We start from the raw sequence: 72,089 nt of genomic DNA, 5'->3' as shown, positions 1-72,089 counted from the left end.
CTGTTGTCCAATGCATTAACAATCAGGCAGCACGCTGCAAATGGATCTTGAGATTGTTGAAGAAAGTTGTGCTGCTTTGCATGAGACTGAATGTACAGTTCAGGGCGAAACATGTGCCGGGAGTACTGAATCATGCAGCTGATGCACTCTCTCGTTCACATATGCAGGCGTTCAGGGGTTATCTACCTACAGCGGACCTAGTGGCGGCACCATTCCCCGAAGCGCTTTGGCTAATCGGTGCCCCGGATTACAAGACCTCGTGGCAGCAAGCCTAGCCCCCAGGACAAGGAAAGCATACGAAGGAACGTTTCGTTCCTACTGCGCATTTTTGGGTCTGACAGGGAGTCAGAACTGGGGTCAGGAGGAGTCCTTCCTGGGGTTCTTGGTAGCTCTACACCGAGAAGGCCGATCAGCGGCAACTGCCAGTAGGCACAGGGCGGCTATTTCATTTATGGCGCAGGTGCATGGCATTAAAGACCCAACAAGTTCATTTTTGGCGAGAAAAGCCCTTCGTGGCCGGCAACGCCTTGAGGGTCGCAAGCAGGATGGGAGGCGCCCGATTGGCTTAGAAAGGTTGTCCCTACTTATGGCGAAACTAGTCGAGACATGCTCCTCCCAATTCGAGGTGGTTTTGTTCCAGGCAGGTTTCGCATTAGCGTTCCATGGGGCGATGCGGGTGAGCGAACTAGTCGCTAGGAATAAAAAAGACGTTGAGGGAGGCCTGTGCAGGAATCACGTCCTAATTAGGGGTGATTCGATGGTAGTGACGATAGCCAGGTCCAAGACCGACCAGGGGGCTACGGGAAACAGTGTTATTGTGCAGCGCATGCGAGGGTCCCCCACGTGCCCAATACTGTGTATAGAGGAATACTTGGCACTGAGGGCTGCTACGTGGGGGGGAAGTTTACTGAGGCACAGGGATGGCACCCCACTGACGAGGTTTCAGTTTCAGAGGGTGCTAGCGCTGACAATCGCTGCCGCAGGCATGGACCCGAGCGATTTCGGGACCCACTCCTTTAGGATAGGGGCAGCTACTGAGGCTACAGCCAGGGGTCAGAGTGCGGATGAAGTAAAGCAGTTGGGACGATGGTCCTCGAATTGCTTCAAAAGGTATGTGCGATTGCACTTGTTGTAAGTCAATTGACAGGCACTCATGCTTCTTGTCTTTTGTTTGAATTACAGTTTCGTGAGCATGTCATGCGGGGCGGAATTTGCAGTCGACCCAGTACCAGGAGACCAGCGGTCATGGATCACCGTCTGAGGAGAGAGTGGTGTGGGTCATGGGCCACTCATACGTGAGGTGGGCCGGTGACGTATTCAAAGCAGGTGACGCGACTCGCGCAGCTGGGGAATACGGGTACAGAGTGGCCTTCCACGGAAGGGGCGGGCTCTGTATCGACCAATTCCAATCTTTTGTTGAGGGTCTCTTAGGGCGGCAGAGGTCACCGCCATCTGTAGTCATAGTACACCTGGGGGGCAATGACTTGGTGACTCTGGGTAGACGAGTATTGTTCAAGCAAGTTTTTGTCTGCCGTTAGCTGGTTGGCAAAAAGAATCCCGGGGTGCACGATTGCCTGGTCCCACATGATTCCCAGGAAAGTATGGCGGGGGGGCCTTTCGGTGTCAGCACTGAACCATTCGGTGAAGAAGGTTAACAATAAAATTGGTAGATTGTTTCGCTCTGCACAGTTGCATAGTATACCTCATGGGTGTATTCGAGGTGATCACATGTATCTAAATGATGGGGTTCACCTGGCCCGGGAGGGGAATGTTTTACTCATAGGAGACTTCATAGCATGGCTAAGGGGTTTGAGGAAGCATGACCTTTAGGAGGAGTCTGGGGGGGGCCGGATAGCCGGTCAACTATCCGGCCTGTGGCGGTAAGGTCATGATTGGTGAGCAGTAATTTCAAGGTCCCTAGAGTGGGGCACCACCCAATATGGATGGGAGCACCCGGGGGGAGGCGGCCATTGGCCCCTCCCACTGGGAGGCGGAACTCACTAAGGATGGGTCGCCTGAGGGGAGACGGCCACAGGCCCCTTCTAGGGGAGGAGGCGGCTATATGCCCCTCCTACGAATTTCCCTGGGCCCGGATATCCGCGACGGCGGATAGAGAGTGTGGGGATGGGGGGGGAGTCCATGCTGTCCTTCCTACAGATACCACCAAAGGTGAGGCTAAACAGCCAGTATTGGTAGGATGAGACTCTGATTGGGAAGAAGAAGTCCTTCTTTGTTTTTAAGGAACCCCTCACTCACCGACCTGGTCGGTGACATGCTTCATCATCGGGGCCACCTTGACAGCCGAGTGCCGCCAAGGTGTGCTGCGACACCTGAAATACAGTGGAGCGGGTATGTGAGTGATGAATGTGAAAAAAAGGTCAGTGGGTTAAAAATTGTCCTGGTATGACTTAATATTATTTATTCTAAGGATACTGGACAATATTAAAATAGTGTGTGTAGATACAATGAAGGCTTTAGTAGGACCTAGTGTATCTGAAGTATGTGATAGGTCTACATGTTTCAAACCATAGGTGGGAGTTACCGGTTTTTCTTCAGGACCATAAAAAATGAAAGGAGTTGGGTGGTCAGGGTACACTAACGCCCTGCCATACCTGCAACCCTCTCAAGAACCTAGATAGCAAGTTTGCTAAATGGTTAAAATAGTTTGCAACCGAGTATGGTTACAAAAAATGACAAAAATCTGTGAAAAAAGATAAAGGGTTATAAGTCACAAAGGATAGTTTACATGCCTGTAACGTAGTGAAGTGACGTAGTCCGTTCTATCTTTGAGTCATTCCACAACCAGTATCAGCGAATTGTGCAGCGTGCAGTGTGCCCAATTAATTTGTAGGAACACATAGTTACCTTAAGAAGCACACCTATCAATGTTGGTGTGATTGTGTACATATAATTCTATGTTTAAACCAGTCATACACAGGCTACATAGTGCGTGCCTAACTCATGACTGATTTTTAATTAGTGTCAGGAAATTGCCGACGTGGTAATATGCCAACTTGATCCAAAGTAACAATACACACAAGACAAAACAACACACAACACATATATTTGTCAGAAATTAAATAATGCTCACTTCTCAGTGGAGAAATCATTGCTGCACGGGGATTGAAGGGAGGCAGCAAAAAGCTCAAAAACGTATTCTGTGGAGTCAAGGGGAATGGGGGTAGAGATAGTATCAGAATACCGACTGTTCTTATATCTCCTTAGCGGAAGTAGTCCAAAAAAGGATGCGTTTCGTTAGCGCAGTATCTACTTACAGTTTTCCAGCATTACGAGTGCATTCTCACCTAGACCGCCCTTCCGCGTCCCGTGTTTTTGCAGAGAGACAGCGCCAAAGTTAAAGGCGGCTGCCATTACGGGCACGGAGGGCGTGGCTGGGCGGCGCAGCGCGATGACGTCACGCGGTCACGTGGGCGTCGCGCGTGCGTCGGGTTGCCATGCCACCTAGGGTAAACAAATGTCTCCGTGTAACGGAGTTGGCCGCTTATGTGAACGGGGTGACTTTTGCATGGATGATCTTACAATGAAACTTGTAAGTTAAAAACAGGCGCACATTAGAGGGAAAAGCAGCACATTAAAGGGAAAAAAACGTGCAATTATTGTGCACCGATCAAAGGGGATGCTTACTAATACCTATTTGGCAATCAGTGCTAATACAAGAAAAAAAGGGGGGGTATATCACTGTAACAAGTCTCTACATTTGGGTAGATGTTCCTTATGGGATTGGAAGGGAAAATTTGCCAAAAAAAGAATGGTAGGTTTTCTCATTTCTGCGGATTGGTCATCGATGTGCCTGTATCAAATGACTGCATTCTACAGAATTAGTTTCTATGACAAATCAGTTTCCTAAGAAAGGACCGAGGCCCAGGGGATATTGTCATTAAGACCATGTTTGTTGGTGGATAGTCTGTACACCCATCTTTGTTCTTTTTCAAACAGGCGTTTCTGGATGTTCGGTCCAGCGGTGACTTGCTCAATCACTGTCCAAAACATATCATTTGGTGTGTGGCCTTTATCCAGGAAGTGGTCTGTTAGGCGGGTAGCATTTTTCTTGCAGCGAATTGTGCTGCGATGCTCACAGATCCTTTGTTTTACTTTCCTGGTGGTCATTCCCACGTACCGTTTTTTGCAAGTGCACTCAATCAAGTATACCACATTTTCGCTATTGCAGTTCGTGTGCGCAATTTGTTTCCAAGTTCTTCCAACCTCTAGATCTAGAGTCTTTGTATTTTTGGTTAAATGGCACACACTGCAGTCGCCACAGCGGAAGTGTCCAGTCACATCAGGTAGGCCCCAAGTCCTGGTGATGGAGGCTGTCGGTGGGTTCTTTTTCAACTTTGGTCTGGTGTTGACAAGAGTGTCTTTTAAGCTATGAGATTTTTTGAAGGAAAAGAGTGGTTTTTCCCAATGTAGATTTCCAGTGTTCAATATATTCCAATGCTTGTTAATGCTCTTAGTTACTTGATTCGATATTGAGTTGAAAGTAGTGACACAGGTCAATGGTATTTCTGCATCATTCCTGGTTTTCTCTTCAAGAAGTGCCTCTCTGGGTTGGTTCCTGGCCCACTTTTGACATTTGTTTACTATTTTCTTAGGGTATCCACGGTTGTCTAATTTTTTTGAGAGTTCTTCTGCTTGTGTTCTATAATCAGACAGTTTACTGCAATTTCTACGCAGTCTTAGAAATTGTCCGTAGGGTAAGTTCTCCCTAAGGGGTCGAGGGTGGAAACTTTCAAACCTCAAGAGGTTGTTCTTTGAGGTCGGTTTGTAGTGGGTTTTTGTCTCAAGACGATTGCCCTCTTTCGTTATTACTACATCAAGAAAGATAATCTCTTTTTTGTCATGGCAACTTGTGAATTTGAGATTCATATCGCAGGTGTTGATTTAACCAAAAATACAAAGACTCTAGATCTAGAGGTTGGAAGAACTTGGAAACAAATTGCGCACACGAACTGCAATAGCGAAAATGTGGTATACTTGATTGAGTGCACTTGCAAAAAACGGTACGTGGGAATGACCACCAGGAAGGTAAAACAAAGGATCTGTGAGCATCGCAGCACAATTCGCTGCAAGAAAAATGCTACCCGCCTAACAGACCACTTCCTGGAAAAAGGCCACACACCAAATGATATGTTTTGGACAGTGATTGAGCAAGTCACCGCTGGACCGAACATCCAGAAACGCCTGTTTGAAAAAGAACAAAGATGGGTGTACAGACTATCCACCAACAAACATGGTCTTAATGACAATATCCCCTGGGCCTCGGTCCTTTCTTAGGAAACTGATTTGTCATAGAAACTAATTCTGTAGAATGCAGTCATTTGATACAGGCACATCGATGACCAATCCGCAGAAATGAGAAAACCTACCATTCTTTTTTTGGCAAATTTTCCCTTCCAATCCCATAAGGAACATCTACCCAAATGTAGAGACTTGTTACAGTGATATACCCCCCCTTTTTTTCTTGTATTAGCACTGATTGCCAAATAGGTATTAGTAAGCATCCTCTTTGATCGGTGCACAATAATTGCACGTTTTTTCCCTTTAATGTGCCTCTTTTCCCTCTAATGTGCGCCTGTTTTTAACTTACAAGTTTCATTGTAAGATCATCCATGCAAAAGTCACCCCGTTCACATAAGCGGCCAACTCCGTTACACGGAGACATTTGTTTACCCTAGGTGGCATGGCAACCCGACGCACGCGTGACGCCCACGTGACCGCGTGACGTCATCGCGCTGCGCCGCCCAGCCACGCCCTCCGCGCCCGTAATGGCAGCCGCCTTTAACTTCGGCGCTGTCTCTCTGCAAAAACACGGGACGCGGAAGGGCGGTCTAGGTGAGAATGCACTCGTAATGCTGGAAAACTGTAAGTAGATACTGCGCTAACGAAACGCATCCTTTTTTGGACTACTTCCGCTAAGGAGATATAAGAACAGTCGGTATTCTGATACTATCTCTACCCCCATTCCCCTTGACTCCACAGAATACGTTTTTGAGCTTTTTGCTGCCTCCCTTCAATCCCCGTGCAGCAATGATTTCTCCACTGAGAAGTGAGCATTATTTAATTTCTGACAAATATATGTGTTGTGTGTTGTTTTGTCTTGTGTGTATTGTTACTTTGGATCAAGTTGGCATATTACCACGTCGGCAATTTCCTGACACTAATTAAAAATCAGTCATGAGTTAGGCACGCACTATGTAGCCTGTGTATGACTGGTTTAAACATAGAATTATATGTACACAATCACACCAACATTGATAGGTGTGCTTCTTAAGGTAACTATGTGTTCCTACAAATTAATTGGGCACACCGCACGCTGCACAATTCGCTGATACTGGTTGTGGAATGACTCAAAGATAGAACGGACTACGTTACTTCACTACGTTACAGGCATGTAAACTATCCTTTGTGACTTATAACCCTTTATCTTTTTTCACAGATTTTTGTCATTTTTTGTAACCATACTCGGTTGCAAACTATTTTAACCATTTAGCAAACTTGCTATCTAGGTTCTTGAGAGGGTTGCAGGTATGGCAGGGCGTTAGTGTACCCTGACCACCCAACTCCTTTCATTTTTTATGGTCCTGAAGAAAAACCGGTAACTCCCACCTATGGTTTGAAACATGTAGACCTATCACATACTTCAGATACACTAGGTCCTACTAAAGCCTTCATTGTATCTACACACACTATTTTAATATTGTCCAGTAGCCTTAGAATAAATAATATTAAGTCATACCAGGACAATTTTTAACCCACTGACCTTTTTTTCACATTCATCACTCACATACCCGCTCCACTGTATTTCAGGTGTCGCAGCACACCTTGGCGGCACTCGGCTGTCAAGGTGGCCCCGATGATGAAGCATGTCACCGACCAGGTCGGTGAGTGAGGGGTTCCTTAAAAACAAAGAAGGACTTCTTCTTCCCAATCAGAGTCTCATCCCACCAATACTGGCTGTTTAGCCTCACCTTTGGTGGTACTCCTTATACTTGTTATATAACTATTGAACCTGGGGACCGGGAGTACCCTTCCGTCTGCTCAAGTGGATAAAATCACTTTACTCTCTATCTTTTGTTATACATACTTCCTACAGATACCTCACACGGGAGCTCGGACGACCTTTAGGATGGCGCCGAGCGGAAAGGGGGGCCCCCAACAAGACAAGGGAAATTACAGTTGGCAATGAGGGTACAGTCCTCTGCGCATGCGCCATTCACACCGTGAGGGCGACAGTTTTGGTAGTAGGGATCTGACACCGGTTAGGACCTTGCCGTTGGCCCTTAATGCTAGGATGTACAATTTTAATTTAGAATGTATGCATTTGCAGGATGTTAGACTCGGCTAGGAAACCTTTGTATTAGAGATTTGTTAAGGTTAGCCAAAGAACATGTCTTCATCGAAATGTAATAAATGTAAAATTGTACATGATTATGAAACTTTTTATTTAATGTTTTAATTTTGTTACATATTTTAATAAATACGGCCGGGAGGGTGACTCCCTCCCGCCTTCCAAAAGTTCAGAACTGCGTCCGACTTCCCATCCTTGGGGATTGTGATGGGAGGGGGTGACGGGCATCCCGGCCATATGGAAAGGGGCGACCACTCGTTCCCCTCGAACGTGAACATATTGTTGGGTGCCCCGATCCTCCCGGGAAACCATTTTGGGCGGGGGGCTGGTATGCCCGAAGCGGCGTAGCTGGGGCGCGCCTTTTCCCGCCCAAGAGGGGTTGTCCTAGACACCTACACCGATGACCACGCCCAGTAGGCGTACCGGAGGAGGGTACACGCCCTCCCGCAGAAGAATAAATAGAGCGGTAATCCAAAGAAGTGTCCTCTTGTTCCTGTGCTCTGAAGGCTGCACCCACTCGTTGCTCGTGAGCCCTCGACGGAACAAGCAGCAATTTTGACCCACCCACCAGCCCCTTATGGCAATGTTTGTTTTGTAATAAAGATTTGCTGAGTTAACCCCCTTTTTTCCTTTGTAGAAAAGTAAAGGAATGTTTTAGTTGAGGATATGACTTCTGTCTGTAGGATACTGTTTTTTCTTTTAGGAGTAAACAGTCTTGATACAATTTAGTATGCGGAATGTCTTCCTTCCTTAGTAGGTAAACAACTGACGTATTTATTTTTTGGTCGGGCGGTAAGGTCATGATCGGTGAGCAGTAATTTTAAGGTCCCTAGAGTGGGGCCCCACCCAATATAGATGGGAGCGCCAGGGGGGAGGTGGCCATTGGCCCCTCCCACTGGGAGGCGGAACCCACTAAGGATGGGTCTCCTAAGGGAAGACGGCCATAGGCCCCTTCCAGGGGAGGAGGCGGCTATATGCCCCTCCTACGAATTTCTCGGGGCCCGGATATCCGCGACGGCCGATAGAGAGTGTGGGGATGGGGGGAGTCCACGCTGTCCTTCCTACAGATACCTCACACGGGAGCTCGGACGACCTTTAAGATGGCGTCGAGCGGAAAGGGGGGCCCCCAACAAGACAAGGGAAATTACAGTTGGCAATGAGGGTACAGTCCTCTGCGCATGCGCCATTCACACCGTGAGGGCGACAGTTTTGGTAGTAGGGATCTGACACCGGTTAAGACCTTGCCGTTGGCCCTTAATGCTAGGATGTACAATTTTAATTTAGAATGTATGCATTTGCAGGATGTTAGACTCGGCTAGGAAACCTTTGTATTAGAGATTTGTTAAGGTTAGCCAAAGAACATGTCTTCATCGAAATGTTATAAATGTAAAATTGTACATGATTATGAAACTTTTTATTTAATGTATTCATTTTGTTTCATATTTTAATAAATACGTCCGGGAGGGTGACTCCCTCCCGCCTTCCAAAAGTTCAGAACTGCGTCTGACTTCCCATCCTTGGGGATTGTGTTGGGAGGGGGTGACGGGCATCCCGGCCATATGCCCTTGCGGCAAATTATACATTGGGAAAACCGAACGCAAAATCAAGACACGTTTAAACGAACATAAATACAACATTCGTTTAAAGCATGAGAAATCTAGCATAGCTATGCACTTTTTGGAAGCTCGCCATACCATCGCTCAACTTCAATACATCGTCCTGGAAATCATTACTAAAACAGAAGGAATAGACAACCACAAACTCCTTCTAAAAAGAGAACTCGAATGGATATATCGTTTACAGACTCTGAAACCTAACGGTCTCAATGATCGAATTGAATACAGTTGTTACTTGTAATTATTCTCCTTGATTATACTGTAATTTCTTGTAAATATCTGATATGCGCAAACACTTTACATTGCTCTTTACTTCTGTTTACCCTTTACTCCAGTTTATGCTTTGTTCTAATTACTTTCCCTCTAACAACCCCACTCCAAGATGGCCCTTGTTCCTTTATTCTTGAGTCCTTTTTTAATTTTTCCCTCTCCACCCTGTTGGCTTTAGTCCTATTTTTATGTCATCATTTTAGCATATAACCAACCCTCCCTACCTCTCACCTCACACTTGCCGACAGCACCTCTTTGCTGAGCACTTTGATTATCCTTGGAAGTAGCACGCTGCTACGTTCGCACATGAAGTAAGTTAATATACCTCCCGAGCCACTCTTGTGTTTTATCCCTCCTTTTATTTTTTCTTCTTTACCCTCACACTATATTACTTTAAGCCAGCCTCACCTTTAACGGTTGATGTGCTGCGTTGAACCCACCCCCGCTCACCTATTTGAATTTTTCACCCCCTTATTGATCGGCACTTTAACTAGTAATTTTTTCACCTTTTTCATTCACCCCGTTCTGATACTCTACTTGTCTTCCTTTCTGCTCTCCGTGACCAAGGGCTTTCCAGCCCGAAATGCATAGGAGGAGTTCGCATTTATTGTATTTCTAAGGAATTTCCTCATGTTGGATTGATATGCTGTTAATACCGATGAAAAGATCAACAAAAACTTTGAATTACTAATAAACATTTGAGTTACAAACTCTATACAACTATCTTTGGAGTCATTTACGACCACCCTTGGAGTGCCTCATCTGGGGATGTAGCAGCACCTTCGTGCCTACACTACTTCACTTTATACAACTAGTGTTTTTGATGGAAACACTTCCCACGAGTGCACCCAGAACTTTAACAACCTCATTGGAACTTTATTTTCACTCAATAGCTGTGCACCTCCCACCTTAGTTTCTAGTCATTTTTCAAATCCGCCAACGGATGGTTGCACGCTCAACACCATGCAATTCGAAGAAATCACCAAAAGTACAGAAGCCAGAGCACATACCTTAGCCTACAATGAAGATGAATGCCAACGAATCTATTCGCTGATCGAGGAAGACATCAGCTCCACTAATACATCACGTAATAAAGAGCAATGTATAAAACAGTTACTTTATCTATCAAAACGTCACATCAACCACAAGCTCCACGCGAGCACACTACTTAAATACCACCGAGCGCTCAGAATCCCTCGCGGATTGCGGATAGCCTTGAAACCCTCCCTCTGTAAGAACTCCAAATCATTCAGGGAAAAATGGAACGGGATCCTTAACAAATGCAGCTTGGACCTTATTTTGTTAATTGTGGAAGAATTGGCCGGCATACTTAAAGAACTCGAAAATGAAATTAAAGAAATTGACAGAGAACTGAAAAACTTGCTGACTCCCGAGGAACTCACCAATACCTTAGAGGACTTGAAAAACACCCTTGACAAACACACTTGATTACAAGATACATGAAGTTTATTCCTGGGCTGATGTCTACGCCCAGCGACGTCGTAATAAACCTCCCACTACACAAACTGATACTTCATCATCAGACAACGACGCTACATACCGCCCACCACGCAAAACTCCTACCTCGGTACCCACAGTCAGCGATAATCAAGCCAGTACCTTTGCAACCGCACATGATCAATCATCTGCGGTTCCTCTTTTAGAACCAGGCCAAGAAACCACAGAAGACCCCGGCGGAGCCAGAACAAAAGAAAAAGAAGTAAGTGCTCCAACCACACGGAGCACAGTTACAAAGAAGGATCAAAAACTCAAAAAGAACGTCTTGTGATCAATATTTCTGACACTATCATCCCTCCTCATCAAATGGACCTACTTGAGAAAGGCACATCATTTATTCCCACCGCGAAAACCAACCTACTGGAACTCGAAGTGAGCACCTTCAAGTTCACCAGAAAACTTAAACTACGACACTATTTTTAAAACGTCTTACCGCCGTCTACCAAAACCAAAGACGATGAACTCAGAGGCCTAAGACCAAACATCACGTACCAAGCTCCTTGCAGTCATAAGTGCATCAACTTATTTGAAAACTTAGTTCGTAATGACTTATCTAGAATCAATTTCAAAACAAAACCTAAACATCAGAATCTCACCACCAAAGATCGTGACACTCTCAAAGCCTTGGCAAACAACCCTGCGATTAAATGCGTCAAAGCGGACAAGGGCGGGGCTCTTGTCATCATCAACTCCACCATGTATACCCAACGGCTTCTTGAACACATTCAGGATACGACAATCTACATGCCACTTGCCAATAACCCCACCAGGGAATTTCAAAACACCTTACTTCATATTGTGAATACAGCACATCAAGCTGGCATTATCGAAGACCGCACCAAGAATTTCTTGATTCAAGAACACCCAAGAAGTCCTACTATACATATGAGTCCTAAAATACACAAAAACCTCAATAATCCACCCTTCAGACCCATTGTTTCCACCAAAGGATCCATACACGAACCCACCGGCAAATTCATTGAAAAATATCTTCAACCACTTGTCACCCAATCAAACAGTTACATCAAAGACACTACAGACTTTTTACTCAAATTGTCTCAAATCAGCATCAACGCCAATGACTCACTCATATTGTGTACTGCCGACGTCAGCTCCCTCTATACTTCGATACCCCACCAAGGAGGCATTGAAGCAATCGAGCAAGCCCTTCTCAATAGCAACATTGATGCCAGGATGCAATCTTTCCTTATGGAGCTAATGGTATATACCTTATACCATAGTTACTTCCAACAAGATCACCAATGGTACCTTCAGCTGTCTGGAATGGCTATGGGAAACTGCGCTGCTCCCACGTATGCTAATATCTACATGGAACATTTTGAAAATCTCCACATATACCAAAACCCCACTTTTCATGACAAAATAAAAATGTGCGTTCGATACATAGATGACCTGTTTCTAATTTGGACTGATACCAGCGAGTCTCTCAACCAAGCCCTCATTGAACTCAATACCAAGGACGAAAGAATCAATCTTACCTGGCAAACAAGCAACACAGAAATCACATTCTTGGACGTAAACATCAAAATCACCCAAAATGGACTAACCACTGACCTACACAGAAAGAGTACGGACAGAAACAATACCTTACACTATACCAGTTTCCACCAAGGTTCACTTAAAAAACACCTGCCTTTTTCCCAAATGCTACGCGTTAAGCGTATTGTATCAGACGAACACATGTTGAACACTCGGATTCAAGAAATGCATAACCGCTTTTTGAACAGGGGTTATCCAGAACTCATTCTCAAGGAGGCCCAAACTCGTGTATCAAAAATCACTCGACAAGAAAGCCTTTCTAAAACTTCCAAAACAAACCAACAACGCATCGTTTTAGTCTCAAAATTCTCATCCACCAGCACCACCTTCAAGAAAATCGTTCTAAAACACTGGCCAATTCTACAAATGGAACCCGATTTCGGGTACATTTTCAAGAATCCTCCATTATTCGCCTACACCAGAAGCAGGAATATAAAAGAAATTCTCTCCAAACTCACCACGACATCCAAACAACACAAAGGAACGCAGCCTTGTTTAAATTGTAATCATTGCAATTCTGTCATCAAGGGCAATACAATCCGACACCCCATGAGAGGCCATGCAATTAAGCTTCAAGTTGATGCCACATGTGATTCTACTAATCTGATCTATGCTCTCAAATGCCCGTGCGGCAAATTATACATTGGGAAAACCGAACGCAAAATCAAGACACGTTTAAACGAACATAAATCCAACATTCGTTTAAAGCATGAGAAATCTAGCATAGCCATGCACTTTTTGGAAGCTCGCCATACCATCGCTCAACTTCAATACATCGTCCTGGAAATCATTACCAAAACAGAAGGAATAGACAACCACAAACTTCTTCTAAAAAGAGAACTCGAATGGATATATCGTTTACAGACTCTGAAACCTAACGGTCTCAATGATCGAATTGAATACAGTTGTTACTTGTAATTATTCTCCTTGATTATACTGTAATTTCTTGTAAATATCTGATATGCGCAAACACTTTACATTGCTCTTTACTTCTGTTTACCCTTTACTCCAGTTTATGCTTTGTTCTAATTACTTTCCCTCTAACAACCCCACTCCAAGATGACCCTTGTTCCTTTATTCTTGAGTCCTTTTTTTAATTTTTCCCTCTCCACCCTGTTGGCTTTAGTCCTATTTTTATGTCATCATTTTAGCATATAACCAACCCTCCCTACCTCTCACCTCACACTTGCCGACAGCACCTCTTTGCTGAGCACTTTAATTATCCTTGGAAGTAGCACGCCGCTACGTTCGCACATGAAGTAAGTTAATATACCTCCCGAGCCACTCTTGTGTTTTATCCCTCCTTTTATTTTTTCTTCTTTACCCTCACACTATATTGCTTTAAGCCAGCCTCACCTTTAACGGTTAATGTGCTGCGTTGAATCCACCCCCGCTCACCTATTTGAATTTTTCACCCCCTTATTGATCAGCACTTTAACTAGTAGTTTTTTCACCTTTTTCATTCACCCCGTTCTGACACTCTACTTGTCTTCCTTTCAGCTCTCTGTGACCAAGGGCTTTCCAGCCCGAAATGCATAGGAGGAGTTCGCATTTATTGTATTTCTAAGGAATTTCCTCATGTTGGATTGATATGCTGTTAATACCGATGAAAAGATCAACAAAAACTTTGAATTACTAATAAACATTTGAGTTACAAACTCTATACAACTATCTTTGGAGTCATTTACGACCACCCTTGGAGTGCCTCATCTGGGGATGTAGCAGCACCTTCGTGCCTACAAACATTCACCCCAGTACAGAGATCTGGGCCTAAATCCATTGTTTGTTTTGCACTCCACACCACCCCTGTTCAGACATGGCCATATGCAAATCAGCCTTGACCCTGTGCCTCATGGGAACAGTCCAGCCCGAACTGCCAAGCCATGTCTTTCCTGGACCGCAATTAAGCATCCTAGGACCGGTTTCTGGCTATCAGCCATCATCAGCCAGGATAGCTTGACTCCAGTGGTGTGGAGAGCACGGGACTCACATCTCAGCATTCCCGTCCCACTCGAGGTGACAAATGTAAAAACAAGAGTTGATGGACAGAATGCAGATCAATGTCAAATATTCAACCCAGTACAGAGATCTGGGCCTAAATCCATTGTTTGTTTTGCACTCCACACCACCCCTGTTCAGATATGGCCATATGCAAATCAGACTTGACCCTGTGCCTCATGGCAAAAGTCCTTTAAATTCAGGGCAGACCCGGTAAGCCTTTGGCATCTGGGTAGGTAAAGTCACGTATAAAGCAAATGATGCCTAGGACACTAGTAGCAAACTCTGTAGTAATAGGTGAGATAGCTCAATTGTATCCCCCTACGACAAATATATTGTCTTAAATAAAATCAATTCTTATATTTGTTTTAGTGAAGTTTCCCACCTCCTCACAGAGAACACCATATACTATTTTTCTTATATATTTTTAACTTTAATTGAAAAAGAATTAGATTTAGGCTTATATAATTTTTGAGACCATTTAAAACGAATGAACAAACAAACATATATATTTACACATCACTTTTTACATAAATCCATACAAACACATATACATACATAGATCCATAGGTATTTCCTTTTTCAAATATTGTAGCCCAATTTCTTTCCAAAGGATGCTGGCTATATGTAAAGACTCAGCATTCCTCTAAAGTAAGATCACCCAGACCTGAAACAAGGAGTGTAAATGGTCTATATCTTTTTAGACCTATCTTCATTCCTTTACTCCTTGTAAAAAACATATTTTACACAACTTAAAGTACTTTGGCTGGAGTCTTCTTTAAACAAAATGTCGACGCATTTATGCTTTCAAAATTGTATATGTCCTCTGTAAAATGAAATATCAGGAAAACTCTCTATTGAGCTGGTTCGTTTTCGTACATGGAAAGATACTAATTGCCAATGAAGCTAGAAGGAAAGACCATATATGGCACACAAGGCTAGTTGGAAAGTCTGCTTCTACTATTATTGGGGAGGGTCAGGAAGGGTTACTCCCTTTCGTCTCGGTGCCTGGGAGCACAAGCACGGTGCCTTCCGGAATGGGCTCATCACCTCTGAAGCCAGATGCAACCTTGGGTCTCAAGACGAGAAAGAATAGTGTGCATTCAGCTGCTTCTTATAATTCAACTAGCAGGGGCCTACTGACTACTTGAAGGACAGCATGTGACCGCTTCCGAATTTAATGTGTGTACAAACAAAATGGCGTCTGTCTGGTTTTCGGTTCGTGTTTAAGGAATACAGAACAACAACGGGTAAAGGAATTCCCTATCAACTTAACTAGATAAAAGCTATAGAGAATAATGGAGATTACTCATACAATCAATCACTCAGGAGTTTGTTAAAGCGTGACTACTCACCCGTAAGGGTCTCAAGGCGCTAGGGGTGGGGGGGGGGTGCAGGTTCCATTCCATCAAGGAGGGGGTCTGTCGAAGAGCCAGGTTTTGAGGTTTCTTGCAAAGATGGGGAGCGATGTTGTCTGTCTGAGGTGGAGCGAAAGGGCGTTCCATGCTTTGGCCGCGAGGAAGGAGAAGGAGTGGCCTCCCGATCTGGTCTTTCTGGTGCGGGGGACCATGGCGTAGGAAAGCTGGGCTGATCGTAGGGTCCTTTGGGGTGCGTGGAATTTGAGTCGGCTGTTCAGGTATGCTAGTCCGGTGCCGTGGAGGGCCTTGTGTGCGTGGGTGAGCATCTTAAAGGTGATTTTCGCCTCGACGGGGAGCCAGTGGAGTTTGCGCAGGTGCTGGGAGATGTGGCAGTGTTTTGGCAGGTTGAGGACCAGTCTTGCGGCGGCGTTCTGTATGTTCTGTAGCTTGCGGATGAGGTTTTTGTTTATTCCGGCGTAGAGTGCGTTGCCGTAGTCGAGTCTGCTGGTGACCTGGGCGTGAGTGACTGTCTTTCGGTGTTCGAGGGGGATCCATTTGAAGGTCTTACGAAGGAGGCGGAGGGTGTGGAAGCAGGAAGATGAGACAGAGTTGATCTGGCGGTCCATTTTGAGCTCGGAGTCCAGGATGATTCCCAGGTTGCGTGCGTGGTCTGTGGGGGTTGGCGGGTTTCCGAGGGCGGTGGGCCACCAGGTGTCTCTCCAGGCTTCGGGGTTTGGGCCCATGATGAGTACTTCTGTTTTGTTGGTGTTTAGTTGAAGGCAGCTGTTTTTCATCCATTTGGCAATGGCTTCCATGCCTTCTCGAAAGTTGCGTCTGGCGGTGTTGGGCTCGTTGGATAGGGAGAGGATGAGCTGGGTGTCGTCTGCATATGACACGATGTTGAGTCCGTAGGTTCTGACGATGGGGGCAAGTGGAGCCATGTAGACCTTGAAGAGCGTCGGGCTGAGGGAGGAGCCCTGGGGGACTCCGCAGGTGATCGGTGTGGGGTCCGAGAGGAAAGGGGGGAGTCTGAGCCGCTGCGTCCTGCCGGAGAGGAAGGAGCAGATCCAGTCGAGGGCCTTGTCCTGGATTCCTGCATCGTAGAGTCTGCGTATTAGGGTGCGGTGGGAGACTGTGTCGAACGCCACTGATAGGTCGAGGAGGATGAGGGCTACTGTTTCTCCTTTGTCCAGTAAGGTGCGGATGTTGTCTGTTGCGGCGAGGAGGGTGGTTTCCGTACTGTGTTTTTTTCTGAAGCCGGATTGGGAGGAGTCAAGGATGTTGTGTTCTTCAATGAATGTGGCGAGTTGGCTGTTGATGGCTTTCTCGATGACTTTCGCTGGGAACGGGAGCAGGGAGATGGGTCTGTAGTTTTTGAGGTCGGTGGGGTCCGCTGAGGGTTTCTTTAGGAGGGGGTTGACCTCGGCGTGTTTCCAGTCATCGGGGAAAGAGGCGGTCGCCAGGGAGCGGTTGATGGTGTGGCGGAGCATGGGTGCGATGGTGTTGGCGGCTCTGTTGAAGATGTGGTGGGGCAGGGGTCCGTGGGGGCCCCTGAGTGGATTGACTTCATTGTCTTCAGTGTGTCTTCGGTGGTGAGAGCTGTCCAGTCATCAATCGCTGGTTTCAGGGTGTCGGGGTGGTTGGTGAGGGTTCAGTGTGTTGGTTGTCTTCGTCAAAGTTGTCGTAGATGCTCTTGATTTTGTGGTGGAAAAAGATGCTGAGTTTGTCGCAGAGGGCTTGTGAGGGAGGGATGTCGGTAGACTTGCTGATGGGTTGGGCGAACTCCTTGATGATGCTGAAGAGTTCCTTGCTGTTGTGTGCGTGGGTGGAGATTCTGTCTTCAATCGCTTTTTTCCTTGTTTCTCTGATGAGTTGATGGTGGGCGTTGGTGGCGGCTCTGAAGTTGTTGTGGGCTTCTATGGATTTGGTGTTTCTCCAGGCCTTTTCAAGGCGGCGGCATGTGCACTGGACTCTCGAAGTTCGGTGGTAAACCATCTGGCTTTCTTGGCACGGGTATTGTTTTTCTTGAGGGGCGCTATGGTGTTGGTGCTGTCCGAGATCCATCTATGCAGGGTTCGGGCTGCGGTGTTGGGGTCGTCGTTTTCTGCGATGGTTGGGGTGGAGTTGTTGAGTGAGGAGGTGAGCTGGTCATCGGTGATTTTGGTCCAGTTTCTTTGTGGAAGCAGGTGCTGGTGTCTCTGGATGGTGGGTGTTCTGAAGGTGAAGTGGACGCAACGATGGTCGGTCCATGGGAGTTTGGTGGTGTGGCTGAAGGTGATGGAGTTTCCTGTAGTGAAGAGGGGGTCGAGGGTGTGTCCTGCTGAGTGCGTGGGCTCGGTCACGATCTGGCGGAGTCCAATGTTGTGGAGGTTGTCCGGGAGGGATGTGGTGTTGGGGTCCAGTTGATTGTCGAGGTGGAAGTTGAGGTCTCCCAGCAGGGTGTAGTTGGTGGATGCGATGGCCTGCGGGGAGATAATGTCCGTGATGGAGTTGGCGAAGGGTCAGCGGGGTCCAGGGGGTTGGTAGATGTGGGTTCCTCGGAGGGCGGCAGTGGGGCTGGCCAGTATCTTGAAGTGAAGGTGTTCCATCAGTTCTGTGGACTCGTCAGGGAGTGTGCTCAGGTGGAGGCTAGATTTGTACACGATGGCGATTCCTCCTCCTGGGTGGATGGGGCGGTCCTTCCTGGAGATCTTATATCCTTGGGGTTTGGCGATGGCGATGTCCGGTCCTGAGGTGGTGTTGGTCCAGGTTTCGGTGAAGAATGCTACGTCTGGGGTGGTGCTGTTGAGGAGGTCCCAGATTTCTGTTGCGTGTTTGTGGAGGGATCGGACGCTGAGGAGGATGCATTGCAGGGTCTTCGGTTCGGTTGTGTTCTTGTGGGCGGATTGTGCTGGATCCGTGTTCTTGGCGGTGCTGCAGGTGTGCCGGCAGCGGTGACAGCTGAAGGGTCCATGGGTGTCGGCTGGTGATGCTAGCTTGCAGTTGTTGTTGCAGCCTGGGTTGAGTGCGTGGAGTGCTGCTGGGTCGTAGCGTTGGCGGGGCGGAGGTCCAGGGTTCCTGGTGCTGGTTGCAGACGGGTCACAGACGGGCGCAGACGTGCTTGCCTTTGACGCGCCTTCGGTGCACCAGTGGCGCGCCCGCAGCCCGCCATTAAGTAGGGGTCGGGGAGGGCTGGACAGCTGGGAGACGGGGAGGGGAGCTGGATTGAGCCGGTCGTGCTGGGGGGAGGGGCCGCGGGGGCAGCAGCGGCGGGGAAAGGTAAAGGGAGGAAAGAAGGGATGAAGAAAAAAGGGAAAATAAGCAGAAATAAGGCACAAAAGAGCAGAGATGCAGAAAAGAGCAGAAAGGTGAAAGGTGTGCCGTTGGAGGAGCGAACTCACCGCCTGTTCCCAAGTTGAGGGGAAAGGAAGCTGCAACTTGCAGGACCCGCTCCGCGGGTCCCGCTGTGCCAGGAGCACCAGTGGGAGGAGAGGAGAAGACCAACTGACCCCTCCCGCACTTGCAGGGCTGCGAGCAGCCTAGCAGGAACTCCGTTGACCAGGAGCCCCTGCGCGGAACACCTGTGGCCGCTCTCCCTGCCGGGCACGCCCCTGACAAGTTAAAAACTGCTTTGTGCTCCAAGTCAGCGGGAAACCTTGTTCTTTGTGTGCCGTTGGAGGAGCGAACTCACCGCCTGTTCCCGAGTTGAGGGGAAAGGAAGCTGCAACTTGCAGGACCCACTCCGCGGGTCCCGCTGCGCCAGGAGCACCCGTGGGAGGAGAGGAGAAGACCAACTGACCCCTCCCGCACCGGCAGGGCTGGGAGCAGCCTAGCAGGGACTCCGTTGACCAGAAGCCCCTGCGCGGAACACCTGTGGCCGCTCTCCCTGCCGGGCACGCCCCTGACAAGTTAAAAACTGCTTTGTGCTCCAAGTCAGCGGGAAACCTTGTTCTTTGTGTGCCGTTGGAGGAGCGAACTCACCACCTGTTCCCGAGTTGAGGGGAAAGGAAGCTGCAACTTGCAGGACCCGCTCCGCGGGTCCCGCTGCGCCAGGAGCACCCGTGGGAGGAGAGGAGAAGACCAACTGACCCCTCCCGCACCGGCAGGGCTGCGAGCAGCCTAGCAGGGACTCCGTTGACCAGGAGCCCCTGCGCGGAACACCTGTGGCCGCTCTCCCTGCCGGGCATGCCCCTGACAAGTTAAAAACTGCTTTGTGCTCCAAGTCAGCGGGAAACCTTGTTCTTTGTGTGCCGTTGGAGGAGCGAACTCACCGCCTGTTCCCGAGTTGAGGGGAAAGGAAGCTGCAACTTGCAGGACCCGCTCCGCGGGTCCCGCTGCGCCAGGAGCACCCGTGGGAGGGGAGGAGAAGACCAACTGACCCCTCCCGCACCGGCAGGGCTGCGAGCAGCCTAGCAGGGACTCCGTTGACCAGGAGCCCCTGCGCGGAACACCTGTGGCCGCTCTCCCTGCCGGGCACGCCCCCTGCCCTGTCAACATCCTATATAACTGGGCAGGGCTGCCGCTGCGCGGGAGCGACCGGGGCGAAGACCGGGCAAAGAGCGGGCCGTTTGAGGCCGTTCGAGTACGGCAGAGTCCGGCCTAGGCCCACCCCCCCTGGTCGATTAGAAGGCCATAAGGTAGGCAGCGGACTCGGGGCTAACATCTCGCGCCCCTTGGTGTAATTATTACTGCCTGCCATTCCACCGCCATCTGTACCCCCTATAAAATGCCGTTACGGTCAGGGAAGGAACGTAATGTCCAAATCCACACCGCCAAGGGTGTTGTGTCTGGCCCCCTTGACGCTTTCATAACACGGGCCACTGGAATCCTGGAAAAGGAAATTGCCATGGTAGAGAAAAGACTCTCAATAGACCTTATCAGTGGCAAGCGATCATCACTGGGGGCCCTAACAACTTCCACCTCCCCTGCGCCCTCTGCCCCACATGCTGCCTTTAACTGCGTCCACACTACCTCTACAGACGCAATTGTCCATTTAGAAAATATAGGGGGAAGCCCAACAGTGGATACTTTGAGGGAAGAAAGGCATAGTATAGATGCTTCCCAATGTAGCCAGGGGGATGATGATAATGATTCCTTGATTAGTGGGGGGCCTGATTTTAGTCAGCTTTCTGGATGTCTCCCCCTTAATCACTCTAACATCTCCAATCCTGTCGAAACCACTAACCATCCTATACCCAACCCTGGCCCCAACATTAAGAAGAGAAAGCTAGACTCTAGATTGTCGGGGGAGAGAGACTTAAAAATCCCTAAAGTAAATGAAGCCCAAGATGGTAGGAGACAGGGTCTGAGCTTCCACCAAACCCCTTAACTCCCTCTGTATTTAACAATATGCTATGTCCTTCCCTTTCGGCTTTGGGCTCTTCAAGTACCTGCCCCATGTGCCTTAATAGCGACGAAGTTTTGTTAGGAAAAATGGAGGCCATGTTTAAAACATTACTCTTACCAGTCCTGGAGCGGACTAGGCTCATGACCTCAAAAATTGATAGTATGGAGGCTTTGATTAACTCAAACCATACGATGCTACAAACGTTACTTGGTTCCAATAATATGGGTGCCAGTAAAACATCAACATCTACTAAGGTCACTTGTAATAACAATATGGAAAGGGGTAAAACACTTCCTAATAAAACCACAGGGTCGAACACTGCCACGCTTAAAGGGGGTGAAAAATCTAATATTACATCTTCCAAATCAGGTGCTAGCACTCACGCCCAGGCACCAAAGCCCCACTCAAAACCAGTGGCTAAACAAAATACTGGTGGGCATCAAACCATGGGTCCTCCCCCACAATCTACTTTAAATCTTGCCCCCCCAAGCACCCAAAGAGACCAACGTACTGCCTCCACCAACCACAGGGAGGGGGGACGCAAAAGACCAACTACCCCTTGTGTTGACTTACCACCTGAAGCAGCTCAACACACCATCGTCTTGACAGGTGTAGCACCATTAAAACCGGGTGCCAGGGAGTCTTATGGCGACCTTCGTAATAAAGTCATTTTTTGGCTGAATAAAAACCGCCCGCTACCCCCCTCCACTCCTACGGAGATACTATTCGTGAGGAGAGTAGATTGGGTGGGACATGGGTCAAAAGACTTGGAGGGAGATTGTATCCTAATCTCGTTTAAAGATACGTGGGTGGTAGATGCTATTCGACGAGAACCGAGGTTTGCAAGGCAGGGGGATGTACAAACATTAGCCTTATCATATTTTTATCCACACAGGCAAATACCCCCCCAATCCTACCCTTTATTCCGTAAGGGCCCAGCTATAAGACACCCCCTGGCATTAACTCCACTTGACTGTCAGCGTCCCTTTCTCTTTAATCACTTTGGCCCCCTCTCTGGCCTTGAGGCTATCGATTGACTCAACGATCAATCTAGTGAGCCTTTCCTTGTTAGAGCAGTAGCCCAAGAGTCCATTGAGCATAGTATGGTGCGCCCATATCAATCCAGCAATCTAGTAGATGAGGATGGAGGTCAAGCTTCTCTGCCACTTAGCCCTCTACCATACGTAGCTGTCCAGGGGATCTCGACCAAGGACAATTTCATAGCTCCAGTAGATTGTGTTAAGCACCTAGAGGTTAAAGATGATAAAGGGATGCCTCAGGGAGTTGCACAGCCCTTACAACCTCCGTCTCAGGTCTATCTGAAAGATAACTTGAAAATCTTGTCCTGGGACATAGCGGGTATAAAGGCCCGCCTTGCTTCTACTGATTGGTCGAACTTTGTGGACAATTACGACATCATTCTGCTGCAGGAAACGTGGGCAACTGAGCCTGTTTACAAGTTGGGTTATATTAACTTTTTTAAACCTGCAACTAAAGGGGGCAAAGGACGGGCCTCAGGCGGTCTGTTGACTTGGGTGAAACAATCCTTGGGTTTCCATCCAACTGAACTTCCTGTGGAGAACCCGGATCTCCTCCACATCATACTAAACAAAGGGAACCAGCAAATCATGAACATTGTTAATATCTATGCTAGAGGTCTGCCTGGTGGTCGAAGTCCACCCTTGTTGAACTTCATTGACCATATAACCACGGAAATGGACAGAGGCAACGTCACTATTCTTGCTGGTGATCTAAATTGCACTATAGAACCTTTGTTTGATATGGGAGATACTTGGAGCATGGCAGAGGACTCTGTTTGGGGCATCCCGGACTTACAAGTGGTAAAGAGGGCAAAGGCAACAGAGGCGGCAGTATCTTGGATGGCATTTTGCCTACAAAATGGGTTTCGTGCATGTAACGGCCGTTCTACTTCGGACATTAAAGGAAATTGTACTTTTGACAATGGGCAGAGGCAGAGCCGCATTGATTACATTTTGCTGAACATGGAACATTGGCAGTTATTAATTGACATGGCAGTATTACAGCGCCCGGAAAGTGACCACAACCCGCTGTCATTGTCACTGAAGATACCGGGTCTAAATAGACAGGAGGAGCCAACTGCCACCTATACAGGGGACGCCCAACTTACCAATGACAGGAGGAGACTGAAATGGTCCCGGGTCGTGGAGGACAAGTGTTTATGGGACAACATTAATATTGTAGTAAAAAATGCGCTTAATGAAATGTCGCAAATAGATTTGTTGGGGGCGGACCCTGGATTGGCTAACAATGTGATGGGAGTACATACTAAATGCTTTGACCATTTAAAAACCCATCTTTCCCTACCTTGCGGAAAAGCTCCCACTAAAACAAATCCTTTGCCCCAAAAATGGTACACTAGGAAATGTAGGGAGGCACATGCGGCTCTCATTTCAGCCATTAAATCTCGGGATATGGTTGGAGTGAAAGCCGCAAGGCTCAATTACAGGAAAACCCTTAGAGAAGCTAAACGGGAGTGGGAGGATAAGTTCTGGTCAGATCTTTTGGAGGCATCTTCCACTAACAACCAAAAAAGGTTTTGGGATCTAGTTAAATGGGGAAAAAACTCGGACTCTTCTACCCCGGGAAACAATGTGCCCCTTGAGGATTGGGTATCATTCTACTCGGCCCAATTTAGAGCCGATGACCCCGAAACTACGAATCCCTCAGGCAATACACTCTTGCTGACCCCCCAAAGAGAAAAACTAACCTTCACAGTTGCTGAGGCCGAGCTGGCCCTTGCATTGACTCTCCGAGGGAAAGCCCCTGGTATGGATCTGATCCCGGCAGATTTATTCAAATCTAATCCCGCCTTGTGGCTCCCTTATATAACAATGATAGCCAACACCTTAGCCCTTGGAGCAACAGTCCCGAAATCATGGAGGGGAGCCGAAATTGTTCCGATTTATAAAAAGGGCGATAAGTCCATCCCAGGAAATTACCGCCCTATCAGTTTGATCATTTCGATCCAAAAGATAATAGCACGTATGGTCCTGGGACGGGTCCAAGGATGGATTGAAACAGAGAGTATTCTGTCGCCCATGCAGGTGGGCTTCAGATCGGGAATGAGCACCATAGATCAGGTGTTTAGATTCTGCCTGATCTATTGGAAGGTAGTATGGCTCGGCGGCGGCACCATCTATGCTGCATTCATCGACCTGAAGTCCGCCTTCGACTTGGTGCCAAGGGATAAACTGTGGGGTGTGCTGAAAAACCTGGGGTGCCCATTAGAACTATTAGACCTCATTGTTAGACTCCATGAGGACAACTATGCGAGGGTGAGGTGGGGGGGCCAGGGACAAGTGACGGAGACATTTCCCGTAACTCGAGGTGTCCGCCAGGGGTGTGTCCTGGCCCCAACTCTCTTCCTCCTCTTTATTGATCAAGTTGTCAAGTTTTTCACGGATACCCCCACTGATGCCCCAATGTTGGCTGGGATGAGATTTCCTCTTCTCATCTTCGCAGATGACACTTTAATCCTCTCAAAAACACGTAGCGGACTCCAGCGGGCTCTCGACCGCTTTGAGGAGTACTGTGCCATCAATAACCTGGTGGTTAATGTGGGGAAAACGAAGTTCATGGTTTTTACAAAAAACCATCCAGTTCGGAGTTCCGTGAGGTTGAATGGAGTAAACCTCGAGCAGGTTGATACCATGACCTAATTAGGGGTTACCCTCGATAGCCGTCTGAGATGGAAGGACCAGATTAACATACAACATCTCAAACTTGCTAGGCTGACTGGTTGCCTCATCAAAGAGCAAAAGGAATCAATTACAAAGCGGGTCCTCCCGGCCCTCAAGATCTATGATGTTAAAATCTCTACCGCCATTTTATATGGCGCGGATCTGTGGGGCCACATGGACTTGCTCAACTTGTTTAAAACCCAATGTAGATTCCTTCGTAACTTAGTAGGCCTCCCGCAGTCGACACCCTCGATCCCCCTCTGCTTGGACCTTGGTTCCCCACCGATCAATGAGATGGCTAGATTTAGGCTAGTGGCCCTGTGGAGACGGATATGGACATCTCCAGATCTATCTCTATTTGCAAAGGAACTGGCCGAAGTTAGTTCTATTACGGGTTCAGGGAAAATCCCATGGCTTTCTGCTGTTAAAACTATCCTTAATGACATGGGCTTGGAACACCTCTGGACATCCCCTCAATCCAATGTTTTCCCTTCCAAAGACGAGTTCAAATCCCTGTATTGGGCCACGACCCGCTTAAAAAGAGTTCTGCTTTCTAACAAAAATAGCCTTACAGGCAGGTTTCTAACATTCAAACTTGACCTATCGCGAGAGCCCTATTGGGGCGTAATAACTCGACCGTTAGACAAGAAGCTGTATCATCAGTTTAGAGTGGGTTCTTTGCCTTTGAACCCTTTTCTAAACAAACGGTCCACAGGGTTATCACCCAACTGTACATGTTGCCCAGGTCATATTGAATCTGAAGGACATTTTCTTTTTGCTTGCCCTAGGTACGCTGCACCCCGAAAGAAATGGTTAAAACCCTTGTTTCAAAAATTACCATTCAAAACATCGATGAAGGCAATATGGGTGCTTAGGACCAACACCTCCGAACTCTTTGTAGTAAGTCTGGCAAAATATCTGGGATGGGCTTGGCTCCTAAGGCTAAAAAACAACATGCCTTAGCCCCAAGGACCAAGATGCTTCACAATCTGTCATAATCTGATTGACTATGTATTAGTTAATTGATTTATAACTTAGTTGTTTCATCTGTATCCCTTGTATTTTTGCCATATAAAGGGCCCATTGACAATGAACTTGAACTGTAATGTCTTTTTTTTTTAAATTCATTTTTTATAAAATAGTCAGGTTCTTCATTAATTGAAATTTAATCCTGTTTCATCTATTTGTCTTAAATGTTCCTTGTTTGCATACTTTTGTTAGTTGCTTAATCTTTTTATAGTTTTGTTCTTTCCTGTTTTTGCTTAAATTGAATTAGTTAAATTCCTTTGTATTTAAATGTGTCTTTTATGATTTGTTAAAAATCGAAATAAAGACTTTAAACCTGAAACCTGAAAGATAGAAAGGGTAAAAAAATGAGTGAAAACGAGTGAAGGAGCAGAGGGAGAGAAAGGGAAAATCGGAAGAAATAAGGCACAAAAGAGCGGAGGTGCAGAAAGGTGAAAAATAGAAAGAGGGAAAAAACGAGTGAAAACGAGTGAAGGAGCAGAGGGAGAGAAAGGGAGAATGGGCAGAAATAAGGCGCAAAAGAGCAGAGGCGCAGAAAGGTGAAAGATAGAAAGGGGAGAAAAACGAGTGAAGGAGCAGAAAGAAAGAAAGGAGACAGAGGTCCACTGGACCCCCAGGGATGAGGCGCAGGGAAACCTGCGGGTGGAGGAGGGCCTCGATCACCAACACCGAAGAGTGCAGGGGCAGGGGCACCTCACTTAATGGTGGAGCTGCGAGGGTGGGAGAGCAATTTCACTGACAATGAGTCAGTGGTCTTGCTTACAGATAGATACATCATACTAACAAAAGATTACTGTGAGTCATCCCTCAGAACCACCCTTTTAGCATGATGTAGCTAACTAAAGAGATCAGTCCTCAAAAATACCCTCATCAATTTGCATCATATCTCGTATTTCTTGCTGAACCATTTGAGCTTTTACTACAGCAGGGAAAGACTTCGTCACAGAGGAAGTAATTTTTGCTGCACAATAAGAGCAACAGGCAGGCCCACAATGTATACAAAGACAGCAGGTAAATATAACTCCTACTAGGCCAGCTAAGATCATTAGAATCTTCCATCCCCATGCGGACAACAGACCCCAAAACCATCTGGATAGGGACCAGGTACCTGTATCTGCATGTACTTGAGAAGCCAGACGGTGTAACCTTTGAATGGCCAAATGAACAGATGGGGCGGAGACAGGAATATATACACAGAAGGAACTGCCTATCACACGGCAAGCTCCTCCTCGATCTGCTAAGATAACGTCTAAAACCATCCGATTTTGAAGCAAGACGAGTCTCATAGCTTGAAGCTCTACAGTCAAATTAGTTACTATACCTGCTGTGGTATTTATTACTCTTTCAACTACCCTAGACAGGTGCCTTACTTCCTTTCTAGTGATGATGGGGCACAAATAGGAAATACTCCTTTTACAATGCTAATAAAATACTGTTCAGGAGTATCAGTTGGTCTATTTCGATGGTATCAATCTCCCTTTTATCCCGTACTACAGGCAGACCTTGCCCATCCAATTGATGATCCTTATGATAATTGGAGGGTGCTATATAAACTGGTGGATACAAAAAGGACAAATAGCAGTGACCTGCCCACCCTCGGGGAAGCCAAGTATAAGCTTTTTCACCGCATACAAAATAAACATTTGGAAGTGTCAACAAAGGTGGCCTACTAAAGTTGCGCAGTCGATAGGTATAGCTACAATGACTGTCTCCTACTGAAATATGTCCAGCACCTTTTACACAAAATGCAGAGGTACTATTCAATATAGGTACTGGGATGGCTTTGTCATCAGTAACATTTTGATCTTGAAACTGCTTGAAAGACTGAGTAAAATTAAATTCCGCAAAGTCTAATATCTCACTCTTCAGCCATGTAATGTTTTCATATTCAGTGTACAGATTCATGCAAACGTTTGGATCAAGCAACCCATCCCCGTTGATTTCCTGTGGGTCGAAACCCTGATGTACTTCAATATAGGCCAAAATCATCTCATAGTCCTTTTCGGAGTAACAAGATGCGCCTACCGTACTCGAGGAGCGTGGGGGCATTCCTCCTCGGGAATAAAATGACCAAAGGGATACATCCTAACTAAAAGTCCAAACTATACTAATGGAATGCAGTCCAACCTGCCAGAGGGTGCTTCTTTCCTGTGTCCGTCTAGAGCCTCACAGGCAGGCTCCTATCTTTCATCAAAAAGAGAAACAGATCATTGTGTCGAGGGTTTTTCCACAAACAATTCAGAGAAAAAATCAAAACCTGGGACCCTTTTTCGGCATGTAGCTCAGTCTTTCTTTCTGAACAGAGCAATGTAATTTTCCCGGCTCTCAACGTGTTTAGTCCAGTGTCTCCCTCAGCAGCCCAGAACAATTCTAGCAAAGCCTATAACTCAAGTCTCACCCTATCTCCTACCGACTTCATCTGGGGTACCGTGTCGTTTTCTGGGACGCAGGTTGTATCGAGCATGAGCAGGTACTTTCTGATCAGTGAACAAAACAGATGTAAATGTAAATGTAAATGTATTGGCATTTATATAGCGCACTACTTACCCATAGGTCCCAAGGCGCTTCGACCGCTGTGAAACCCTTCCTGGCTTCCCTGAGAGATGGTCCCTTAATGGGTATCTCCAGGGTGAGACCAGGCATCCCCGGCGGTCTGGTGGGGCCGTTAGTGAAGACGAGGCAAGCTAATGCCCAGAGTTGCCAAGTGTGATCGCTGATCAGAGTGGGCACCGAGGCGAGAGAATTATCAAGTCCGCTGACCCTGGTCCAGAAACCTGCCGCGCCGGGAATCGAACCCTGGTCCCGGGCCGTCCTCTGCTCTCGGGTCTGCCGCCTCTAACCAGTGAGCCACACTACTACAGATGAGGATACATTTGTGGCACTTGACTTATCATGAACTCCTCATGTATCAATAGGGACAACAGATTCTGGGGCTATTTCTAATGCAGATGATAAGGCCCCTTCCGTGCCCAATGCTCCTTGTTCTTGCCCTTTCTCAATTTCCTGGGCATCAGAAAAAGGAACCAAACGAGGAGCTCGCTCACTCTCCTGGGTCAAAACTCCTTCTGGATTTGGTTGATCAAAAGGAAGCGGGAGAGGTATCCTCTTCAGATGTGATATATGAATCCATTGATTCCGACCATTCACCTTCACCGCTGTCCGTGTAGCCAGTAGAATTTGGACAGGTTCAGTCCACCTAGGCTTCATACTGGATTTCCGCTGATAATTCCTCACCAACACCCATTGACCGGGTTCCAAATGATGTCCAGGACCCTCCGGCAGGGGCTGCAACATGGCTGACACATGTTGATGAATAGAACGGAGGTCTTTAGTCCAAGCATACAATTAGTCTGTCATCATAGGGTAATCAATCTCTCGAAAGTTTCTAGGTGGTGGAACGCCCCAAATATTATTATAATTATTAATGGGTAAGGACATTAAGGCTAACAGAAAAGCGTCAGGCCATTTCAGCCCAGTGAGTTCTTGAATTTTTGCCTATTTCAACTTCAAACTTCCATTATATTTTTCCACCAACCCTGCTGACTAGGGATGCCGAGCAGAATGAAATTTTTGTTTTATGTGTAACCCATTAAAAACATGATTGATAAGATCAGCATTAAAGGGCCCCTGTTATCTGTCCAGATCACCCTAGGTAATCCGTATCGGGGGAAGAACTCTTTAATCAGGACTCTGTCTGTTTTTAGAGCAATATTTACTTTGGTTGGGTAGGCTTCCACCCATTTACTAAAAGCACAAACCACCACCAAAACATATTTCAAATGGTTCACCCATTCACCCGTTCTAATTGGATAGTCCATCTGGAGCACTTCAAACGGTAAAGACGGGGGTGCAAAATTTTCACTGAGAACAGATTCCCGCCCCCCTGGATTGTGTTGTAGGCAGCCCATACAATGCTGGACTAAATGGGCTGCAGTTTTGGAAATATTAGGATTATTCCAAACTGGATCTAACAAGGCACAAATACTATTCACTCCAACATGTGCTGTTCCATGAGCCATGGTCACTACAGCGTTAACTAGTGCATTGGGAAGCATCCATCTCTGTTTTTCACTCAGATCAATCCAACAACCATTATCGTCTAATCTCCCCACCTCGTTTTACCAACGGGCCAATTTAGCAGGAGTAGCTTCTTTCTGTATTTCTCTGACACTTTCCATAGTATTATCAAACATATCTGTCTCCTCAACCCATCTGGCCGAGCTCACATACATGGGAGACATTTTAGATCTAGCAGTTTCCTTCGCTATCTGATCAGAAAAAGCATCCCCTTCTACCACAGTGTCCACTATTGCCTTATCTGCACTACATTTCACCACTGCCACTTTTTCGGGTAAGTCAAAGCACTTAGCAATCGTAAAATCAAAGGGCCATGTTGTATTCTTTGGTCATGCAAAGTGAGGAAACCCCTCTCTGCCCACAATTTGCCAAAACTATGAGCCACGCCAAAGGCGTATTGGCTATCAGTATAAATATTCACTCTCAATCCTTAACTTAACTCACAGGCTTGTAAGTTAAGTGAGCCAGTGGTGACTGATAGGGAACTCGAGAAATCTAAACTGCAGTACAGAGGTTGGTTATAGCATATGCAGCGGTTGTTGTGCCATCTGGTAACTTGAAACAAGAGCCATCCACATACAACTCCCCTTGAGGGTCAGATAGGGGAGTGTCTGTGAGGTCCACCCATCCCTTCGTTTCTTCCTCAGTTCAAAATATACAATCATGTATATCATTGTTTGGCTCATCCGAAGGGAGGGGTAGTAACGTGGCTGGGTTCAGAGTGGCACACCTTTTGATAATAATATGAGGAGCAAATAAAGTCAATTCATATCCAGTGAGACGCGCACTTGTAAGGTGCTGGGTCTTTGTTTTGTTCAATAATATATCCACAGCGCGCGGTACCATCACTGTGAAGTCAGAATTCAGAACGAGTCCATCTGACTGTCGAATGGCCACCGCGACTGCAGCGGTAGCCCTTAAACAGCTAGGAAGTGCTCTGGCGACATTATCCAACACCGCTGAAAAATAAGCACAAGGCCTTTGCTTACCACCAAATCCTTGTGTCAACACAGAAAGCAAGCAACCGTCCACCTCGTGTACATAGAGCACAAAAGGCTTCCAGTAATCAGGAGTCCCTAGAACAGGTGCAGAACAGAGTGCAGATTTTAAGAGTCAAAAGCCTTCTGACATTCATCAGTCATGCACATCTTTAGTAGTTAAGTACAAGAGAGGTTTAGTAAGAAGGAAAAAGTTAGGAATCCATTGGCTACGGTAAGAGGTTATGCCAAGAAATGCATGAACATCACGTTAAGTACGAGGTACAGGCATGTTGAAAATAGTAGCCACACGTTCAGGAGTTAGTCTCCTCCCCTCTTTCGACAGTAGATGACCAAGGTAGGTCACCTCCTGTCGACAACATTGGAATTTAGAAAGTGATACTTTGTTACCATTAGCTGCTAGATGAGACAATAATTTAACCGTGGCTTCCTTAAAACCTTCCTCAGTATCTGAAGCCACAAACAAATCATCCACATACTGGAGGAGGACATTTCCTGTGGGCAAGGTCAATTCATCCAATACTGATATAGATACTAGGCTCTCAGAATATCCCTGAGGAGCGCAGCAAAATCTAAAGCTGCACCCAGATCATGAGAAGCCGAAAATATGACGGATATCAGGGTGGATTGGAATGCTAAAGAAAGCATTTTTAAAATCTATAAAAGAGAAATACTTTGCAGTGGGAGGAATCATAGTAAGAATCGTTGTGATGTTCGAGACCACTGGATATTGGGTTACTACTATTTTATCAATTTCCCACAAATCAATTACAAAATGATAAGTATCAGCATAATCGGGACCACTTTCAGTAGTGGCCTTTTTCAAAATTGGTAATATAGGACTATTACAAGTATTAGAAGCTGTTTCTTCCACTACTCCTTTGTCAATAAAATCCTGTATAATTGCTAACAATGCCCTCTCACCAGCCGGTGAGATTTTGAACTGTGGAATATGCGGTAATCGAGCATTCGGTTTTAAGGTAATAGAGACTGGCGGTATCTTTAAAAGACCAACATCCGTATCACCAGTTGCCCACAATGTACGCGGGATAACAGCAAACTCTGGAGGGAGGGGCTAATTTTTCACAAAACATTGTAGAGTATGCCGATCAGGCGATTGAATAGTTAAATACACACCATCAGGGGAACAATAAATCTTTGCATGCAATTTCTTCAACAGGTCCAGTCCCCATAGATTTTCCCCACAATGTGACATCAACAAAACTTGAGAGTCCACCGTAACTGGACCTATGGTAAGTGGGAGAGGTTTAATAATGGGGCTCACTACCAGGATTCCAGAGAATCCAATTGAGACATTATTTTGCCTAGACAGAGCAGTCCCTGGGACCAGTGAACGTGCAATCGAACTATTCATTGCACCTGTATCTCCTAGAAAATTCTCTGCAGTCCCCATTAATTGCCCTCGGACATAAGGCTCTCGCTGATCAAAGGGTACTGACACCTGGCCCCTACTCTGTCCGTGACTGTCCTATGCATAAGTATACCCATCTGTTCCGTCAGTCCTGTAATCTTCATTATAGAACTGCCTCCCTCTCGGATTATCAAAACAATTCCCTCCGGACTCACCTCTCATCAACTCCTCTCTTCTCATATCACTCCGATCAACTCCACCTCAACCCCGTCCTCTTGCTCTTACAGCTCCGTTTTGAGCTAATAACAAAGGACACTGAGCTCGCCAATGCCCTTCATGTTTACAGTAAGCACATTAGTTCTCTCCTAACGTGACTGCCGGACCTCCGCCTCGTCCTGCTCCCGCCCCCCCTCGGGACAAATCCTCTTCCTCCTCCATTCCTGCCTCGTACTCTAATTATTTGCTGTAACAATACCCAAGTTTTTAGGTCCTTCGTTTTCTTGTCAGATTTGTCTTTACTCTCATTTTCTCTATGTTCAGAATATTGAGCCATACTCAGGATAACAGAAGGAGTACAGGTAGTCCAGGTACTCTCCGCCGCTTGTAGTCGTGCAGAGATTTCAGGTAACAAGTTGGTAACAAAGCAATTAACAAACAATCTTATGCCACCTTCTACTGACAGATCTTGTCCAATAAAATCAATGAACACCCCCTCAAATCGAGTAAAGAAATCTACCTTCCGGGGTGGAATTAAAGATTGCATATAAGTGATGATCCGACCCGGTAATGCCAAGATTTCTGGTCTTGGTTTATCACTGGGTTTCCGATCCCTGTCCCAGTCCTTAAACTGTTCCCAAGTTCCTCCCAACTCGGTGGCATGATTGTGATCATGTACCTGTCGCCACACGGGGACCAGTAAATCGAAAAACAATTCTATATCAGCTACAGTAATTACGGCCGATGAAGCAGCCTCAGTGAGTTCTTTGTAATAAGCAGTGGGATTCTTCAGAGGGTCAGGTAGTTGCGATTTCAGAGAAAGGTCCTCACTCCTTTTCCAAGGAGTATATACCCACTGCTCCTGAAATCGTGCCTCTACATGAGGTCTGGTCACTTGATAATTGGCATCTCTTAGCTCTGGGGGCTCAGGATGATAAATAGGATGGACTTCCCGCATGGGGTGCTGAGAGTTCCAGTTTGGGCATTTCGAGAATAACCATTCTCGTTATTTCGTTATAGTCTCAACATTTCTGTACACATCTTCTAATCCTAACTCAAACTTATGCGCCCGATCCACAATGTCATGTGGAACCTGAGGGGCTCTCCCATCTGTGAAACATTGCTCCCATAGGGAGATTAAACGATTGGCCATGGCTTCCAGAGCATATTGCTGCATAACCGGCTCGTAGTCCCTAAGGGTCCTCCATATATCTATAAGAGTATATGGGATTCCGTACTCACTGAGATTCTTGATTTAATACCAACTGCTTCTCCTCGAACCCCACCGTAGATCGGGTATACAACCGCCGTGCACCAAGTGTACCAGGGACATGGGAGGGGGTTGAATCCGTCATAGCAGGGGTCCAGCTGGCAGACAATGATGGCCAAGCCCGGGCCAGCGAACTCAGCAGTATTGGGGACATAATTGGGGCAACAAAATGCCAGTTAATAAAGTAGCTGTAGCCAGCGCCGAGGAATTAGGAGCATGTGCTGGTCCTGCAGGAGAGGGGGCCGTAGATGCAACAGGTGCCGTAGCTTGCGGGGCTGTCGGGGCTGGGGCCGTAGCAAGAGGTACCGCAGGGTATACTCGCTGCGGAGCATAAGGGGCGGTGGACGCGTATTCAATAAGTCCTCTATTTCATCTTCCGGCTCGGTTCGAGCTATATAGCTCTTATCTACCTGCAACCTAAACTGTCTATCCTTACAATCAATACTTTTCTCAGTCAGTTCTTTGTCGTATGCTATAACCTTCTGGGTTATAGTATGACCTCCCTTTTTTGAGCAACTTTTCCTCCCTTATGCGTCGGCATTTCGCCTCTTTTTGCCATAATTTTAAAGAATCGAACATCGCTAGCCGGCTTCTCTTAGCGAACACTTGATCCTGTAAATACTGTATCTTTTTCTCATCAAATGACCCCCTTAAAGGCCATTGCAATTCCACATCATCCTTAGTATATTTATGCCATAAAATATTAAATGAAATAGGTGAAATACCATGTTTAACATACTTATCAAAACTCGGACTGCCCTCTGGCGGGGCAGGATGGCTTTCATCCAATCGTCTGCTCCTACGGCGGCAACAATACCCAAAACACAACTTACTAAAACACGGCATCCTTATTCACTAGCAATACACTCACTTACAAAAAAAATAATCTTTCAAACATGGCCATGTTCATACATTTTCAATCTTTCTTCAAAAAATTACACACAAAACGGACAAACAAAAACATACAAGATTCAAAATGGCATGTCTTTCCAAAACCAAAACAAAGGAATGGAGCCAGTCGAATCCCGTTCATGGAGAATTCGTTGATTCGAAACACCAGACCGACAGATACCAAAATCAGGCAGTCCAAAGACTACCAAGAGGCCATCAGACAGGAATTAACCACAGACCGGACTAGAGACCAATCAGCGATATTCCTGGTTCACCTTCAGGACTACTCTGACTGAGCCCGCTGCCTTAGCGCCGCTTCAGATGTGTCCAAAAGGCTTCCCAGGTGCACCCGCTGGCCTTTCCAAGAACAGTCCGGCTGGGTGCACACCACACGTGCCACACCAAAACGTCCGATCAAAACCTCTATTAATCACCAAACAAGTCTGTCAACAAAAAGCACACAGTGGATTTGCTACGTTTGGTCTGCACATCTGTGAACACTTGTTCCCCTTAGTAATAGTTGCAATACAATGTATTTAGTACACTCTATTAGAGTGCTCTTTGGTATTGTGCTTATCCACCTAAAAGCAGCAATCCACGATCTCCTACTCACTCCTGGTGAGACGGAATCTCGTACACAAATTAGAAAAAGTACCAAGGCACATCCCTCTCAGTTGCTATTCTCCAAATATCATTTTCGCCATTACAACTCCAAAGACAAATGATTTCACCAACTCCTGTGTTCCTCAAAAAGACATGTACAATGTTAAATATTATTCCAAGTCCATTTATTAACAATTCCTTTCTTTTGCCACACCGTCACAGCCGACGCGCGTTTCGCCCTCCGCGGGCTTTTTCAAGGCTGAAATTTATACATAAAACAGTATGTTACCAAAAGGAATAAGATAAAAGCCACCTATATGCGTGCTCATATTCGCATATCGTACTATACATTCATCAACTTTAGTACAAATATTAATAATATGAACAATATACAAAGTTTAAAAAAAATATATAAATATACCATCATTGTTATAAGTTCATAACAATCATCTTTCCTATGTACACTCCCCAATGTGCCGTCTTCACATCCATATTGGATTTTCTGGTAACCCCATATTACATTCAAACAACATTTAGCATATGTATGCACCACAAACCAATTCCGTGTCATGCATCCTAAAGTTTTGCACAATTTTAAGAATAGGTTAAAAGCAGTTTGCCACTGTTCAAACTAATTATCTATTTTATTGGCAGCTACGCCATAAATACTTTTCTCCACTGACAATCATCCATTTTTGATGCCATTATTTCTACATGTCTGACTTAATAGTTTCACTTACCTAACAAATTGTATGGTGAGCATGTATCTTTTAGTAGTCAACAAGAATCGTATGGTCTGTGAGTACATGGGTCCTGCAAGTACGTAGAAATATGTAATTAATTCTCTTTATCCCCATGCATCACTTGAATTAAATGTTGCCAAAGTGGCTCGCCAAAGCACAAAAGTGCCGGGCTTACCTTTAAAGCTTTTGTTTAATGCACCACGAATTCAGTTTGTGTAGTATGGTGTCAGTCCTTCTGTTCTTTGGTCAGTGAACAAGTAATTAAACGTCTGATGGAGCCATGATAAGTCCCATCTGCAATAAATTATCGTATAGTAAAAATTATGATTTACTATTTAGTCATATGTCCAGTCACTATTTTAATGAAAGGTTAGTGTAGAGGCTACGTTTTTTTAAGATTAAACAATTTTTTTATTAAACAAACTAAAAAAACTAAAAAAACCTTCAGTGAATGTATCAAGAGTGAAGTCACTCTTTGATACTCTATTGTGCACCTAAAAAACATGCCATCCACATTGGTTGTTAGGTATTAGAGTGAGAGATAAGAACAATAAGACGATTAAATGCGTATTTATTTCCCCCAGGAGGCACACTCAATTGTGCTGCACATTGCCCATGGTATATGCCTTCTGACTATTATGCCAAACAAAATTATCCTCCATTGATAGAAACACCCTCGTACTAGCAATACCCTATCTGATATCCGGATCCTGTTTCAAAAGTTACCACATTTAACAAACGCTAAGCTTGAAATGATCCTTAGCGTAAAACTAAAGCATTACTGTTTTATGACAACACGTTCTGAAGCTGGACACAACGCGCCTCTAATCTCCCAAATGTTATGTTTAAACTAATCCATCGTGTCTCATAAAAAAATTGTTTAATCTTAAAAAAACGTAGCCTCTACACTAACCTTTCATTAAAATAGTGACTGGACATATGACTAAATAGTAAATCATAATTTTTACTATACGATAATTTATTGCAGATGGGACTTATCATGGCTCCATCAGACGTTTAATTACTTGTTCACTGACCAAAGAACAGAAGGACTGACACCATACTACACAAACTGAATTCGTGGTGCATTAAACAAAAGCTTTAAAGGTAAGCCCGGCACTTTTGTGCTTTGGCGAGCCACTTTGGCAACATTTAATTCAAGTGATGCATGGGGATAAAGAGAATTAATTACATATTTCTACGTACTTGCAGGACCCATGTACTCACAGACCATACGATTCCTTGTTGACTACTAAAAGATACATGCTCACCATACAATTTGTTAGGTAAGTGAAACTATTAAGTCAGACATGTAGAAATAATGGCATCAAAAATGGATGATTTTCAGTGGAGAAAAGTATTTATGGCGTAGCTGCCAATAAAATAGATAATTAGTTTGAACAGTGGCAAACTGCTTTTAACCTATTCTTAAAATTGTGCAAAACTTTAGGATGCATGACACGGAATTGGTTTGTGGTGCATACATATGCTAAATGTTGTTTGAATGTAATATGGGGTTACCAGAAAATCCAATATGGATGTGAAGACGGCACATTGGGGAGTGTACATAGGAAAGATGATTGTTATGAACTTATAACAATGATGGTATATTTATATATTTTTTTTAAACTTTGTATATTGTTCATATTATTAATATTTGTACTAAAGCTGATGAATGTATAGTACGATATGCGAATATGAGCACGCATATAGGTGGCTTTTATCTTATTCCTTTTGGTAACATACTGTTTTATGTATAAATTTCAGCCTTAAAAAAGCCCGCGGAGGGCGAAACGCGCGTCGGCTGTGACGGTGTGGCAAAAGAAAGGAATTGTTAATAAATGGACTTGGAATAATATTTAACATTGTACATGTCTTTTTGAGGAACACAGGAGTTGGTGAAATCATTTGTCTTTGGAGTTGTAATGGCAAAAATGATATTTGGAGAATAGCAACTGAGAGGGATGTGCCTTGGTACTTTTTCTAACCAAACAAGTCTGTGGAGCATCTGACTGTGCAGCCACAATGCCGCCCCATCAGACCTCCAAAGTTCTCCGTGGTAAACTGACCATCAGATCAAATACAGTTAACTGTTTCCAAACGCCGTTCAACAGCGTAATCCAAAAACACCAAAATCCATACACTCACCTGTTGCAAACCGGTACAATTGCCTATTCTCCACTGCTCTCTCCTGATGACCAACACGGTCAGCTCCACTGTTACGCCCGTAGGACTCCGGCGAGGGGTCTATAGAGGCTGGGGCTCTCTGATCGCGAGACCGGAGTTCAGCCAGAATCGTTAATCAGTCCACCCCCTCGACCAGAGCTCCCCTTTCTTTGTCCTGCTTTCCCCATCTACGGGAGGACGACCCCAAACGCGGAGTCTCACCAGAGTTGCCAACTGACGTACTTTAAAAATAACATAAGGAGCTATAACTACCAATAGCCCCAATATCCTTCTACCAAAATAATCAGTCAGTTGGCAGTGAGGAAAAATCAATTGTTTATTAACACAAAATACTCTATAGAGGAGCCTCTCCGTCGTCACCCAGCCGGTGCGCAGAGAAGACTGCTGGTTCACAGTCAATGCATGGCATATATACCTTTATCATGATGCATGAGATCACTGTACATGGAAAGATACTAATTGGCACCGAAGCTAGAAGGAAAGACCATATATGGCACACAAGGCTAGTTTGAAAGTCTGCTTCTACTATTATTGGGGAGGGTCAGGAGGGGTGACTCCCTTTCATCTCAGTGCCTGGGAGCACAGGCACAGCACCTTTAGGAATGCGCTTATAACCTCTGAAGCCAGATGCAACCTTGGGTCTCAAGATGAGAAAGAATAGTGTGCATTCAGCTTGTTTCTTATAACTCAACTAGCATGGCCCTACTGACTACTTGGAGGACAGCACGTGACCACTGCTGAATCTAATGTGTGTACAAACAAAATGGTGTCAGTCTGGTTTTTGGTTCATGGAATACAGAAAAACAACGGGTAAAGGAATTCCCTATCAACCTAACTAGGTAGATAAAAGCTATTGCAAATAATGGAGATTACACATACAGATAGATACCTAACATGCTAACAAAAGATTATTGTGATTACAGGAAACTCAATTCTATCCCTCATTTGTATTGCTTTGTTCGCCCTAATTTGGCAGGGTATGCTCAGACCTGAGTCCTTTGCTCACTTTGCCACTGGATTCAAGCTAGCCTGGCTGATGATGGCTGTAATTTCAGAAAACAGTCCCAGGATGCTTGTTTCCAGTCTAGGGAAGACATGGCTTTGTCAGTTCGGGCTGGACTGTTCCCATGAGGTACAGGGTCAGACTGACTTGCATATGGCCATGTCTGAACTGGGGTGGCGGAGTGAGCTAAAGAATGGTGATGGATTAAACCCAGATCAGTTGACTGGGGTGAGTGTTTGATTTGCTCAAACGCTCCGTCCTTCATCCCCTTTTGTATCACTTTGTTCACCCTAAGTTGGCAGGGTATGCTCAGACGTGAGTCCGTTGCTCACTTTGCCACTGGATTCGAGCTAGCCTGGCTGATGACGGCTGTAATGCCAGAAACCGGTCCCATGATGCTTGTTTGCGGTCCAGGGAAGGCATGGCTTTGGTAGTTCGGGCTTGACTGTTCCCATGATACACAGGGTCAGACTGATTTGCATATGGCCATGTCTGAACTGGGGTGGCAGAGTGAGCTAAAGAATGGTGATGGAATAAATCCAGATCAGTTGACAGGGGGTGAGTGTTTAATTTTCTCAAACGCTCCGTCCATCATCCCCTTTTGTATCAAATTAAGCAACTCTGGCAAAAACTCTCTGCTACGTTTCTGAACCTTGCATTAAACAAATGCTCTGTGAACAACCTTGTCATTGCATCTCTGCCTATGTGTGAGTCCCTGTGGTATAGTCTGGCCATGGGTGCAAGCATACAATCAGGTAACACTAGTCTCCCATCTAGATAGACTATCACACCATCTTCAGGCCTTCTCTGACAGCCTATTTTTTCCCATACTTCATTTTCTTTGGGTTCTGCTTCAATTTGTAAGTCTCTCACTTCCTCCCATGTATTTACACCTCCTAGCAGCATAGGTTTGCAGCTGATTCCACATGCATCGATTTTCTTGTTTACTGCCAATCTGTATTTGGCACAGTGTTGTGCCACCTGGTCAGCATAATGATTACCAGCTGTCACTTTGTCATTATTAGATTGCTGAGTAGCACACTTGACCACAACCACTTCTTTTGGCAATTGAATTGCTTCAAGTAATTCTTTTACAAACTGTCCATTTTTATAGGGGTTCCTGAAGAAGTTATGAACTCCCTTTGCATCCAGAGCTGGCTAAAGTCATGCACAACCCCGTAACCATACTGACAATCAGTGTAAATGGTTACTCTCCAATTTTTCCCGATTTTGCACGCTTTTATTAAAGCAATCAATTTGGCTACTTGTGCAGGCCTGACGCCTGGTAAATAGGATGCTTCAACTATACCAGATAGTGTACACACAGCATAAGCACCACTCAATCCTCCTTCTTATTGACGCATGCATGAGCCATCCACAAATAGCTCCTGTTCGGGATCTGTTAGAGGCTCTTCTTATATGTCAGGGCGTGGTTTGGTACTGTATTCTGCGAAGTAGATACAATCATTTTCAACTTCCACTCTTACTTCTCCAAAATGTGAATTGGTAACAGAGTTACTGGATTGAGAACAATGCACCTGACTATTGTCCAAGAATAACTCTTTCATATTTAGTCATCCGACTAGGAGTTAAGTACTGAGTACGTGTTTGGGTTAACAAAATCATGACTGCATGTGGGACATACACTGTTACAGGGTGTCCCATGAGAATACATTCACTTTGCTCAAGACTCATGCAAGTTGCAGCTACAGATTTTAGGCACCCTGGCAGCACTGATGCCACTGGGTCCAATGTGACAGAATAATATGTCACAGGACGTCGCATTAAACCATGAGTCTGAGTTAGAACTGAGAGTGCACAATTGTCTCTTGAGTCACAAAACAATGCAAATTCCTTTGAATAATCAGGCATCCCTAATGCTGGAGCTTCAGACAAACAGTTGCGTAATTTTAAGAAAGAAGTCATGCTTTCATCATTCTATTCAACTGGGTCTTTTGTCCGTTTCTTTGTGAGTTGAATCAATGGTTTAGATAGCACTGCAAATCCCACTATCCACTGCCTACAGTAACCTACAACTCCAAGAAACATTCTGATTTCTTTCTGTGTTTGGGGTAGTTTCATGTTTCTAATTATTTTGATTCTGTCGGAAGTCACCCTTCTAACGCCTCTTTCTATCTGGTGTCCCGGATACTTTACTGAGGGTGTACAATATTGCAATTTATCAGGGGATACTTTATGTCCTCCTTTTGCCAAATGATTCAATGATGCAATGAAATCGATCATGCAGTCATTTTTGGTTTTTAATGCTATTTATAGATCATCAATATACTGCACCAAAACAGACTGTCCGGGTAGCACCAATGATTAGAGACACTTTTTCAGAATCTGATTAAAGATTGATGGACTTTCTGTGTAACCCTGAGGAACATGATTCCAGACGTAAACATGCTCGTCAAATTTGAACGAAAATAAATATTTGTTGTCTGGATGCAATGGATTAGAAAGAAGGCGTGACAAAAAACAATTACAGTGAACCATTGTGCACTCCGTGGTATTTGATACAGAATCACTGCTGGATTCGGTACTACTGGGCAACATGGGACGACAATTTTATTTATTTTTCTAAGGTCTTGGACCACCCTATATTTTCTGTTTTCTTTATGCTAATTATAGGTGAATTACAAGGACTGCTCATTATTTGTTTTAAAATGCCTCGCTCAACCATACACTCAATCTCTGTTGCAACACCTGCTTTTATTTCTGGACTCATTTTGTACTGTTGAATATTTGGGGAAACTGCAACTTCTTTTACTGTCACTTCGATAAGGTCTACATTCGTCATTAATCCTACTTCTTTTCCGAAAACATCCCACACTTCATATGAAAGTTTGAAGCTCTTCTGGTAACATTTTTAGAGTCATCTTTTTAACTTCTGTTTCCTGTTTGGCCAACATGATTTTGTACACTCCATCATCATTTGGAGTCTGAATCTTGACACCATTTGGGGTGCAGAATATTGTGCAATTCATCTTACATAATAGATCCCTTCCTAGCAAGTTTACAGGGCTAGAGTCACACACAACAAATTTGTGCATCTCTTTAAAATAACCAATACACACTTCCATTGGTTCCTTGACAGGGGTCCTAATTTGTTTATTAAAAACGCCCACTACTTGGATCGCTTCTCCAGAGAGGGGTAGGTTTGGGATGTCTGCTGTTCTCACAGTAGAACGGGTATTACCAGTGTCCAACAAAAATGTAGCATCATTTCCCTCCACTTTTCCCTTAATGTGAGGACCTGACTGATCTACCGGTAAGGATGCGCTATGTACGCATTCCTCTTTCCCCCCTCTCAGGCACCATCAGTAGGACTCGTTTTTAAAAAATGTGTCCTGCAAAAGAAACTGTGTTGTTACCGTATTTTTGTTACCACTTCCCTCTGGAGATCCAGTGCCAACACTGCACTTAGCTTGACTCACAAAATCTAGCACAGGGGCAGGTGGTAACTGATTCTGTATTAACTGTTGCGGCTGCTTCATTGAAAACTCATTCTGCGTCTGTGGATTTAAATTTTGAACATTATTAAATCTGTATTAATTTACACTCGTTTCTCCAATACCCCACTTTTCCGCACCCATGACAGGGAAACTTTTTCTTTGCCTCTTCTTTGCTCGTTTTCCCTCTAGGCTTGCTTCCACTACCTTCATCCTGGCCTTCCCCTCTTTTTTGGTTATTTGCTTGCTGACTTAACTGAAGTTCCTGCTGTTCTGCTATTTTTACTTGAGCCCACATTACTTTTTCTTCTAATTTCTTTCACTTATTTTCAATTTCATCCTCACCGTATTTTGCATACTTGAGAATTTCATTGACAGGCTTCGCTTGCCAACATAATTTATGTTCCTTCATTGTTTGTGATATTTCTGGTTTTAGTCCGGACACAAAACGATATATAAAATGTGTCATGTCTTTTTTATCAATGTTCTCTAACCCACTGTATTGTTTAAATACCTGCAATAGGTGTTCATAATATGCATGTACCGATTCATCTTTATTTTGTGTGATTCTGTCTATTTTTGTCCAATCTGTTTCTTTTTGGGGTATCTTTCCCTTCAAATAAGTCATTACTTGACTATACTTTTTAATTACCTGTTTTTGGATCTCTAGGGTATTCGTCATTTGGCCAATCTACTGTAATTTTACACTTGGTCCATACGTCAGTTGGAACAACTATGTCAAATAAACCATCTAAATCTTTCAACAATACCTTCGAAACTTTCACAAACCTTTCAACTTGCCTGTACCATTGTACTGGTTTGTCTCTAAGCTTTGGGAAATCATTAGTAAATGATAAAATATCCTGTTGAGACCACGCAACATGTACATAACCTCCTCCTGTCACTTCTCTTATTGGACACAACCTTTCAACCTTTCCTGTTTCTTTCATTAGATACTTAGATACAGCTCTATTTGCCTGTGCTTCTTCCTTTTTCTTTGTCCGTCTGGCTCTCCATCTGTCTAAATCTCCCATGTCTGCCACAATGACAATAATTCTTTTATCTGCAATTTTCGTTCTGACACATTCATGTTTTCTAAATCTTTGTCAGAAAATTCAGCTCTATATGGTTTCTGTAATACTTTTGATTTGCCAATGTCAATTCCCATTTCAGAAGCCAAATTCATTAATTTTCTATGGAATATTTTCGTATTTCGAGTAATACTTCTGCATCCGACTGTGATTTTGGCTTTTCTATGTCTCTTGTTTATTTTTCTAATTCTTCAGGGGTTACTACAGTTACACTTCTTGTTCTTGTGGAGGTCTCAATCTTTACTTCTCTCGGGCATCCAGGAGTAATTTTCCTATCGAGTCACTCACTGGTTCTCTTATAGGTAAATCCATCAATGAAATACTGACTCACATTCACTTGTTTGGTCATCAATTATTATATTCTCTTTCCTGGGCTGTACTATGGCCCTCATTAGGATTGCAGTTTTTCCGCATCCTCCGGGCCGGCGGAAGTGTCAGCCGGCCCGGAGGATGCGGAAAAACCACTGCGGATACTTCAAAGACCCCCGCCAGATTAGGATGGCTGGGGGGTCAGCAAGACTGTTCGCCGCTTCTCCGCCGCGGTTGCCTTATGACCACGGCCATATTAGGAAGGTCGAAAACTGATGCCTTTCCGTGGCTGCTTCTCTGCCGTGGAAAGGCATACGGAGATGTCTTTGGGGGCCCGTTGCGGGGGGGGGTGGACATGGGGGGGTACCTATGTTACCCCCCTGCATTTGCGTGCACAAAGCAGCATGCACCGCACGGTGCCTGCCCCTTTGTGCATGCAAATGCGATGCATGCATACTTAACCTTGCAGCGGGTGCTTCAAGCAGCACCCGCCACAATGTTAAATACTGAGGATGTGACCGCCAGGGTGGCGGTCACATCCTAATCTGCACGGAGGGACTGCCGCTGCCGCTGCCCCTGCGGACGGTCCCTCCAGGTCCTTCCGCCATCCTAATGAGCACCTATGTGTGCTGTCAGAACAGGAGTTTTAGGGCTGGGTTGCTTATCTCCCTATAAAGGAACTACGGGACCTATAGTTACGGGTATTGTCAGGGCTTCAAGACTTGCAGTTAATGTATTTATTTTCTGAATTAACTCGCTGCACTGTTTATTTATTTGCTTCTCTTTCTCTTTCTTGCAGTACCTTTTCTAATGAGGACTCATGTATAATCTGCGGGGGAATACAACGTTTACAACGGAATTTTTACAACACACTACCATTAGAACGCAGGCATTACCACGCATACCATTACAACGCATTGCGCTGGGGGGAGCTCTAGGATAGGGAATAAGTATAATTTTATATCCAACACCTTCCCTAGTGTCCACAGGGACTGGAGTTTGAATATAAAATTATACTTACCACTATCCAGCACCTCTAAGCGCTATGCGTTGTAACGGTACTCGTTGTAAATACCGCGTTGTAAAGGTATGCGTGGTAACAGTATGCGTTGTCACGTCATACATCCATCTGCGGGACCAAGGGTGGTTTTAAAAATGGAGCACTAGGGGTAACTCTGTTGGTTTCTTCCTGATAAGGGGGCAGATTTTTCATTAACAAAACCTCAAAATATTCATCTTCTGAATCCCCACCACTAGTCATTAAATGTTTGGTTTTCTCGCTACTTTTACTTCCAGTTCGTTCTTCTGTGGTAAATACAGGATATAATCCTTCCACTAGCATAGACCGTCTCCATTGTTTCATCTGCTTATCTCTTGTCTCTTTGGGAAATCTGGGGTAAAATTTACTAAAATTCCTGTCACAACGAGGTCTGTCTCGTTCAAAAGCCTCAGTCTCCCACTCTTCTAAGGCTTCATATTGCGTTAATCTTGGTCTGCGGACTAATTCATTCATATGAGTGTGTAAATTGTGCAATATTCTACCATTAAAAGTACCATGTTCTGGAAATGCTAATATACCTTCGTTCTTTGTGTGTTCTATCCAATTTTCTAACCATACACAAGTGTGGTAGTCTCTTTCTATCATCATGCATGATGCGGCCGTTTTTGGTGGTTGAATATTAATTCCTTCTCTTGTTTTAACTGTCTTATCCTTTTTAAAATAATTCTTACATTTCTGCATAAAAGATATTTTTCTTTTTTCTCCCTACATGATAAATGGTCTTCCTCTAATACTCTGTTCTCGAGCAAAACCGAAGTATTTTCCATCTGGGCGATTTCCTATAAATGCCTGGATCTAAATGCCACATATAATCACCACTATCTTATTTACTGAGAATTTTTTTAATCGTTAAAATTGTATTAATGTGTTCATTTTGCAGAAATATTTTTCCAATACCAGCGCGTCTCTTATTTTCAATTACCAACCATCAATTGTTTTACAAAATCAGCCAACCAATGCTCACTCTGCTTTTTTGTGATGTGAAATTCAGTCTCCGCACTCACCCCTCCTTTGCAATTTTCTCACGGTTGCACACCTGCTGTGTCAACCAATCCAAGCGGCTCAAATGACGTCAGTACAGCACCCGCAAGGTAATATGACAACTCAATTTCTCTTTAATTTATATGTACGTTTTATTCATTAACAACATAGAAACATTCGCTACTGTGCCTGATTGACTAGATTCACCGGCCCCATAACCCTGGGAGAGGACTACAGCCCCCAAGGTGCAACACTTCCACTGCAGCTGCCGCGAGTGAGGGGGAGGCGCTGCCTCTCCCCCCGTGGCAAGGGACACGCCCGGGCGAAGCCCGGACCAAGGGCAGGTCTGGTCTGTCTGAGCCTGTCAGAGACAGAAAGAGACTGGATTGGGCCACCCCTCTAACATGTGGCCTGCAAGCACTGTTTCTGGTATTCCAGCTTTATTTATCTATCCTTTTTTTTTCCTTTCCTTTTGTAGTTGCTATCTGGTCACTTGTTAACAATGAACAAGCGTAAGGGGGACGTGGGCTCTGGAGTGGTGAGGACACTAGACGCTTTCCTCTCCAGGGCTGAATCAGCTATAATTCACGAGATTCAGCTTACTGAAGGCAGGCCGGCCCTAAAACCTTTACAATCATTCAGTAGTACAATGTTACCACCTCTTCCCAAAGTTACTGTTACAAATGATGGAACACCACAGTCTAGACAAACCTCCCCTGCCTGCTCAAATTCTTCATCTTCCAGTCGGGAAAGCATAGCCAACACCTCCAAGACCCCTATGGCCCTCACGAGGAGACAAAAGTCAAGTCAGGTCTGAGCTGGGAACTGCCAACAAAAAAAAGGAAAGCCAGAGGTCCCTTTAAAGTTAATCAACAGGCACCAAGAGCTGCCAAACGCAAGGCAGGTGAAAACGGAAGTGGAGGCAGTTCAAAGTCTAACAACGCCTGCAAAAATGTATGCATTTCATCTATCACCACCGTTATACCAGACACACCTACATGTCTGTCAGAGGATGTTTTTCTTACAAGGGTGGAAAACAAAATTCTAGCTTTGAACAACCCGTTATTTGAAAAATGTACCCAGATAGAGGGAAGGTTGGCAAGAATTGAGCATTACACCTCTAGTGAGACGCCATTCAATCTCAGTGTGAGTCAGGGAGCAAAGTTGGGTTTACAGTTCTTTGTCTAGTTGGGGGACAAGATACAAGTAGGTCTATAAATATTTTCTCCCCTAGGGCCCCCCTTCACCCTTTGTTTTTCGTTCATTTACAGTGGGCAAACAAAACAGACCCCAGGCAACCTCTTGCACATCGCCCAGCTCCTTCACCCCCAGCCGTAGCAGTACCAGAGGCCAACCAAATTACCCAACCCCGTTTAAGTGTTGATCCACTCTCACTGGCATTCTCAGCGGGTGATATCTACACCAGGGCTCCTCAACCATGCGCCAGTCATAATTCTTACGCCCCTACGTCTTTACATCTACCCCCGGAAGCGACACTTTACACTGTTGTCTTGGCCAACGTTCCTGTGTTACCATTCCCTTCACAGGAACACTGTTACTCACTGAGGAATAGGGCCTTATATTTACTGGCTAATAGAATTGGCATTAAGCAAGACCTTTCTTCAGATTTTAAAATGGTTCAGAGTTCCCTGGGTTTGCAAATCATACAAATCCTTGCCTGGTGACTGTGTGGTTTTAAGTTTTGGGTCCGCGTGTTTGGTACAGCACATTATGGATAAGGCTGGAAATTGACACATTGAGACGGATTACATCAATATCCATCCTCTGGGTTTTTTCTATCAACCGACTGTGGCTAGCGAGCGCAGTGTGTGGAAGGTAGCACCCCAACCTTGTGGTCAATATAAATATCTAGTCCACACGCGCAACCTCTTCGATATCTTTGCCTGTCTAAACGATGTCGATTGACTCAGATTAGAAACCTGCCCATCCTTTACAGACAGGCAAGGGTATAGGGGACATCGTGGGAATGGCTCAGATTTACTTATATTAATAAGGGACCAACACCACACAGGAGGTTTAATCAGGCTGGGCATGAACATGGGTGGCATCAATAATCTGGGGAACATAGGCCGAGTTGGAGCGGACATGAGTAGGGTTGTGAGGGCAGACAATCTACTTGCACCTCCCACAGTTGGACTCCCCTTAACTATTAGCACGCCTAGCTGGGAGGACTCAACCAATGTTCATGTTTCTAACCCTCGGGTCTTTCCAGAGTCAGACACTCTAAACCCAGGGAAAAACAAATCCAATCTGCCAGTAGTCTGTTGGAATGTCTCAGGTCCATTTTCCAAAACCTCCTCCACAGAATGGTCCATCTTTACTGACGAGCACAACATTTGGGCATTCCAGGAAGCTTGGGCACTAGAACAGATATGTCACCCCAGGTTCCTAACTTTTTCCAAACCAGCCCTGGGGGGACCAAGGGGTAGACCCTCAGGGAGACTTGCCACCTAGGTTAGACAGCAAAAGGGCTATGCAGTAAAGGAAGTTCAGATAGACAGTAGGGATATCATGGTCATAAGATTGCAGATGGCAAATATACCCGATATCCTGGTTACTAATGTCTACACAATGATCATTATGAACTCTTATGTTACCTGTAAAGTGTTATATGTAAAATCATAGATTGTGAGGGAATGCACTGCTTTGTCTATTATCTTTTTCACTCTGTCACTTCGAGAGGCATGACACTTCTTTTTATAATCAGTAAAACACTTAGATGATGTACCAGCTCTGGTAATGACGATGGTTTTTTTCATGTTTTCAAATAATATCTTATTGTATCGTTTTTTCAAGAGTTCCCTGGATTGCTCAACAATGGGTCATAGTTTTAAAGCACAATGCGAGTGGTGAGGTTTCTTCAAAGAACTATAGTGTTGCACCAGACTGCGATGGAGAAGTTAAGCAAGTGGTCCTATGTTAATGTTTTTGGACCTTTGCCCATCCTGAATAGTTTAGTACTATGGTCCTTTGTTAGTGTTGCTGGACGCCTCGTCCCTCTTTGATGTTTAAGCTATCAGCTAGATTCCCGAATGTTTCCGATCACGTGACTCCTGTAAGACCTTTGCCCATCCTGAATAGTTTAGTACTATGGTCCTTTGTTAGTGTTGCTGGACGCCTCATCCATCTTTGATGTTTAAGCTTTTAAGCTAGATTCCCGAACGCTCCCGTTCATGTGACTCCAGTTGCGGATCGAGTTTTGAAGAAGACGGTATGGCGGCATTTTGCACTTTGTGGTGAGTGTTTGTTAAGAAATCGTGTTGATTTCGAGCGAGTATTTCAGAGAGAGAGGTCAGATAATGCAATAACCCCCTGTTGTGTGTGTGATTAATTTTAGATATATTGACGAAGAAGAATGGTGATTCCTGATAGATTGATGTCAGAGGAGTCAGGTATGAACCACGAAGTGGTGTTTATGTGGTAGAGGCCATCGAACAGACAGGGGTTAGTACTTATGAACTCTGTTCATTTTTTGTAGGTTCTCTCGCTGCTTTTAGTTTTGTGGTGCTTAACGGGCATATACTGGATTCAGCAAACTATACATTGAGTGGTTGGTAAGAGACATTTTAACACAAACTCACTTTCTTTTCACATGGATTCGGTGACTTCCTATTTTATTATGAATGCGACCACTCTAACTCCCACACTATAAAGTTTGATTTTCGAATGAGGTATCGCGTATTAAATGCACTATTGGGATTCCAGATTGCAGCATCCGGAAGCTGCACACTTTTCATGATTTACTCAATTTACACGTGTAGTGTTCTCATTCTATTACCACTATTAGTTCTTTCCTTACTTTTTTATACTCCTTTCAAATCTTGGGTATCGACTGTGCCATTCCCCAGTTTCTACTTGTATCTACATCGTGCAGGCAAACACTGCAAGTTGAAACAGTAAGAAGTGTAAATATATGTTTTGCTGTTTTTCTTGTGTTATAGATCCGAACTGGAACCACAGAATTATCTTCAAGAAAGTTTGTATCATAAATATGTTGTTAAATTCAACCCCCTGATGAAGGGTTCATTATAGGACCCGAAATGCATTGGGTATCACCTGAAGTTTTGTAAATCAAATGGTTGTTCAACTTATTTAAATGCACTGAGTGATTAAGTAACTCATGAATTGAATTTATAATTTTGTTGTGACGGACTGAAGCAATTGATACACATTGATATTGAAACTACATGATTAACCATAATTTGATGTTGTTTAATAAACCATGAAGTGAAAAGAGTAAAATTATATGTTTGACTTTTGATTAACATAGAGGCCCTCTGCCGATAGCTGTACAACAGGTAGCGTAGGGTTTTCCTTACGCTCTTTTGTGAATTACACTAGAGGAATGCCAGGGGGAAGAGGCTCCAGTACAGTTGCACTTTTAGATAATGTTTTAGACCAGTACAAGGGTTAAAAACATGGCTCAATAAGGAACTACCCCTTAACCACACTATAGTGAATGATGTCTTGTCCCTAGATTACTCTAAAAAAGTTCCATGGCTGGAGTATCTGAGGAAGTCCTTTGAACAACTGGGCAGCCCTGAACTCTTTGCCTCCCCTTCGAGTATCAGGAAAAAGGACGGAGGCTGGACAAATAAGCACTTTATGATGAGGGCATGCCTAGGCTGCGAGGAATTGGAAATGCAGAAAAAAACAGTTAGATCGCACTCTGATTTCTAATCCTACCTCGCTTGAGCCTTACCTCAATATTGTCACTAGGCCATTTCATAGGTTCCTACTGACTAAATTTAGATTTAATTTGATCCATTTTCACCTGGGAAATTATCAGGCATGGGTAAAGACAGAAAATGCTTCACCTTGTACTTGTGATAATTTCTCAACGCAAGATACCATGCATTTTGTTTTGTTTTGTGGTCTGTTCTCAGAGATACGGAAAAAGAACCTGTTGTCAATCTTAAGGGAAGCTGGCTTCATTCAAGTGAGGCCTGCACTATTGTACCTCCAGTCCCTGAGTAATATCCTTACCATATTTTGCATTACAAACTACCTAGTAGCGGCGTTTAGAATTAGATCACGTAATGCGCCATTGAGTGTAATGTAAGAAGCCTTTTTATTAAATTTCATGTAGCACAATCTTTGACCCAATGCACTGATAATTACCCAATGTATTGTTTATTATTGTTGGTTTTAAACTCTTTTTAAATGTATATAAATGTTTTATATCTTTTATGATTTTTAATGAAATCGAATAAAGTATTTTGAGTGACTGACTGACTGACTGACCAGTACAAGAGACGCTGTAATTTGGTAATTGTAGGAGATTTTAACAGCCCCTGGCTAAAGAGGATTGCAACTTCGGTGATGAGGAGGATATACTATGGAATATCCCTTCCCTTGAAGTTAAACCTATCCAAAGATGGACTGAGGCAGCATTACAAGTAAAAGGATTATGTTTGAAAAGGGGAGTAAGGGCAGTGAATGGGAGGTCTAACTCAGATAGGCGGGGTTCCCATACTTTTAACAAATGGCTGAGAAGCAGCCAGATAGATTATATTCTCCTAAATATAGAATTTTGGTCCTCCCTACTGGACATGGCAGTACAGGAGCGGATTAAAAGCGACCACAACCCTCTTGTACTGTCATTACGGGTACCTGGTCTTCCTGAGCATAACCACCAGGAAACTGTTAAGGCAAAAGTGGAATTTCATCTTACAAATTATTGCAGGAGAGTTAAATGGGCCAAGATCATTGATAACGAAGGGCACTTAGAACAAATGAAGGGTCTGGTTGAGTGCTCAATAGCTACCTCCATAACTGTGACACCCAAAAGGACATAAACTCAACCATTCTAAAGGTTCATAATGACCTGTTTCCAGACTTAAGACTTTTTTTACTTATAATACATCCAAACAGAGAAAAGAGGCTTGTCCAAAGGTTGCAACTTGGTACAACACATCTTTTAGAGAGGCATAAAGGACATTATCAAAAGCCATTAGAACAAAAAGTATGGAAGATATTAAAAAGGCAAGAGCTGGGTATATGCAAACCTTATCGCGAGCTAAAAGGGACTGGGACAAGAACCATTGGCAAGAGTTGCTCCTGGCCAGAAACGAAAAAAATATGGCTAACTTTTGGCATCTCGTTAAATGGGGTAGTGGCAAATCCAACCAGCTCAAATTAATTATGTAGCACCGGAGCTATGGACCTCGCATTTATAGGCCCAGTTGCTGTCACTGGAGTTAGTACTAACTCATTTTACATGTCGAACCCTACTGCCACCTTTACTTTTCTAGGCTAGAAGTCCAACATGCACTCAAACTAATTCCGAAAGGCCGAGCTTCCCGGCTTAGATTGTATACCAGCGGATCTATTTATGCATGATGGGGACAACTGGGTGAGTTATATTCAGCTTCTACCAACGCTTTAGCTAGGTGCGCTCTTATTCTACCAACGTGGTCTGGAGCAGAAATTGTCCCGATTTTCAAAAAGGGGGGCTGATCAAAATGTGGCAAATAGGCCTATAAGCCTTATCGATTGCATTAAAAAAATCTTTGCCAGGCTGGTGCTATGTAGAATTCAGACATGGATAGATGAAACAGATATAATGTCACTAATACAGGCAGGGTTTCGTTCTCATACTACCACTATTGATCAGGTTTTTAGCTTTAAGATTATTTTTTGGCAGGTAGTCATCATAGGGTGGCACAATTTATGCAGCTTTTATCAATCTTGAATCCACTTTTGATTTGGTTCCTCGTAACAAAATGGGGAGAGTCTTCTTGGATATGGGTATACCTCCCAAAATATTGACCATTTTAGTCGCTCTACACAACTCTAACTATGCTCAAGTCCGCTGGGGCAAGCAGGGGGACGTCACAGACAAGTTTACCATCTCCAAGGGGGTTTACCAGGGGTGTGTCCTCGCTGCAACCTTGTTTTTTTATCAACGGAGTTGTGCAGTATTTTTTAACTTTCGTACAGATGCACCTACACTAGCAGGCATGAAGATACCGCTGCTGATGTTCACGGACCACACCCTGATAATTTCTAAGACCCAAAAAGGGCTCCAGGCAGCCCTTACCAGGTTTGAGTTGTTCTGCCACGATCACAAACTGGTGGTAAATGTATATAAGACCAAGTTTATGGTTCTTCACAAAAGTAAAGTTGTAAAAGGGAGAGGATTTATGAATGATGTCCGCCTAGAGCAGACAGATCACGTACCTGGACATCACACTAGGATGGAGACTAAATTGGAAGCCGCAAATTGATATGTTGGCTCTGAAACACGGAGTGTTGATTAAAGAACATAGACTCTCTCCCATTAAGGCAGCGGCCGGATATATAAAAACCAAAATTAGCACCTCAGTATTATATGGAGCAGAGCTGTGGGGTTTTGAGGACTTAGCTCCCCTGACTACCGCCCAGAACAAATTTGTGAGAGGATTACTAGGTCGCCCACGATCAACACATTTGCTGCCCCTTTATTCAGATTTGGGATGTAATAAAATCGAGGACTTAGCCCGCTTCCGACCAGTGGCGTACTGGAGAAGACTCCGGGTTACCCCCAAACTGGCTCTGTACGCCCAAGCACTCCTCAAAACTAGGGGGACGGATTGTTCACATAATATCTCCTGGTTAAGAAAGGTAAAACTTACTTTAAGGGACATGGGGCTAAGCAACTTAGGGGAGGATCCCGTAGGAAATCCTTTCCCTCCCAAGAATAAGTGCAAGGCCGCCTATTGGAACACTGTTATGATGAAGTGCATTTCATCTCTAACAAGGCCAACCTTGATGAGTGAATTTTTGGAACTCAAACAAGAGTTTATGTATGAAAGCTACTGGGATCTTATTACCCTACCTAACAACAGGAAACTGTATCACCAGTTCAGAGTGGGCTCATCCCAATAAAATCTTTTACCAGTAAATGGCATCCCTCGAATGACGATAAATGTATTGCACGCCCATCACTAAGGGACTCATTATCACACATTCTGTTCGTTTTCCCAGCTTATAAGTCACCAGGGAACAAATGGCTTAGACCTATTTGTTTGACTCTGGGTACCAGGTCAAGTGTGGAGGCACTACGGTCCTTGAATCCGACCCACACGAGCCCCTGGTGATTGCAGTTGCTAAATTCCTACGATGGATGTGGGCTATATGAGCGCAAGTGATGAGGGCACCATAGCTAAGCTATTTTTTCCAACATCTTTCAGCAGTAAATTGTTTAGTGGTGCCCGACCACTCTGTTATTTTGTCAACACAAGTAAATCTCTTTACCTGGAGAGCATCCAGCAAACTCTATCAATTATTGGTCAAATACTGTGATCTAATTGTGAAAGCACTGTGTATAGCGTGAATTAGTGGTTTTAACTATTTGATATTATTTACCTCCAAATGTTTACTTTATTATTAAGTGTTTTTATTATTTTGATGTATTCTGATGTTTTATTGACATGTATTCATCAAACGATTCAAATATTATGAACATGTTAGCGATCTTTTATTTTTTTGGTGTATGATGTCTTTAGTGATCTTGAAAATCGAAATAAAGACAAACTGAACAAAACTGGACTGACTAGATTCAAAGAAAAGACAATTTCTTTCACTGCGAGTAAAACTTCTCCGTTCACCCTTTACACACTACGGGTAAAACCTCTTCTGCTTACTCTTCACGCAAGCAAAAAAGAACCTGCTACTCCTTCAGACTTACCCTTTCTAGGTGAAATAAGGCCATAGTTTCACCAGCAAACTCCTTTGATATCAATATTCTCAGTATTACACCAGAAAAAAATTCCCTACTAGTGTTTCAAGTTTTACCTAACTTTACATACTTACTTCATCAATGCAAGTAACCTCACTGCAGTGTGGCTTCCATTTACCACCCGCTATTCAATATCCCCTGGCAATTTCCAGACAACGAATATTAATACAAACAGGTTTAGGTTAAAACATAAAGTAACTAAAAAAAATCAATACGCAACTAACTACCTATCTTACCTAAACCCTAACCATAGCTCTGCTACCGAAGAAATTCTGATGGCGCGGGATTACCAGCTCAGTTAGTCATACTCACCTGGGCCCATAAACATTCACGCATTGAACCGGTAATCCTGCTTCCTCTTTCTGCCTATCAGAATTTTATTCACTTTAGAACTTATACCAGTACACCATGACTTACCAAACCTTTGTCACCTGTGCTTCAAGTCCCACAGATCTTAGGGAGCTAGCATAATAGGTAGCAATTTACAATTTTCCTTATTAGAAAATGACCACAGACACAGGAGAAGTTTTAAACACTTTATCTATGCAAATTTTTGACGAGTCAGAGGCCATAATAGAGTAACCAGAAATTTTACAAGTAAAAATATAATTAATAAAACATAAAGGTTGCAAGAAATTAAGGCAACACCTTTAGACATTGGTACCTTGGTGGGGTGAGAAAGGGAAATGATGCAAAGACATCCCACAAAGATTATATTTACCTAGAATGGTGCGAGGGCCAACGATGGCCACGGGCTGGGGCAAAGACAAAGGTTACTGACTAATCAGGTGCCAACAGAACAGGACAGGTGCGGATCAGGACAGGTAACCTCCGCTACTGCAATGCCAGCATCACACCCCTCTCTACGGCTACTTTCGGATCCCAACTCTTCTCCAGCAAACTCCTGATTCTTCTCTCAGAGTGCTCAGCCAGCACTCCGTCCTCGATTCTCCTTCAGCATGCGTTGGGTCAGTGACAGGTCTGTGACAAGTCAGACATACTAACTAACTAAGCCTACCTTAATTATACCATTTCATAGTGTGTACCACCCGCTAAATGTTGCAAAGTCTATGTGTTCCCTTCATTTGGTTGGTCAGAAAGACGAGGAGAGGTCATCACACCATACTAAGATGAGATCATTTTCATTCAATATAGTTGATCAATGTTCCCACACATAATTTACTTTCCCATAGTTTTATTCCACCCAGCATTATTATTTATTTTTAATATACAATGTTTAACAAATTTGCAAGTAGTCTTCCTTTTCCCAGGTCATGGGGTGAGGTTTCCAGGCATATTGCGGGTAAGACAGTCTTTGGCACAGTTTCAATGCCACTGCTCGATGTCTTTCAGTGTTCCCAGCACATGCGAAAAGAGAATTCAATATGGCAATTCAAGTCACCCTTTAGGCCCAAATACGAGGCTTTAAAGATGTCAAAAAGAAACACATTAGAATACAAAAATAAATGAATGCACTGTATACCACTTATCTTTACTTTAACCCCATTACTTTATTATAACTATAGCATTAATAATTGAGCAGAACACACAAGCAGGAGCATGTGCATAAATGTGTGAGACATGAAGCGGCACTAGTGCACAGCTGCGAGAGATTCCCACCAAAAGCGAAAGATGTGTCACACCACGTAGATGTGGCAGATGCATGTGCAGAAAAGTTGCTGTGTTTTCAGGCCGCCATTTTAAGACACTCCAGTTACTGTTAATGAAAACACATAGGCAAGCTTCCCCTTCTTACTAAAAAATTTGTGAAAGGCAAATATTAGTAAACAAAACATGTTGATTAATTAATTCCAGGTTATTTTGAGAGGGCTGCGGACAAGCAGGTTTCTGTATGTATGAAACCTTACTCCATCACCCTGGCAACATAGTGCAAGGCTGCCTGTGCTGTTGACATGATTATCCTTCTTTGAATTTCTGGCAGGTGAAAGCGATTTATTTTCAGCCTCGCAGCATAGGAAGGTGCCCCCAGCCTTCTAGTTGTGCTAACCAATGTCAAAAGAAAAGGGAAGGAATGTGCTGTATCCACAAGATATGGTGCATTCCTGTCCTTTCTACAAGCGCCGGCACACAAACTGCAGCCGAGCAGCAACACAGGCCCCCTTGCACCATGGTGCAAGGGTGTCTGTGATGCTGGCATGATTGTTTTTGTACCTGCACAAAAACAATCGAAGGAGGTGTTTTCCTCATTCTCTGTGTGCTGCTCCCTAGTGTTTTCTTCCTGCTGATATTTTTCCTAGTATTCAATCATAAAAAATACTTTAACTCCTTTGGTGATTAGGACGGCCCCCAGCCATCATACGTCACGGTGGGCATGTGCGGAGGACGCCGGGGGGTGTCCAAACCCCGCCCGTTCATTAGTTCTCCTGCACAGCGGGAGAATTAATGCAGCACGCAAGGCGTTAGTAATATGGGGCGATCAAGCCACTTGATATTTTTATTAATCTATAACATGATGGAGTAAAATACATCAAATTGTAGGACAGTTTGTTCATCTTTCCTAATCAAAAGAAGCTCAATACATCCCACTGTAATAACTTTGAACAGATACAATACTTTGGAGTCAGTTCAAGGAGATTTGATGTGGTGTATAGTTTCATATTGCAACTATGCCAGCCAAAAAAATCCTTCCTTGGCAAGAGATTACGTTTGCTGGTGGACTAAATAAACATTGATTTGATTTCAGCTCTGGAATAACAGGGAGTTAAATTATCAGGTTTAATCATGGTCAATTATGTCTTGATTCTGGGTCCTCAATTCACCTTTTTTATGTGGGTCATCCCAGGAGATAGTGCAGTATCCCGCCACTGTACAGTGCTTCATTGACTGCTGTTTCCAAGATCATTAAACTTTCATTTTCTCTTTCATATTTCATGCAATTTGTTCATGCGTTGTCAAATTCTTACTCGACAAATTGATTTTCAACACATTTGTTGCCAAAGGTATAACTACAGGTTTTAGTGTGGTGATATAAATAATTTGATCATATTGAATAAAAGCAGATGTTCGAAGAGCTTTTATACTGCATCGGGGGATTAGGGAACTTCCAACTGCTATGAAGTAGAAATGAATACTGGCTTGCTGTATACAATCAGTCATGTTATACACATTGTTGTCCTTAAAATTAGTCACGCCCTTGAGAATGAGATAGCACGAAAACATCTCTTCATGCTAAAGATAGGACAAATGAGTGGGGTATTAGTCAGCATTTAGCAGGATTTCAAGAGATGTTGCCTCAAAGACAGATCCATTTTTTATTTGCAATACCAAAACCACTTTGACGGTCGGCCCGAAAAAGGGTCCACAATGATCGCAATTTATGAGGAGTAATAAGTGGCACTCAATTACCATCACTGCCCTGGAAATGGCGCAACGCTTACGGATTTTGGCGCTTTATGCACCAACACCGGCATGTCCTATTGCTAATTCAACACGTTTTCAGCAGGTTTCCCCTGCCATAAATGTATGTTGAGTGTGTGGTGCTTATCACTGAACATGTAAATTAGATGTGTGTGGTAATCAGAGTTGTAAAAAAAGTCGACTCGGCCTAAGGTTGCAAAGGGAAAGTCTCCAAACTACACAGATTAAACAAGCCCTAATATCCTATAAGTTATCTGGTGAACAGTCAAACAATGCACTTGTAATTCAAATTAAATGCAATAGCTACACTGGTTACAAAAGAATTACAAAATAACCAGTGTTGTTCAAATTCAAAATACCAATGTGTGTTTTTTCAACAACCTAATCTTAATGTTATTTTGTACACACAATTTGAACATTCAAAACCTCTAAAGATTCCAATCGAAAAGGAAAAGCAACTAACTTCTAAAGCCATGCTGGATGATACAGAATACATTAGTGTAAGGAAATGCCTCTTTTTGTAGGGTCATCCTCTGGTTTTTCAACTGATGCTGCTGTTTTTTGACTCTGAGAATGCACTAAGCGGTATTGCACCGTTACAACGCAACTTTTACAACGCACTACCATTACATCGCAACTTTTACAATGAAAATACCATTACAATGCATGCCATTACAACGCATGTCATTACATAGCAGATACTATTACAACGCATGCCATTACATCGTAAGTATAGGTAAGTAAATTATTTTTATTGAATTTTATTTTACAATATTTTATTAATTTAATTAATATTAAAATTAAAAAAAATATTAAAAAATTATTTTAAGTAATTTTGGGGTATTTTAGGTTTTAGGGCTGGGTTTGGTTTTTAGGGTACAGGGGTATTTTTAGGTTTTAGGGCTGGGTTTGGTTTTTGGTGTACAGGGGTATTTTTAGGTTTTAGGGCTGGGTTTGGTTTTTGGGGTACAGGGGTATTTTTAGGTTTTAGGGCTGGGTTTGGTTTTTGGGGTACAGGGGTATTTTTAGGTTTTATGGCTGGGTTTGGTTTTTGGGGTACAGGGGTATTTTTAAGTTTTAGGGCTGGGTTTGGTTTTTGGGGTACAGGGGTATTTTTAGGTTTTAGGGTTGGGTTTGGTTTTTGGGGTACAGGGGTATTTTTAGGTTTTAGGTCTGGGTTTGGTTTTTGGGGTACAGGGGTATTTTTAGGTTTTAGGGCTGGGTTTGGTTTTTGGGGTACAGGGGAATTTTTAGGTTTTAGGGCTGGGTTTGGTTTTTGGGGTACAGGGGAATTTTTAGGTTTTAGGGCTAGGTTTGGTTTTTACGGTACAGGGGTAATTTTAGGTTTTAGGGCTGGGTTTGGGTTTTGAGGTAAAGGGGTATTTTTAGGTTTTAGGGCTGGGTTTGAGTTTTGGGGTACAGGGGTATTTTTATGTTTTAGGGCTGGGTTTGGGTTTTGGGGTACAGGGGTATTTTTAGGTTTTAGGGCTGGGTTTGGGTTTTGGGGTACAGGGGTATTTTAAGGTTTTAGGGCTGGTTTGCGTTTTGGGGTACAGGGGTATTACGACTTTAGAAAAATTAAATTAATCAAATTAATTTAATTAAATTAATTACAATATTTACAATTATAAAATTAATTGAATTACATTACTTATATTAAATAAAATTAATTTCTTTTTTTAATAATTTAATTTATTATGATTAAATTATATTATTTACAATTTTTAAATTAATTAAATTTCTTTAATTATATTAAATTAAATTATATTAAGTATTATTTTAAAATTAATTAAATTATATTTATTGTAATAAATTACATTATATTATTTACTATTTATAAATGTATTATATTTCATTAATTATATTATTTAAAATATATTACATTAATTATAATTTTAATATTAATTAAATTACTATAATTAAATTAAATTAAATTAATTACTGTTTTAATTTTTTTTAAATTATATTTATTAATTTAAATTAATTAAATTAACTTTATTACATTTAAAAAAAAAAGATATACTTACCAATACTTACGATGTAATGGTATGCGTTGTAATAGTATCTGCTATGTAATGACATGCGTTGTAATGGCATGCATTGTAATGGTACCTGCGTTGTAAAAACTGCGTTGTAACGGTCTGCGTTGTAAAATAACGCGTTGTAACGTCATAGATCCGCACTAAGCCCTGCTAACCAGACCGCATTGATGGTGCCCTGACCCTAAAGTGTATGTCAAATTGTCTGTGCCCAATGGTAAATTGTACCCAGGTTCCCAGGGCATGTAAGTTAGAGGGGTACCCACTGATTGCAGCACTGATTCTGCACCCCTAGCTGTCCCCCAAGTGAAAATAGTCCCCCAGTTGGCTACTTCAGGCAGGTAGCGCAGTGGAGCTGCGCCAGCCCGATTTTGCCATTGACAGCAATGGCAAAGCCACCACTTACCCTGGACATGTGTGTTAGTCACTCCTCTGGCAGGCCTACCGAGAATTAATGGCAGGGTGCAACATATGATACAGGCAGGATGTGTACTTTGCATGTACTAACAGTCAAAACAGGCAACACTGCAATTTTTCCTGTAGAAAGACTTTGTTTACCAATTGGTGAGTAAAGGTTACACGCTGATGCCTCAGCTGTGCAAAATCCTGAACAGTGTGACCAAAGTGCCACTTCAAGGATTCAAACAACTCGTTAAATTAAGCCCAGCTTGAATCTCAAGTTGGAATGAATAATTAATGTAAATTGTTGCATTGTGCAGATTTAGCAACATTGCCATTTTTTGCATTTAAAACTCCTGTGCCTTCCTAGCAAACATGAAGCCTGCTCCACAAGACACCTTTCTTCCCTCCTGTAGAAACATACCAATGACTCTCAGGAAGCAGAACAATATGGGATTTTAGGCCAGGGAGGAGCCATCTCCCTCCTGCAGGGAGCCACTTGGGTCCTAGCCCCAAAAAGAAGGCTTCAAAAGTGAAGCCACCTTTGAAGGGCAGATGTGTGACATCAAGGAAGAGGGCTGCCCCATTGTTGAGGTAGACAGGCTGTCATGGGAAGCAGATAGGGTAAACCAGTTGCCAAACCTGTTTCCAGGGGCGGGAACCCCTGAGGTAGCCAAACCTCAGGTGGGCTAGTGAGGTGTTAATACCAAGAGAGAGGTTGCACTATCTTAGGAGTGGGTACAATACAGGATCTTGGGCCTGCTAGTTGCCACACTCCAGAGGAAGTGGCCATCAGGAGGTAGTGAACCTTGTGGCCCGTTGGCTACCCACTAGCTCCTGCCGTAAGGGCACTTTTCAAGCATAATGAGCCCCCCCCCCAGCACTTAGACCACAGAGTTCGAAGACCTGGAAGAAGGACCAATGGAAGACTGCCCCCCTAGACCATTGGACCAGCAAAAAGTTGCTTCACTGACAAGGACTACATATGCTGCGCCTGGTGGAGGTCTACTCAGCTTGGTTAAAGAGGGATCAATGAGACCCCTGAAAGAACCTAAACAAGACAAACTGGATTATATGTGTGGTCTTCACTCCAGGATAGTCAAGTACATTCAGAAGGCATGCAATAACTTGGTGGCCAGATAGGAGCTTGTCAAGTTAGGGATGTCCAAAATTCCTCCATGGTAGAAAACGAATCCGGACAATTGGTGTGAATCTTAGACCCCATAGCATCCACGGACTTACAGGACAAGTGGACTGGGCCCTTCCCCATCTTACAGAAGAAGAAGGGGAAAGTCACCTACATTGTAAACTTGGGTACTCCCAGAATCTCCAACGTGGTGATTCATATGAATAGGCTTAAGCTACATCATGAAAGGGCAGACATCACAATGTTGATGGTTACAGATTGAGGTGAGAAAGAAGAGAGTGACTCTCACACAGAACTCCTATCTACTAATGCCCAAGAGAGAACTGTGAAGGCTGTAGTTCTCTCTCCCACACTGATCAACTAACAACAACAGGACTGCTATTACTTGCTGAGGCAGCTTACTGGTCTGTTTCTCTGACCCGAAATCTGAAAACATGGTGTACCCCTTATGTGGACACCATTGACAGCTTGTCTGCCAAGAGTAAAATGTATACATTGTGTGACCAGGTCAAGGCTCAGGTTGCCAAGATGATGAAGCTGGGGGTGAGGGGCCCTCAAGTAGTCCATGGGCCAGCCCAGTGGTTCTGGTGCTGAAAGCCAACCCCAAAGGGAAAACCTGAGCTGAGGTTCTGTGGGGACTACAGGGGCCTCAATGCAGTCACTAAGACTGATGCTCACTCATGACTGTCCATCAGTCATGGGTCTGATGGAACCCACATTCTAATAGCTGATGAGCCCAATGATAAGATGGGGGCATCTAAGTAACTGAGCACCTTTGACCTGACATCAGGTTATTCGCAGACTGTCACCACTCTAGGAGCCAAGGAAAGGTCTGCTTTCCCCACACCTGAATACCACTTTCAATTCAAAATGATACCATTTGACTTAAAGGATGCCCATGTTGCCTTCAAAATGTTTGTGGAATATTTACTGTCAGGACTGAAGAGTTTCAGTGATTCTTATCTTGACAATATAGCTGTATTTTTTTCCACTTGGGAGGATCCCCTGTCCTCCTCAAGAAAGTGCTGCAGACCTTGCAGAAGGCAGACTTTGCTATCAAGACAAGTAAGTACCAGATAGGGCAGGGCTCTGTGGTGTATCTGGGCCACCAAGTTAATGGAGGCTAAGTACAACCTCTCCAGCCTAAGAATCAGACTATTTTGGTTTGGGATCCTCCTAAGACCCAGACCCAGGTCAGAACCTTCTTAGGTCTGACTGTACACTGCAGTAGATTTCTGAAGGGTTATGGTACCATAGTTGCACCATTACTGACTTGCTCTCCAAGAGGCAGCTCTGAAACATTTTCTTGACTGAGCAGTGTCAAAAGGATTTTGAAACTCTCAAGAAAGTACTCTGCTCAAAACCTGTCTTGAAGGTCCCTAACTTGAGTAAAGAGTGTATTGTCCACACAGATTTCTCTTACCATGGGATAGGTGTAATGCTGCCACAAGTAAATGACTTGGGTCAGGGTCAGCTCATTGCCTTCATCAGCATGCAACTCCTTCCTATGCAGCAGGATGGGAGTGCCAATGCCTTTGCTGTGGTTTGGGCCCTGAAGAAGCTAAGATTGTACCTGTTTGGGACTCACTTCAAAGATTAAACCTACCAAGGACCCCTCAAATGGAAAATGCAGATGAGAGGAGAGAACCCCAAGCTGTTAAGGTGGTCCATTTTTCAACAGGGGATTGAGTTTACAGTGGGACACAGGCTTGGGACTGGCCATGCCAATGCAGTTGGACTTTCAAGGTTCTTCTATTAAGATGATGACAATCAACACGGCAAAGGTGAGATGCGCATCACCTTTCATCTGGGAGGGGTCATGTAGGGAAATGCCCTTTTTGTATGGTTACCCCCTAGTTTTTTGACTGATGCTTTTGATATTTGACACTGAGTATGTACGGAGGCCTGCTAACCAGACCTCAGTGAGAGTGCCCTGACCCTAAAGTGTATGCTAAATTGTCTGTATCCAACTGAAAATTGCTAACTTACCTGCCCCTCTGGAGGCCCCCCAAGCAAAACAATTCCACCAGTCTATCACTGCAGATTGTTAGAAAGTTGGGCAGCATCAACCAGACTTTTTCATTGAAAGCAATGTCAAAGATACCACTTGTCCTGGAAAAGTGTGTAAGTCACCCCTTTGGCAGGCCTATCAATCCCTAAAGGTAGGGTGCAACATATAACACAGGCAGGACATGTTCGTTGCATGTCCTGACAGTAAAATATGCACAACTGTCATGTTTCCCGTGGAAAGACTTGGTTAACCAATTGGTGAGTGCAGGGTTACACGCTGACTCCTCAGCTGTGCTAACTCTGGAATGGTGTGACCATAGTAGGCACTCCAAGATAACAAACAACTGTTTACATTAGGCACACCATGTATCTCAAATTTTAATTAGTCTAACTTATTGCAGTTTGCAGATTTAGCATAGCAGCAACTTTGTTGCCTTTAAAACTCCTGTACTTTCCCAGGAACACATGGAGCCTGCTCCAAAAGACAGCAGTGTGCTCTCCTGCAGAGACATGCCAAAGACTCCCAAGAAAGAGAACAATGAGGGCTTGCAGGCCAAGGAGGTATCACCTCCCTCCTGTAGGAAACCACTTGGGTCTTAGTCCCAACATGCAGGCTTCAAAAGTGAAGCCTCCTTTGAAGGGCAGATGTGTACCACCAGGAGAGATGGCAGCCCCCATTGTTGAGGTAGACAGTCTGGCATTGGAAGAAGAGAGGGGAAACCAGTGGCCAAACCGGTTTCCCCAGGGCCAGGGTGAGCTTGTAAGGTCTGAACAACTAGAGAGGGGTGTCACCATCTTGGGAGGGGGGGGGAATAGTGCATTCTTCCATACCCATTTGCCACACACAACAGGAAGTGGTCACCAGGTAGGAAGGAACCTGGTAGCACATTGTCAACCAGTCGGATCCTGTCCTAAGGGCTCTTTCCAAGCATAAAGGTGCCCCCTGCCACCTAGACATCAGATATTGACCAACTTGGAAGAAGGAATGAAGGAGAACTGCCCTCCTACACTACGGGACCACCAAAGAGTAGCTGCACTGATGAGGACCTCAGCTACTGCATCTGGTGGAGGCCTGCTCAATTTGGTTAAAGAAGGATTGGAGAGACTCCAGAAAGAACCTAAGCAGGACATAGTGGACTATGCACTTGATCTTCAGTCCTGGATAGCAGAGTACATGAAAAAAGCAAACACGAATTTGGTGCCCATCCAGGAGTTTTCAAGCACTGGTATGACCAAAAGTCCTCCACAGTGGAATACCGACCAGGACAATTGGTGAGAGTCTTAGAGGCTATAGCATCCAGTTCCTTGCAGGACAAGTGGACTGGGCCCTACTCTGTCTTAGATAAGAAGGGGAAAGTCACCTGCTAGGTAAACTTCGGTACTTCCAGGATCCATGTGAAGAGGCTCAAGCTACACAATGAAAGGGCAGATATCACCATGTTGATGGTAACAGATGGAGGCAAGGAAGACGAGTGTGACCTTCACCAAGACCTCCTATCTACTAATGCCCAGGGTGGAACTGTGGAGGGAGTAGTTCTCACCTCAACGCTGATAGACCAGCTACAAAGGAACTGCTATCACTTGCTGGAGCAGTTTCTAGACTGTTTTCTCTGACCCTAGGTCTGGGAACATGGTGTACCCATTACGCTGTCACTGGTGACAGCTTGGCTATGAACAAAAAATGTATAGATTGTCTGGTAAGTTTAAGTCCAGCATCAAGGCTGAGGTGGGGTGCACACTGCTACTTAGATAAGATGAGAGACTGTCTTAAGAGCTCACTACTATCTTCTCTTGCCCTTAAATTACTTTTACCCCAACTTTGCGGTACTCTCTTGGGTTGCTTGGCAACCATTTCAAACATCTGTTCCATGGGTGACAGTTCCATTCAACTTGCTCACTAGGCAAGGAATTCAGCCTTTGGCATGCTGGGCTAAACTGATCTTCAGCAAGCACTCTAGGCCAGCATATTACCCCTTGGGGTGAGGATTAAACAACTCTATGCAACATGCACACAAGGCCAGCATTTCACCCTTTGGTGTGAAGGTTAAATAGATTTGTGCTCTGTACTTATGCAATCTAGGACATGTGTGTTTACCTTCAGGCCTTTTCGTTTTCTCCCTTCCGGTGAATGTACAGTTGGTCTGAACATGTATGTGGATTAGGAACTACATGAGACAAATAAACTTTGAACCCCTCATACAATCTTTCATAGAAGAAACCTGATTGCTTTAGTTTAGGTAATCCAATTTCATTTACAACATGACTAAAATGATAATAAGAGACAAAATCTTGAATCCCTCACATAATCTATGTTCAATATATTGCTTTACTTCTCAGTGGTTGAAAATAATCAGTAACATTCTCTTAAGTGGATTACCATATTACATAATAATTGGCTGCTGCTATTGATCAAGTGCATGGCCAAATGGTAACCACTCCACTGACATTTGAGACAATTTTTTTTGCCTACAATTGATCGTTAAGAAATTCTTGAGGTCTGCATGGGTAATGCAGATTGCATTGTATTCAAAATCCTTATAATTTAGAACTTAATGTCCACTGACCATCTCTGGTGAAGACAAAAAAATGTCATGAGCTACAGTATGTGGGATGAGCTAAATTTATTACAGTCAGCTCCTAGAGTATCATCCCCTCTGTGAAACTCAAGAAATCTACAGAGATTTAAGGGTGGAAGTGTGCTTAAGATAGTACTGTCATCCTTGCCTGTATATGTTTGACTCGATCTATGTGACTCTTTCTAATAAAGTACTGGCTGTTTCCGTTACAATTAGTTCTTGTCACAATGTTATAGGCTCATTCACAGAAGCAGTTAAACCTATCTCAATTTGTTGTAATGAGGTAGAAATAGAAGCCAAAGCCATTCCTTTGGGAGCTGTACAGCGATGGCACCAAAGCAGCATTATCACACTGTAGGTGGTAAATCTCATGGTGTACAAATGTATTTGCCACAAAGATCCTTGGAACCCCATGGCACAAACACAAAACACATTAACTTAAAGTGCAGCAACACTTAAAAGTCTGTGTTTATTAAATACAACTTCAATCTACACATATTACCTTCCTTATAGATATATACCTTACATGTACTTATGTCTTTTTATATGTTTTCCTTTGCTTCTAATACAACACCTCCACTGCAATACCCTATATCTCACCCTACACCTCTCGTAATATATCCTCTACCTCTATTCTGACTGATCTCAAACCTCATTCTGCTACTCTTTCCAATGCACTACCCTGTTTGGCACTCAATTCTTCTCAATATTTCCTCCACCTCCACTCTCTCCCTCATCTCAAACCCCATTCTACTACTGTGATCCCAAAATACCCCTTTCTAGACGATTCCCTCCTTTACCCCTCCATGCATCATCTCAGACCTCTTCTAATATTCAGATCCCCAAATACGCCTTTCTAAAACCTTCCTTCAGGCTCTTCCCCCTCCCCCGCCCCATTATTCATCCCCAACCTCCTTCTACTGCTATGAGCTCCCCAAAAAATTATTTCTAAACCCTTCACTCTTCTATTCCTCCACAATCCTTTTCAATCCAAATAACAGACTAACATGTCCACCGCTAAAATTAATTTCATATTTCCCTATACTAATTCACCACTAATCCATTTGGGTTCTAGAGTAGCGTGTTACTTTCAGAAAAATTGCTTCAACCTCTCGTCAGGGGTAGTAAGCGCTATATAAATGCAATTGCAATTACAATTGCCATTAGGGAGGATAGGCCTCAATGAGACCTCGCAATTGGTTGAGGTGAACAGAGCAAAGCAAAACCAATACAGTACCAGCTGATTTTTACTGGCATGTTCCTCAGCAGAAGCCAAAGAAAACACTGGGTATGTGGCACCAATTAATGCTACCAGACAAATTTTTGTGAAAAATATGTGAAGTCCACATCTTTCACCTCTGATGTCTCCTGTGAGGACGGTGTAGTAGGTGTGGCAGCTGAGGGAGACACACAAACATCAGGGGCTGAAGATGTGGAACCTGTGCATGTAGCAGCATTCCTCTGTGTCAACACATGAGGCAGCACAGCAGCGAAGAGGATCTGCTCATTTTATAAGACCCAAGCCATGTCACTGTTGTACCGCCATTGCAGCAAAGTGGGAGTTCTGCTTCTGCTCCATGGACTCCAAGATGGTTCTTATTGCCCCTAGGTGGTTGGCCACCTTGCTGGTGCCACTTTGGCACAGGATAAGTTCATGCTTCTGCCTCAAGACACCAGTGATGTCAGCCAGATACTGCTGCCAGCCACAGATTGGGGGCTAGGTGCCTCTTATAGCCGCAAGTTTGTCCCTTTTGGGATAGAGGCACCCACAGACATCCTCTAGGGCGGCTGCCATGGTCTCCATCCCTGCCTGCACTATTTCTACCATCTCCAAATGGACTGTGGCAGTTGGTGCTGGTTGGTTGGTAGATGAGGGATGGGGATACAGCATGATGCTATTGACTCTCCCTGTGTCCGGAGATGGTGTCCCGATGGAGTCAAGGAGTTCGTGGAGGGTACCCTACTCAATGGTTTGATGGTTGTTGTCCCCATCATCGCTGAATTCTGGGACAGCGTGCTGGCCAGGAGGAGAGCATTCATCCTCTGCAATGAGATGGAGCAATGCTATTGCTGATCTCCCTTAGATGTTGACATAATTAGCATTTATATACGCTAATGATACTGTTTTGTTAGCTAGCACAGCAGTGGGCCTTCAGCATTTGCTTAAGTCCTTCATTAAGTTTATGGCTACCCTTGACATGGATGTTAACCACTCCAAATCTCCTATGATGGTTATTGGACATAGAAGAAAGCCTAGAGGTAAATTATGGAAGGCAATCAAGAAGTGACTAGAGTTTATTTGATTCCTTATTTGGGGGTCATTTTTGATGAGAGGGTGTCATGGGTCCCACAAAGAAAGGTTAAGAGGAACCTGCTGTCAAGATCAATAGTTTCAGTATTTGAATTTGCAAAAATGTTGGGGGCTAGACACTTACAAGCCATGGATAAAGTTTACCAAGTTGAATGTCTATCTATTGCTAGTTATGGAGGTGATGTGTGTGGCTATACGGATTGTCGTGAGATATAGTGATCTGAAAATGATTTTATCAGGAGGTTACTATTATTCCCACCATCGGTCACCACTTTTATAGTACATGAAGAACTGGGGCTGGGGTATGTTGCCAACAGACTAGCCGTCTCACCCCTTCCTCATTGATTCAAAATGTGGTCATGTTCCGAGCTAGGGCTGAACCAGGCTATTATGAGATATTGTATTTTCCTGGATAAAGGTTATTCCATCTCTTGGCTGCACTACAATAAAGTCTGGCAGGAAATTGTGGGATGTCCAGAGTTATATAGGGCACCAGAATTTCTCACCAAAAAATATCAGTCTTGGATTAAGAAGCTATTTATGACAAGAGTTAACACAGATAGAGAACAAAGAGAAGTTTTAAAACCTACAGTTAGCAAGGAGATCTAGGTAGGGAGCTGATTTCAGCATTTTTTTGCACACTGCTTTCGGTTCTCCAGTCTGGCCCTGGTGCATAGGGGGGATGAAACTGTGACAGTGTTGATCAGGTTTACTATTTTATCATAAGCAAACAATGACAAAAATTGTAAATTAAAAGCAGATATGATGTCAGAACACAACTGTAATAAGAAATTGTAGTACTATAATTTATAGGGAGAAAACTATCTTCCATTTATTATACTGTACAATTCACAATGATTATGTACGCCTCTTCAAACATTCCTAAATACTTTTACATGGATAACCCACATGGTGATGTAAAAATGTTGAGTCACAGATGACTTTCCTTACCTCCATTTTTGACTACGCATTTAATTGGGATCTTCTATCAAGAACATTCTAAAGTACTATAAACATTTTTGTTTTCCTTTATCATCTTTTTCAGGAAAAAGATAAAGATACAGGCATTTCTTACCCCTGCATTGTATGCATAATTTTCCCAAATACTTGCCACCTTTTGAGGCAAGGATGATTCCTATAGCAGACCGCTCTGTAATGCTAGGGATTTTGATCTCCTAGATTTTCATTCTATAAGCAATTGATCTGTTCTATTTGCATAATGATTCAATTCTTCTTTTTCATATCATTGTGTACTGGTATGAGGTCTCTCTGTTGCCATTTCTTCGAAAGCTTCTTTTGCACTCTCCAAAGCTAGGTCACATCCATTCAAATTAACCAATGTTTTGTCCGTTCTAGAAATTGTCCATTATCTGTTACTTTTTTCTATCCTACCAATTCCTGTAAGTACCTTCTCACTAGAGAGTGAGAGGGATCTTAAAACATTGTGGGTATCTTGCCTTTTGTTTGATGTTTGTGGGCATAGGGATGACATAGGGAGAAATTAGCCCCCTGTTCCTTCCTTGTTTTCTTCTGGTGCTCAGTGGTGAAGGTCACCACCCGGTTTTCTTTCAGTGGCTGGCCAAGAAAGGCGTGTTCATATCATATTCAGCCAACTTGATCTGGGTGTTCTTTTTGGTATTTAATCTCTACCACTCCTTAAGTCCTTGATCAATATTATGGCAGAGGCCTGGCTGAAATGTTGACTATTTTTGCCCGCCCCCTTAAGAGAAATGAAGCAGGAACAACAGTATGGACTTCATTATAGCTGACCATGGTAAGAAAATGAAAGAACCTTGTTCATCGTGTGTCACTCACCCAATGAAGGCCCAGGTGCATCTGATATTACTATAGTATCAGTCTGCAGTATGTAGGGTGACGCACTATGTGGATTTCAACGTGGGAATCCACTCAACATCGTGACTATAGCCCTTATTGGGAGTGGCCTCTTACTCCCAATGAGGCTGGAGATGGCAATTAGTTCTCTATAGGAATAAAGTGATCCAAGACAGCAACAGAGAATTGTTTACTTTTACACAGAGACATCCACGTCCGAAAGTAGCTGTAATCTGGTGACAGTATGGGACAACAGAAGAATTATAGGGAGAATCTGTCCCAGATATCCAACTGGAATTTTGTCATTTCTAAGTGGTCCTCGGAGTTTTACTGGAAGTGGGCTGCATTTTCCTCATCCCCCATTTACAGGTACCCGTAATATTTGAAATGCTAGGGATGGGAATATACCATCTTTTTTCTTGGCCACCCAGAGTGAGGACATCTGAGCTTCCAACTGCCTCTTAACTCCAGTCACAATGACAGTTTCCTCAAATATTGTCCCCATTTGTTGGGGCCAGGAGCATCTAGGGAAGGAGTTGTCAAACTCTAGCAGTGTTTCAGCCAATGGATTCTGCATTTTGCTCAGCCAATGACCCAACACTTCTTATTTACTTGAATGAAAATATATGGTGAATATTTTGTAGATGTCAAGAACACAGAGTTGACCTGTATTCTCTAACTGTTTGGTGCAAAGACACTAAGGGCCCTAATACAATGTCGAGGGCATTAAATGTATGTATGTGGAAGTTTATGTTGAACACATATTTTTCTAAGAGTGAATATTAATGGAATTATACATACACCATGTGAATTTGTGATTGTAGAAATTCTTCCATTATGTTAGAAATGTTGTAACTGTATAAGTTAATTTTGTAATAGGTTTATGGACATGGGAGGTGCACCTAGGAGCAAAAATAGCCTTCAAACACAAAACTGGAATTTGAACTTTTTTCATGGAAATCTTTTAGGTAATTTACATCCCTAGTAAAATATATTAGCATACACATGTATTATTTTGAATAGCAGACATACATGTTTTTACAAATTGGGAATGTGGGGGATCGTCCCCATACATTAGTGTGGTGCACTAGGGTGGGTTATCCACCGGATAAAGTTCTGAATAGAGAAACAAAACATTGAGTACAAAAATATATATGTATCAAATTTTCATCAGATGGAAATTCTGCATTCATAAATTATACAAATGAGTGCAAATGTATTTCAGTGATTCACAAATGTTAATTTGCACTTATAAATGGATTTACTGACATGTAAAATTTGGTCACTATGGCAGACTTTCCTCTGCTGGTAATTCTACTAATCTGTTTTAGGACATTACTGGGGTTAACTTTATCTGCGGTTGTATATTCAAGCCATGCTTGCATTTGCCATGTATGCCTTTACAATTTGGCAAACCATGTATGCATCTTTACAATGCATTCCTTTACCGCTCAAGTTATTATAACAACTTGCCTTAGGGAAAGTTCTGGACTTTGAGTAGTATAATTTACTATTCCAACTTCAGTCAGCGCAACAGTAGGGAAAGTGTAAAATATGTTTACTGCACAGTTGGCAACAGTTACCATGCAATTTCAGTTAAATGTCAGTTTCCATTGAAAGGCATTTTGTATGTA

The 72,089-nt window shown here is 43.9% G+C and overlaps 1 long non-coding RNA gene across 1 annotated transcript; it reads left to right on the top strand.

Annotated features, from left to right (window-relative positions):
- The first annotated feature begins 49,233 nt into the window (after window positions 1-49,233).
- LOC147722998 (uncharacterized) lies at window positions 49,234-49,594 on the top strand. Its single transcript, XR_015310052.1, has 3 exons — window positions 49,234-49,276; window positions 49,378-49,432; window positions 49,519-49,594. It is a non-coding gene; the product is annotated as an uncharacterized LOC147722998 (long non-coding RNA).
- The last annotated feature ends 22,495 nt before the right edge of the window (window positions 49,595-72,089 follow it).

The sequence above is a fragment of the Lissotriton vulgaris genome, chromosome 4_1 (assembly GCF_964263255.1).
Source record: "Lissotriton vulgaris chromosome 4_1, aLisVul1.2, whole genome shotgun sequence".
Lineage (NCBI taxonomy): Eukaryota > Metazoa > Chordata > Amphibia > Caudata > Salamandridae > Lissotriton > Lissotriton vulgaris.
The sequence above is the reverse complement of the archived record's forward strand: the minus strand, read 5'-3'. Positions and strand labels throughout refer to the sequence as shown.